Source organism: Peromyscus leucopus, chromosome 3, assembly GCF_004664715.2.
Source record: "Peromyscus leucopus breed LL Stock chromosome 3, UCI_PerLeu_2.1, whole genome shotgun sequence".
In the NCBI taxonomy this organism is placed as follows: Eukaryota; Metazoa; Chordata; class Mammalia; order Rodentia; family Cricetidae; genus Peromyscus; species Peromyscus leucopus.
The window spans coordinates 56508470-56569417 of NC_051065.1; the positions used below are offsets into that span (position 1 = coordinate 56508470).

Genomic DNA, 60948 nt, shown 5'->3' on the forward strand with positions numbered 1-60948 from the left:
TATAGGAGTTCATTTATATAGGTCTGGTATTATCATTCAACGTGGATGTGGGGCTGCTTTTTCTCCTTTTGGACCCCCATCTCAACATTGTGCTTCAATTGGGACAAGTTTGAACAGCTCGATTTGGTCATGAGTCCACAACATACCTCGTGACGACCGCATCACTCCTCTGACGTGCACTAGTACACATTGTGTATGTCATCTAGGTTATTCTTGGTGGATCTATCCATCTCACGCTACCTGATCAGAGGCTCAAAGATCGGTGTGGTCAGCAGGACTATGTGTATGACGCGCCGGGCTGATTGCAAGTGAGCACCTGTGCAGACTGTCGTCGGCTTATCCACACTATGTCACTCTCTCTTAGCTATACTGTGATAAGATAATGTGCCTGTGTGGTGCACAGCCTCCTAGTATAGAGAGTGCCTGTGTGGTACTAGCTCTTGAGTGATATGCCCTGAATAAGTGTCTCTTGCATTAGACAGTACTGTGCTGGGCTGTAGTTTTAGTACAGCCATGAGAGGCGCGTAGGGTGCAGTGGACAGCCACTTGTGGCTGGCTCCTGAAAGACTGGATGCCGGACAGCTCTAAGGATGGGGCCCTAAGGACTAGCACAGGCTCCCACACAGGCTTGTGGACAGTCCGATGAGGGCGCCTGTGGACTAGCTCACACTTTCTAATATAGCTCATTGTTCTGGGCTCTGTCTCGCGTGCCTCCAGCCACACCTAGCTCTCAAACAGGTGCTCTCGCACCATTAACACTCAACAACTGCTTCCACTATTGGCACAGCTCTACCCTCTCTCTTCTCTGCACGTCATCCCTTCTCTTTCCCACCCACCTAGAGTTTTCTCCTAAACTGGCACTCTCGGCTTCCTTGCCCATGGATCCTACTTGGTGACCGATTACTTCAGTAACTGACTTAATTAATTTTGTGTCCTACTCTCTAGGCATCTTAACGCAGCTGTTGTGCTTCTACACTTTCTCCTCTGTGCGGACGTGTCACAACTGTCGAGGTGTGCACTACATATCTGAATCCACAGCCGCTCTCGAAAGTGTCAAATCCTCTATTCACCCATTGTCAATTGTAGCGAATCGAGCCTTTATTCTCCCACTAGACGCTCGGTTTTTAGAGATCATAGCTTCGAGGTACCACCATGGTTTTCTCAGTTGCCAGACACTCCTCTCATGCAGGTGCCATAAAAGACAGACAAGCTGTCTGCTCTTATCCGGTCAGGAGAAATCCCCTCACGGCTTCAGCTGAAAGGCGACAGCAAATGCCTGACACGACCTGGAGGACCAGGACCCAGAGGCTGGACAACCCAGAGACCTAGGATGGGCCAAACATGACTGGCAAAAAAAGAAAGAAGAAAGAAAGAAAGGGAAGGAGGGAGAGAGGAAGGAAGAAAAAAAGAAAAAAGTCAATGAAATGATTCCTAGTGATATCCTGCTAGCCTCATACATTGGTGCCCAGGCAGTCATCAAAGAGGCTTCATCGAGCAAGTAATGAGACAGATGCAGAGACCCACAGTTAAACATCAGGCAGAGCTTGGGGAACCCTGAGGAAGAGAGGGAGGAAGGATTTTTAGGAGCAGGAAGGTCAAGGACACCACCAGAACATGGCCCACAGAATCAAGTAAGCAGGGCTCATAGGGGCTCACAGAGACTGAAGTGACAATCATAGAGCCTGTATGGGTTCGACCTAGTTCTCTGCATAAATGGTGTGGTTGTGGAGCTCAGTGTTCTCATGGGACTCCTTACAGTGGAAGTGGAGCTGTCTCTGACTCTTGTGCCTGTATTTGGACCCTTTTCCATCTGTGGGGTTGCCTTGACCAGCCTTGATATGACGGTGTGTGTCTAGTCTTATGGTATGTGTCTAGTCTTATTGTAACTTGTTATGCCATGTTTGGTTGATATCCCTGGGTGGCCTGCTCCTTTCTGAAGGGAATTTGAGAAGTGGATCTTAGGGAGAGAAGAAATGGGAGGGAGGAACTTGAGGAGAGGAAGGAGGGTAAACTGTGGTCAGTATGTAATGTATGAGAGAAGAAAAAAATAAATTAACTAAAAAATATTAACACAGAGAGAGAAGAGAGATGATGTGATGATGATGATGATGATGACATGCTGATGGCAAGAGGTCATTTTTGGCTACATAGAGAGTTCAAGTCCAGCCTGGGCTACATAAGGTCTGGGAGCTTCAACAACAAAAATGAGTGGGGCTGGACATGGTAGCTCAGGCCTTAATCCCAGCACTTGAGAGGCAGAGACAGGAGGATCTCTGTGAGCTCCAGGCTAGCCTGGTCTGCAGAGTGAGTTCCAGGACAGTCAGGACTAAATCGAGAGACCCTGTCTCAAAAACAAAACAAAACAAACAAACAAACCCACGATAACAACAAATGAGTGCATTCATGGTTCTGGAGACCGAAGTTCAAAGTTGGGGGAAGGGCTGTGAAGATTCTTTCTTGGGACGCCATGTCTCCTTCCTAGCAGAGACAGCTACCAACCCTAAGCATTCCTTGGTGTGATGGCTATTCTTGGTTGTCAACCTGACTATATTTGGAATCAACTAAAACCTGAGCAGCTGGGCACCCTGTGAGTCTTCCCCCACCCTTTTCCTTGACTAGATCATTGGAGGTGGGAAAACCCACCTTAAATCCGGGCCACACCTTCAGACGGCAGCCCACATGAAAGAACTTGGAAAACGGAAGCTTCTGCTTTTTGCTTGTTTGCTCTCACTCTTGCTGGGAAGGTCGTCTATCCTGTTGCTAAGGCATTCCTTCAACGGTATGAGAACCTATTTCTTCAGCAAATCAAGGCAGGCTGAAGACCAGGGGCTTTCTAGGAATCCTTGAGTACTCCAGCACCAGATTGGGAGAGCCGAGACATCCAGTCCTGTGATCTGAACTATTACTGGATTCTTGGCGTCCCCTTTGGGAGACAGCCGTTGTTAGACTGGAACAAACCCCCTTTGTGTATGTGGGGGTTTGAATGAGAACGACTCCATAGGTTTATACATGTGAAGAGTTGGTCCCTACATGGTGAACTGTTCGGGGAACGATTAGGAGGTGTGGCCTTGTTGGAAAAGGTGAACCACTGGGGGTGGGACTTGAGGTTTCAAAGCCCCGTACCATTCCCAGTCTTTAACTCGGCCTCATGCTTGTGGCTCAGATGTAAGCTCTCAGCCACTGTCCAGAGTCATGCCTGCCTGCCTGCTGCCATGCTCCTTACCATGATCCGTGATGGTTATAAACTCGCCCTCTGGAGCTGTAGGCAAGCCCCCAATTAAACGCTCCCTTTTATACGTTGCCTTGGTCACGGTGTCTCTTCACATACTCACAGCAATAACACAGTAACGTGTGTGTGTGTGTGTGTGTGTGTGTGCGTGTGTACGTATACATATACATATATATTCATTCTATCCATTCTATTCCTTTAGAGAACCCTAACACTTGGCTTATAGGATACATGGTTTCACTTCCACCTTCACCTGACCATTTCCTTTTTATCTCTGTGTCTTCACATGACATTCACTTTTCCTTCCTTCCTTCCTTTCTTCCCTCCTCCCTCCCTCCCTTCCTTCCTTCCTTCCTTCCTTCCTTCCTTCCTTCCTTCCTTCCTTCTTTTCTTCTCATTCTTGGAGATGGAATCCAGGGTCACACACATGTCAAGTTACATTCTACCACTAAGCTACACCCCAGGCAGCTCCCGCTTTTCTTCTTTCTTATAAACATGTTGTTCATACAAGAATAACTATTATCTGGTCCTAAACCGCTTTGTTTGCTCAGCCCCTCCAGATACTCCTTCACTGACGATGGGGTTACACCCTGATAAATCCATCATAAGAGAAATTTTTCAAGTGGAAAGTGTGTTTATTACCCCCCAAAAACAATCACACACCTTAGCTTTGAAAGCTGGCACACTTGACAGTTTTCCTTCTTGGAATCATGACTGACTACTGTCTGTCCCTGTGTCTCCCGAGAGAGTGTTGATCTGGGAGATGAAAATGCAAGATTCACAGTGCAGTTCACACCGAATGTGTGGGCCTTTCTCCCATCATAACACTGGACTATCATAACCTAGGGACTCTATGTATTTCCTTTTTAAGACTTTTATTTACTTTTATGTGTATTGGTGTTTTTCCTACATGTATATCTGTGTGAAGGTGCCAGATCTCCTGGAAGTGATGTTACGGACAGTTGTGACCTGCCACATGGATACCAGGAATTGAACCCAGGTCCTCTGGAAGAGCAGCCAGTGCTCTTAACCATTGAGCTATCTCTCCAGCCTGACTGTACATATTTCAAGATAAGTTTGTGTTCTGAGGTACTGGCAGTTTAAGACACGGATATGTATCTTTCTGGTTATGCAATTCAATCACTTGAGTAGGTTTAAACTATTTCTTCTCTAAGACACGTATGATGGAAAGTGTTTTCTTCCTGAAGTGTGTATTAAAGGATTCCATGGGTATCCACTGTGTTATGGTTTGGCTCAAAAATGTCCCCCATAGGCTCGTGTTTTGAATGGTTGGTGCCTAAACTGTAGAGCTGTTGGGAAGGCTGTGGAGCCTTTAAGATGTAGGCCCTAGCTGGTCACTAGAGACAAACCTTTAAATGTGATAACTGAGTCATACATAGCTGTGGTACTACCGTCTGGTTTTGGTGTTCCACCACGGAAGGCATCTCCACCACGGAAGGCATCTCCACCACAGGTCCCTGTTGTCATGCAATCTCTATCACAAAGAACTGAAGCCCTCTGAAGCTGTGAGCTCAAACAAGTTCCTTCCGTATGTGTTGATTGCTTACCTCGTTGCTTTGACAAAAAGATCCCACAAAAGCAACTCAGGGTTAGAGGGGTTTGTTTAGACTGACAGTTCTAGGGCATCGTCCATCACGGTGGGGAAGCTATGGACACAGGAACTTGGGGTGGCTGGTGACACTGTATCCACAGCCAGGAAGCAGAGGGAGGTGAACACCAGTGCTCAGCTAGCATAACTCTTTCCTTTTTGTGCAACTTAGGACCCTAGGGCATGGAATGGTGCCGTCTACGTTCATGGTAGACCTCCCCACTGGAGCGTAATCAAGACAGTCCCTCACAAGCATCACTGAAGTGTAAACAAGATAATCCCTCACAGGCAGGCCCAGAGCCTTGTCTCCAAGGTGATTCCAGATCCTGACACATTGACAGACCGTGTTAACCGTCACCCTTCCTAAGCTGTTTTGGTTCAGTAGTTTGGTCACAAAGATGTAAAAGTGACCAACATATAAGGCTTAGTCTGTTACACAACAAACATTTTAAAAAGTAGCTGCTGTCATTACCAACTGTATAACGGGCTATCTGTTGGGGGTTCTTCCAGACAGGGGCCCTAGCTCTGTGATACACATAGGGCCCTGGAGGTCATCTCCAGCATCAACAACAATAAAACTAAAAATAAAATTAAGAAAAGAGTTGGGCAGTTATTCTATTTTCTTTGATAAGCTGGAACTTTTGTTGGTTTTGTTTTTATTGTGGTGGTGGTTTGGGGACAAGGTTTCTCTGTGGAGCCCTGGTTGTCCTGGAACTCGCTCTGTAGACCAGGCTGGCCTTGAACTCACAGAGATCCACCTGCTCCTGCCTCCTGAGTGCTGAGAATAAATGTGTGTACCACCACCACCTAGCTAGATAAGCTGGAATTTTGTTGTTTGTTGTTCTTCTCATTTTGTTTTGTGGCGCTGGAGAAGAACTCCAGAGTCTCCCACATGCCAATCATGGGTCCCATCACCGAGCATACCTTTAGCCCCTCACAATTCTAATTTATTCCCCTGCTTGAAAAGTTTTAAAAAGTTATACTTCATTTATCCCCCACCTGTGAGTGTGTGTGTGTGTGTGTGTGTGTGTGTGTGTGTGTGTGTGTGCATTGTACTGGCGTGCATCTCTCCTTCCACCATGTGGGTCCTGGGGATTGAATTCAGGCTATCAGGTTTGATGACTGGCACCTTTACCCATTGAGAAATATCACCAGCCCTTGAGTAAGTTTTTGTATGAGTTCTGGACTCCTAAAAAGTTCCACCATTTATTTATTAAGTTAAAAAAAAATGCCTCCAGGGGCCAGGCATAGTGACTAATGCCTTTAATTGCAGTACTCAGGAGGCAGAGGCAGGCAGATCTCTGAGTTTGAGGCCAGCCTGGTCTACAGAGCAAGTTCCAAGACAGCCAGGACTACACAGAGAAACTTTTGTCTCAACCAAAAAAGACCAACCCCTCCCACAAAATTTACATGGATTGGGTCAGAGAATGGTGGGAAGATATCCTCTCATTGGCCATCCCTTTTTGGACCCCTAAAATGCCCCCCAAAGTACTGTCTCCAAATATATTCTAACTATTTTTTAAAAGTTTCTCTTTCTAAATTCTACAAAGGCAGAGAACATTAGTAATTAATGCTTATCCTAAGTGATCCATCAGTCTTCGGGACAATTTATAAGACGATATAATTTTTATGTGCAGCATGTTCATTTTATGGCCTTCTGTGTAATCAGTATGAGCTCTACATTTCTGTGCATTTTTAAAAAGCATCAGACACACATTTATTACTTTAAGTGGCGATAAAGGTTTATAGTCCTTGGCTCCTGTGCCATCCCCAGTCATGCCCGGGCATCTCGTGCCAAGTTCTTCCTGCAGAAGGCAACCTCAATGGCAGTGTTATTTTTATGGAGAAGACATGAGCTGCTTCACAATGGTTCAGTTTCCAGGGACACCAAGTAGAGAAGAACAATGCATTCTCCTTTAAAACTTAGGGCTGCGATGGAGCCTTTTTTTTTTTAAGACAGGGTTTCATTGTGCAACTGGCTGGCTATGCAGACCAGGCTGGCCTTGAACTCTCAGAGATCCACCTGCTTGTCTCCCAAGTGCTAGAATAAAAAGTATGTACTTATCTCAATAAATAAATAAATAAATAATAAAATAAGATGGGGTTAGAGTTGTTCAAGAGCCTCCCCAAACATGTTGAGGTCCTGCTGTTCCCTTCTGTCGCTTTCTGAGATGGAAAGTAAGTCTCTCCTGCTGCAGACATCGTGCACTTTGGACACCAGACCCAGGGCATCGGAGCTGGACCTGACCCAAAAGCCTCCTCTTTGAGGACTAGCTTTCGTGGTTCCAGAAGCCGCCATGTACATTTCTTAAAAAGGGAAGCAAATGATAGTTGTACCCAGCTCTGGTGCCTGTGAACCACGACAATGAGCAGCATAGCACAATAACCTACAGGTGTAGTAGTGGCACACATACCTTGGCAGAAACCAACAGCTCTCTTCTTGGATTTAAGACCCTCTCAATGAGAGGAAAATCATGCCAGGTTTTGAAAACATAGCCGACTCCCCAGACTTAGTGACGTCATGGATCTTGGAGGAGAGGCGACAGCAGCTGCCTTACCAAACCGGCATCATCCTAGCTACATCCTCAATATTTATTCTTGTACCCATGGGTAAGTGTAGTCCTTGCCTCTCGTCAAAGAAATGTCTCTTTGATTCAGAGTCCAACAGAGAAAACCACCACTGATCAAAATGGAGCCCAGGTGCAACATAATAAAGCTACAGGCCAACTCCTGCCTCCAAGGCTCAGGGGTCATTTTGGAAAAGGGGTCAGACAGATTGTAAGAGCTAGGGGGAAAGGAATTTTGCTGTGAGATGGTGTCTCCCAGTAATGTCAGAGAAATGATATCCATGAGGTCTCACCAACAGGGCTACCTAAAATGCTCATACGGCCTCAACTGTAGACAAATAACTACAGACAGCTAGAGAATGCTAAGAGCAGGGGAGATGGTCTTCCCCAGGGAAGAGCACACCAACTGATTATCCAGTAAAATAAATAAATAAATAAATAAATAAATAAATAAATGGTCAGCTCTGAAAACATATACAGACTTAGCAGGTTGTATTTTTTTATATTTAGGAAAACATACACAGAGAGAGAAAGGGAGGAAGAGAGGGAGGAAAGGAGGGAGGGAGGAAGAGACAGAGACAGAGAGAGACAGAGAGCAACAATTAAAGAAAAAAAGACCGTGAATTTGAAAGAGAACAAAGAAGGTAGATGGGGGGTGGTTTCAGAGAGGAAAAGGAAGGGAGAAATGATGTAGTTTTGTTATCATCTCAGTTATAATTAACTGAAAAGTTAAATGGAAGCTGAAGAGACAGTTCAGTGGTTAAGTGCATGTACTGCTCTTATAGAAGATGCAATTTCAACTCAAGCATCCACATTGGGTGGCTCATAACCTCCTACGATTCTAGCTCCAAGGGAATCCATACCTCTGGCCTCCATGGGTGCCTTACTCAAATGCACACACCCTTATAGAGACATACATGCATTAAATCTTTAAAAAAAATAAAGGAGGGCATCTATTATTAAAAACAAAACAAATTCACACCATCACACTCTGCCCCTTTGATCCCTTGCCCATCCTCTGATCAGGCCCTTGCTGCAGCGTCTGCATATACACAAAAATAATAAAAGTACATAAATGTATTCAAACAACCAAACAAAAGACATTATAATCAATAGGTCCAATGTGATGGTACACACCAGTACTCTCAGCACTTGGAAAGGAGAAGCAGGAGATCAGGAGTTCAAGGCCTTCCTTGGATACATAATGAGTTCAAGACAAACCTGGGCTACGCTGCATGAGATTCTTCTACCTAGAAACCCATGTTCCCCTCCACCACCACCACCTCCCCGAAACCGGAGAGGAAAACACTGAGGAGTTACAGGAGGGAAGTGAAGCTGCTGAGCTCGTCATGTCAAACTTCAGACTCTGGGTCTGCGCATGTGCAGGCACCGTGCAGAAGGAGGGGGTCTTAGAGGCCTCCTTCTTGGGCACAAATCGGTAGGCTGAAGCTGTATATTTGGCTGTGGCATAGACAGAGCAGTCTCAAAGACTCCTTTGGTTAGATGAAGGGTGACTTTTTGTTTGTTTGTTTGTTTGGGGTTTTCTTTGTTTTGTTTTTTTGTTTTTGTTTTTGTTTTTGTTTTGAGACAGGGTTTCTCTGTGTAGCTCTGGCTGTCCTTGAACTTTTGCTGTGGACCAGGCTGGCCTCCAATTCAGAGATCCACCTGCTTCTGCCTCCTGAGTGCTGGGATTAAAGGCGTGCATCACCACTGCCCGGCCAAGGGTGACATCTTAACTCACGTTCCAGGTTTTCTTCTGAGCAGTCTAAACTCTTTTGACAGAGGCTAGTTGAGTCAGAGGGACTCAGAGGCTTCTGAAGAGGTAAAGGGGTTGTAAAATGCACCTGTCCGACATGCCCTGGGCCTTGCTGGACACTGCAGCTGTGTCCAAGACATGAGAAAAGGGTTCATCATAAACAGCTTATAGGAGGAGACTATGAATTCTTCCCCAAGCTGGGCCTGGAGGTACAAACATGTCGTCCAAGCTACTTGGGGGGCTGAGTCAGGAGGATCACAAGTTAAGGCCTGACTGAGCTACAGAGTGAATTTGATGCCAGTCTGGGTACCTTAAAGAGACTCTACCTCAAAGGGCTGTAGATATAGTCAGTATATATATGGTTTTTATATGTATGTGTGTGTGTATATTTATATATATAAATACAATATAGTCAGTATATATACTTAATATATATGTATATATATATATATACACACACACATATACATGTATATATAAATACAAAGGTCTGGAGATATTGCCAGTATATAGTTTGTGTGTGTGTGTGTGTGTATAGTCATATATATACATTTTATATACACACACACACACACACACACACACACACACACACACACAAAGGACTGGAGATAAAGTCAGTGGTAGAGTGATTGCCTATCCTGTGTGAGACCCTGGCTTCAATCCCCAGTGTCATAATTAAATAAATAAAACCCTCTCTTAATGGTTAGAGGGTTAAGAAGAGGACAGAACTCAGGACCTCAGAACTCGAGGCAAGGGCCGTGCCACCAATCACATCGCCCGGCTTGAGCCAGCATTGATTGACCCTAGGACGTCAGAGGGTAGGACCACCCCTAACGTTGAAGCCGTTCCCCTAGTCAGTGTTAGGAAGCCGCTAGTGTGGGCCATGAGAGACTAGGATAAGATGTAAGTATTTATGTGGACATTTGTGATCACTACACAGGAAACTGTATTCTTCAAGCTTCTTTATGAACTTTGCTTCAGAGTTTAGACCTGTGTCTGAACAGTAGTTAGGGCAGATACTTCCTGTTTCACAGATAAGGGGTTAACACTCAGGGGTCAGCTTCCTGATATCATGAGCAATTGAACAGCAGGGCAAAGATGAGAAACTACAGCAGTGGTTCTCAACCCTCCAAATGCTGTGACCCCTTAATACAGTTCCTCACATTCTGGTGACCCCCAACCAGAAAACTGCTTTCATTGCTACTTCGCAACTGTAATTTTGCTACTGTTACAAATTGTAATGTAAATATTTTTGGAGACAGAGGTTTGCCCAAACAGGTCGTGACCCACAGGTTGAGAACCACTGAACTAGATTTTTTTTTTTTTTTAACTCTTTAAATTACCTGTGGAAAGTTGTTCATTTTCCTAGCTGCTGTTAACTGAGCACCTCCCAAGGCTAGGCAACATGTAGGTCTTAACCCAGGGGCATGGCTGTGGCCTCATAGAACTTGGGGTACATCGGGAAGAACAGCACTGAACAGAGAAAGACTAAAAATGCATATACAGACTATAATGTGTGTGGTGGGGGACACGACCAGGGGGAGACCCCTTAAACTCTGGCACTCCAGGCTGTGTTTTTATTTTAGTGTATTCATTTATTATTCAGTGGTAGGACTTGAACCCAGGGCCTCACAAGTGCTAGGCAAGAGCACCATGGAATGTCAGCTCTGGCCCAGATTTGTGCTTTCATTCAAAAGCCTGAATGTCGGGATTCTTTCCAACTCAAAAATTCTGGAATTTCCTACTTTGCCTCTGCAAAAAGCCTCTCTCTCTGTGTGTGTGTGTGTGTGTGTGTGTGTGTTGGAGAGACAGAGAAGGACATTTCCTTGTCCTCTTTGGCTGCGACTTGACTCCCCTAGCCACAGCTCAGACTCTTCCTGCTCAAAGGCAGCTACTGCAGCCAGTTGTGTGCCTGACTATGCAAATGTTATCAAAATGTCCGGGCGACATGGGGAAGAACAATGCCCCAGAGGTTAGTGAAGTCATGGGAACCTCCAGTGCTCAGTCCAGCCGCGACCACTGCTGTCCATTTGTCTGTCTGGCCAGTGTGTTAACCTCCGTGGTCTGCAGTCCCATCCCCAGGGCTGCTCCAGCTGTCCCCATCCTTACCTCCATAGCCAGGGACAAGGACACCTGAGCTAGCGACCTGAAATGAAATGTGTAGCTCAAGACACATGTCACACTGGAGCTACAAAACCCTGGATGCTGCCTGTCAACTTATCAGGAAGAGGGGAAGGAAAAAACCCTTAACAAATCCCAACCGAGTGGGACAGTTTTGAAACCATATGGCTGCTGTGGTCATTCTGATATCTGCAGGTAGAGGAAGATGTAAACGATGGCATGATTCATTAATCTTTTGTTACATCTATTTTTTGATTGATTGATTGATTGATTGATTGAGGGCATGCACTCTACCGTACACGTGTGGAAGAGTACAACTTGTGGGCGTCAATTCACTCCCGCCGTGAGGGTCCCAGGGATTGAACTCAGGCCATCAGTCTTGGCAGCAAGTGCCTTTACCCACTTAGCCATCTCAGCGGCCTGGGATCCTGGGATGCGATGCTAAGCTTGTGCATGTGTTTGGCTTAACCACAGCTAGCATGGTCTCCCTCATGCATATTATAGAGTGAAGATGGTTCCGTAATTGAAAACCCCATGCGCTTTTTATTCAAGTCGAGTGGGTTTGGGGATCCAGGGCAGTGTGGCCGTGACAGTGGGCAATGCAGCTGTGTGGGTGAAACAGTTGTTTCCTTGAACGGAGAACAGCACTTGCGGTCGGCTTCGTCTGCCCATACAGTTTGGATTACCCCTAAGGGCAGATATTTCAACTTTTAACTGTGTTTATGAGACTCGGCAGGCAAAATTATAGCACAATAAATATCATTTTGTAGTTACACGCCATGACCTCACTCTCTGAAGAGCGAGTGGTTTAGGAAGGGAGCTGGCAGGGTTAAATTAACCCCGACTCTACTTCTTAACAGCTGCGCGACTTTAGGCAAGCTATTTAATTCCCCCAAGAGCCTCAAAATCCTTCCCAGAACTCGGGATTAATAACAGCACCTGCTTCACAGATTGGTCCTGAGGATTCAGTGTGGCCGCTCGGGTTTTAATCCGGCTCAGCACTGGCCGTACAGTGAGGACAGACACACTCCGGCTGTTAGGGTTTGAAGATGAAGTATCTCACAGGACACGTGGTTGAACGCCTGGTCCCCGGCTGCCGGGGCAATCTGGAGAAGTAAAGGCAGCTTCAGGAAGATGCCTAGCTAGAGGCATTAGGACATGGGAGGCAAGTCTTCGAGGATTCTACCTGGTCACTATTTCCTGGCTCTACTTAGTGTTTCCTGTCTACCAGGAGATACGAACACACTCACACGGCCGTGGTGTCTGCCCCAGATCCCCGAACCTGTGAGCCAAAGCAAATCTTTGCTCCTGTAGGCTGTTTCTATGGGTACTTGGTCATAGCTGTTCCTCACGTTGTTCTTATCATCGACTGTCAAGTGCTATCATTTGTGGGACCCTCTAAGTTTCACATGCTGGGGACAGCAGTATCAAGAGGTGGAATCTTTGGGAGGTGATGAGTTCATGAGGACTCGATCATCATGAATGGATTCATAGGTAAATGGGTTTTACCATAAAAAGCAAACTCTCCTTGACTTGCTAGGTCCTCACCATGTGATACCTTTAACCCCTTATGATACAGTGAAAGGTCTTTGCCAGTTGCCAAGAGGAAGCCGGCACCCTGTTCTTGAACTTCCTTAGCCTTCAGAGCTGGAAGCTAAAGAAACCCGTCTTCTTTAATGTGCCCAGGCTCGGGAATTCCATTACAGATTGGACTAAGACATACTTATTCAGCTCCTGGGTGCTTACAGGGCACCAGATACTGTGCTAACTACACATACAGTGGACGAACGAGTAAATAGAGGGAGGGTCCTGCTCTTACAGAGAGAACGGAGGTCTGTCACCAAAACCATTCATTCAGACAGTGAATTAGGCAAGAAATGCCTAGAGGAGAAAATGGTTAATTCTACTCTGAGGGGCCGAGGCCAGATCAGACCATGATGACTGAGCCTCTAAACGCACAAATGGGTGGAAAGCAAGTTAGCACTGGGAACAGGAAGCATCTTCCGCAAAGAACTGCCAGTGCCAGCGTGTGTGGGATCCAGTTTAGAAGACCTTCTCTCGAACTGTGGGAGGAGGAGGGAAAGTTAGTTAGGGACCAGAACTTAGCAGGCCTTGAGAGTCAACCTAGGGAATTTCGGTGACAAAGAGCAGAGGTTTGGAGCAGGTGGGGACATGACCACTATTAATTCTGAGGCCCAACACTCTGGTGTCAGGTAGAGGGGAAGCAGAGAGAGTGAGGGGACAAAAGTCAGGCTCTGTTAAAGGTAGGAAAGGGAGCCAGACACAACAGCTCTGTCCTCACGGAGCCCAGAGCTCACTGGAGAAACAAGACACGTGTGTCAACATCCAAGACGGAGATCACAGAACAAAGCCACGGCTACCTTCAGGTGCGTGCCAGGGAAATGAGTTTTCACTTCCTCAGCTGGAATGGGACAGTGGTAATACATTTACCCTTCTGGTTTGTAAGGATGGAATCACGCTAGGACAAGGATGTGTTGGAAACCGTTCGCAGACTACAATCCAAGCTTCGTTCAGTACTTACTGCCCACACGCAGGCTCAGCCCCGGTTGGACTCCAGGCTGGAGGAAGTAACTGCGTGCCGGTTTTGTTTCACGAGGACTGAGAAGGCTAGTACCCAGTTAAGTGAGCCTGGAAAGCAGGCTGGGGCACACCAGGAAAGCGGAGCCAAAGCTGGCATTGGGTCTCTTTGTTCCACTCCCCTACTCCTGTCCCGTGCATACCTCTTTTGTTCCTGCTAAGGGACCTGAGACTTTCCAAATTGTGAGACGCAGGTGTAGGAATGAGAACAAGGTGGACAAGGGGGTTGGAGCACCCTGTTAGAACCATAGCTGGAGGGATAGACTGCTTCTGGAACCTTCTTTATTTGCAAGCTACTTGAGTGAGGATGGATGTTGCCTTAGCTCTCTGGGCCTCAACTTTCTTCTGTGGGTGAAGACGTCAAGTCCAGAGACCCCTAACATCTGCCTTGCTGTAGGTTTTGTCTGAATGTAAGGTGTGTGGGAATTCTGGAACACTGCACTCACAGCTCTGTTTCATCTGAGAAGAGGGTAGGTATAAGCAGACTTTGCAATCTGTAATTCCGGCTTGAGATGGGCATCACCTCTGCAGAAAAAGTCTCTCACCTGGTCACTCTGGGACAAAGCACGTTAGGGTCTTATGACCCTAGGCTCGGGCTTGCAAGAGAACATGAATAATTCAGGAACAAAGTGGGAATTAAGGCAGCAATTTCGTGGATGCAAAAATATCACTGTTCATGAAACAAGCACCAGCTAGGCACTACATACACCCTCCAGCTCCCATGGGGGTTCTGTGGGCTGAGGTTTACTTTACAGAGAAGAGACTGTGGGTTATAGAGGTTAAGGATAAGACCAGGATATGTGGCCACCGAAGCAGAGAAGGGTTAAATTCCGGGCTGACTTACTCCAAGATCACTGCCCACCTGCCACGACAGACAGACTAACAGTGTCTCAAACCAAAACTTTTTCCCCCAAAGTTCTCTCTCTCTCACCCCCTTTCTGTGTGTGTGTGTGTGTGTGTGTGTGTGTGTAAGCACTAGCACATACATATCATAGTGTGTACATGGAGTTAAAGGACAACCTTGGGTGTCAAACCTCACTCTCCACCTTGAGACAGGGTTTTTCTGTTGTTCACTGTTGAATACTCAGGCTCTGCTCAATCCATGAATTTCGGGGGCTTCTCATCTTGATCTAGAAGCACTGGGATTACAGATTCATGCTACCACACCCACCTTTACACCGATTCGGGGATTTGAACTCAGGTCCTTTCCCACTGAGCCATCTCTCCAGCCCTCAACTCCAAACTTAGAGCAATGAATAGCTTACGATGAATCTCACTGTCCATGCTTCTAACTTCTCCCTCACTGGAAGTTTCTCTCTCTCTCTTTAAAAAAAAAAAAAAAAAAAAAAAAAAAAAAAAAAAAAACATTTTTAAAGGTTTATTTATATTTAATGTGCACTGGAGTTTTGCCTGTATATATTCTGTGTGAGGGTGCCAGATCCCCTGGAACTGGAGTTACAGACAGTTGTGAGATGCCATGTGGGTGCTGGGAATTGAACCTGGGTCCTCTGGAAGAGCAGCCAGCGCTCTTAACCACTGAGCCATCTCTCCAGCCCTGGTTTCTCTCTTCTTAAGGTAAAGCCACGCCCACAAGCATTCCCTTGGCACCACATTCTGCTCCCCATCCCTTTCTTTCACATCTACATGGTTCTTGGTTCTTGTCCTCCATTCGGCCCTTCCCTGCAAATTCATTCTACGTAAGGAAATCAGTCACACTGGCTCTTCCATGGCCAGATCATGTCAGTGAGTCTTAGCGCTTACAGCAGGTGACTCGGATGATCGCCTCCTTCTCCCTCTTTCGGCGGAGTCACTCACACGTGCATATTATCCACACACCCCGCCCCCCTGCCCCCCCCCTCCACAGCCCAGCAGTGAAAGAGGCTCTTTTACAGGCTCTGCCTCAGCCTCTCCCTATCTCTGCTGAAGACCATTCCTTGAACATCCCATCAATCCTTCAGCCCCTCCATGGCTCTCTTACGGCCGCTCCTGACCCTCACCTCTGGTCTGAGCTCCAGTGTCCCAGACAGGACCTCCAGACAGGACTCTGAGTGGTCAGGGATCTTTAGCATCAGCACATTTTGAAACTGGACTTCCCCTCCCTCAAATCTGTTTTTTTTTTTTTTTTTTTCCTTTCTTCCTTATCTCCTCCATCTTAGGAATGCTACCACTCTCCCCTCCCCCAACCTTTGCACTCAGATAATCCACCTAGTAACCAGTGGCTATCTAGAGCCCAGTCACAACACTCCACACACCCAGGTCTTACACCACGTCCACATCCTTATGGACCCGAATACCTCCTGAAGACGACTCCTTCGCTTCATTCCTGTCTCCAGTGTATGAATTCATGGCCTTCCTGGACCACTGCCCTGGCTTCACCTTGTGCTCTGGTCTCCTCCGAGGTCACATCTGCCCGTTCATTCTAAGTGCACTGAGGCTAGAGTGGCTGTTTTTACACAGAAAGTTGGGCACTGTCTTAAAGAGGTTGGCTGTAGTGGCCTCTTCCAACCCTCTACAAACGGCTCCTTGCTTAGGAAGAAAACAATCCCTGCAGACCTCAGCCCCCAGCCTCACCTTGACCTCTCTCTCCCCTCTGCCTCCTGACATGCCTCTTTCCCCTCTGGCCCCGAAGTCCTGCACCTGGAGCCCCACAGCCCTCCCTGTGGAGCCGCCGTCCTAACCTCCCCGAGCTGCCCACCATGTGTGTGTCACAGACCTTACCACCTGCTCACCATGTTTGTGTACAGGTATTACTTCTGCCACCCACACTGGCATTCTCCGCACAGTGCAGAATGTCTGGCGCATGGCCCGTTCCAGTCGATGCGGCTGGATAATAACACACAGGGCAGGACTTTGGAGTGAGGCGCTTCATTCAAGCCCCAGTGGACATTCATAGAATTACACAACTTGGCAGTCAAAAAGAAAGTGCAGCTTTTCTGATAAAATCCAATAGAAGTCGTCTGTTTATCTCTGTGCATTTTCTTTTGGTGAGGCACAACCTTCCAGGTCCTGGATTTCAAGATAGATGGAACACTGCTCTGGCCCAGGTTAGAAAGCCCATTGTAAGAACATCCCTGATCCCTTCTGCAGGTGCAGTGGCCTTGAGGTGGTGAGTGCGTTAGATCTTTATAGGGGGTGTAATGGGACAGGGCCTGTTCTAAATCTCAAAAGTTGTGAATAAGGATCAGTGTGTTTCAGGATGAGGATCAAGAGGATGTACCAGGTCTGCACTTAGGGATGTGGTCAGCCGAGTTGTCAAATTGCACCTGCCAGGGACTGCCAGGCACAACAAGAACACAAATTTAAGCCTCGTGCCACAGGTTCCTGTGTTATGGTTCCAAGCCGGCATGGGCATGCATGTCTGCATCTGCAGATTTGCATCTGTGTCTATATAGAACATCTGTGCTGCTGCTGTGCTGTTCTGGCTGCTCCGAGGAAGTGAAAAGTAAACTCTGAAGACCCTATGTTAACAGGTTTAAAGTCTGTCAATGGATGGCTGGAGTGTAGCTCAGTGGGAGGCTGCTTGCTTAGCATGCACAGGTTTGGTCCCCAACACACACGCCGCACACACACACACACACACACACACACACACACACACACAGAGCTAGAGACAGAGACAGACACACACACACACACACACACAGAGAGAGAGAGAGAGAGAGAGAGAGAGAGAGAGAGAGAGAGAGAGAACATGTGGATAGTAGTAGCCAAAGTGCACTGAATTCCAGAAGTATGGAGAGCTAGCACCTATAAAGGGCATTGCATTTCAGTTATAAACTTATGCTCCAGTCCAGCAAGCTAACTGTGCAGAATGGGCCAGGGCTTCAGTCCAGCTGAGAGCCGCTCTGCTCACCCTGTAGTCTCCCCATTGTGTTGGCCTCATTCTGGAAGTTCCATGGTACATATATCAGGGGTCCTGTCAGATTAACCACAGATCTGACTTAGCAGTTTCCAGATACAAAGAGTGCCCCGCTTCCCAAGCCCAGATACCTGCTGTCGTTTTAACTATGTTTGATCTGATAGTGGGGCCAATCTGAAATCATGTTTACTGAAAATGTCCCAAACTCTATCCACAAAGTTAATGTGATTGTTTTCCAGTTGGTATAGAAGTTGATTCACTGAACGCAAGGGCATGGGTTAGCCGGGTCACATACAAAATGAAGATTTCAACCCCAGGTTTGAGAAAGTATTGCGTGGTTTGAGAACAAGCCTTTTGTTGGCACTGATGCCGGGAGAAAGCGCTAAAAAAAAACATCAAAGATACACACACACATCCCAGCGTATTTCAGGGAACACCCTCTGTCTTTCCCAAACGCGGCATGGAAAACCGCGCCAAAAAAACGCTCATGCAGAAACTTCCTCCTGAAAACAGCAGGCCAGCTCTTCCCAAGCTTAAGGCAGGCAGCAGGGACACCCCAGCCCGGCTCCCGTGCTTCCTAAGCTGAGCCTGTGCGCAGCCCACTTGAGAGGTTCACCGAGTCCACCTCCCTTGGGATTCGGGAACAATCCCTCCACTTGGGCCCATCTGGCAGAAAAGCTCCGGATTAGAAACCCAGGAGTCATGTGTGACAAATTTTCGCCATCTCCCTTCAGTGTTAGCTGCCCCGCCCCCTCCAGCTCTGTATCCGGGAGCGGTTGAAGTGCCTCCTTAGGAGAGGAGGACTCCAGGGTCTGCAACCCGCGAAGGCCCCCAAGGTAGGGTGAACAGGCTGCGAGCTTCTTTGTCCTTTCACCGGGTGAATTCGGATTTATGAGATTCTCCAACTCCAATCCCCACCCCCAAGTCTACGCCTTTCTCACCCGCGCAGGCTGCTTCCTTCATTGAGACTGTCCAAGGTTCCGGCCCTAGGCTACGTGCTTCTCCCACGTTAGCAAGTACATCAGCAGCTGTTAGAGGTGTTATTAGCCTTGTTTTGCGGATGAGAAGAACCGAGGCACACAGTAATTTAGCACAACTGAGGTTCTGAGCCCAAGTTGGATTTGACGCCGAGGCCCTTAAATCTCCATTGCTGCTTTTTATTCAGCAAGATTAATTCTTATGGAACAATTATGGTATTACAGGCAGTGTGTAAAGTATTTTTCCAGACTAGTCTCATAGGCAAGTCTGCCATTTACCACCTAAGGGATCTTAAACAACTTTCTTAACATTTTTTTTTTTAACTTCCATTTTCCTGTCTGCAAAACAAGGCTTAAAAAATGTGGCTGTTGTGAAGAGCAAGCGAATTAATACGTGCAAAGCTCTTAGAACACAGACCCTTACGAATTAATCGTCGAAAATTTTGCCGTGAAAGAGTCACACCTATTTAGAGAAACGTAGGTGGGAGAGGTTAAGGAAAAAAAAAACATCGGTCCAGATGGCACGTTACTCATCCCGCAGCACAGACTTGCTCGGGGATTTTCACGAAATCCAGGCACCTGCTAGGTAGGGGGCCTGCTCCCCAGGCTCAGCCGCAGAAGGCGCAGAGGTCCGGGGGCAAGGCAGGGTCGATTTTATCGGAACTCCCAGGCTGGGGATCTGTGCCTGCGTGCAAGAGCCGCAGCATTATGGAGGATCCCGGCTGGTCCCCTGCAAAAGCTGTGCGTAGGACATCGGCGGCGGGGTCCCTGGCGCGCGCACAGGCACGCAGCCACAGCACGAGCACAGATCTACAGGACACCCAATGGGCGCGCGCATATTCACACACTCACGCTCACACTCACTCACACACGCGCTGGCCGGGACCGCCAGCCGGTGCTCCCCCGCCCGCCGCGCTCCAGGGCGGAGTTTCCTCCTCTGCTTATTGTTCGCGGCCCAGCGCCCGCCCAGCCGCCGCCCCGCCCGACCCCGCCGCCGCTGTGGGCGAGCTCCTGGGGGAGGGGGCGGAGGCCAGCGCGGACGGGACGGGGCGGGAGTCGTCGCAGCAGCGCGCGCTGGGCCGCAGCCGCTCAGACACCGCCCGGGCCGCAACCACCTTCGCTCCTCGCTGTTGGCTCCGCGCCCCAGCCCAGTTCTGCGGCAGGCAGGAGGGGCCGCCGGAGCGCGACTCCGGAGTTCGCGGCTGTCGCCAGGCCTCCCCCGAGCGGCGCCGACGCTCCGGCCGCCCAGACAAGCGACCCTGCGCCAGAGCCGCAGCCACCTGCTCCGAGTCCCCGGGCGAGGATAACCATGGGCCCCGCTCTGGCGCTCTCCCCGCTGCTGCTGCTGTTGCTGCTGCCGCCGCCGTCGCTCTCCAACAAAAGTGAGTGGACAGCCCCGGGGCTCCGCCGGACCCTTGGTCTTTCCCCTCCACCCCAAGTCAGGCAGGGCTGCTGGGAAGCCGGCTGCACCGCGTGGTCCGCCCGCTTGCAGCCTCTCCCGCGTGGCCGCACTCCGAGTCCTGACCTTGGTACCATCCACGCCCCCTCAAATTGGAGAACGTCGCAGGTGCGGGGCCAGATCGTGGATGTGCCTCTGGTCTCCACTCGTGTAGAGTGAGCAGGAGTGCGTGAGGCTGTAAAGGGGCACTTGGTGGGTTTGCGGGAGAGACGGGGGAAACTGGGTGTTGGGAGGTTCCAGATTCCTTCGGGACCACCAGAGTGCGGTTACTCTTATTTGTGTTGGGGGCGACCGGGGACCTTATTGCGAGGTCGTTGAAACCAAGTCAAGCGACAGACGGGAGGGGGAATACGTGAAGGAGTCCCTGAAGCAGACCACAAGCAAACCTCTTAAGTGTCCATGCGTGCAGCGTGCTCCTGGTTCCAAGCGCTTTTTAAGTCTGTGTTGGGGCAGGTGTATTAAACGCACCTTCCACGGTCCCAGAGTGTGGCTCAGCGGGGACCCTCCTTCATGTTGCCAAAGGACCGGATCCTTTCTCAGAGCACGGCCGGGATGGTGGGCCCCTCCCACCCCTTTGTGCAAACAGAAACTTCTTTCACGTCAGAGGTTTGAGCTGCTTCTTAGTATTACCTTAGGCACCCGTCTCCCATCAGATGCACCTTGGGGACAGTCCCACTGCGCCCTTTCTGAACGTGGATTGTTACTTTCTGTTTGAGAGGTCAGGCAGTGTCTGCAAACGTAACTACAGCAGGTGTCCCAAAGTCCCTGCCAACAGCTGAGCTACTCACCCCAGGAGAGAGGCACGTTTCTTGAACTGTGTAGCCTACCCTTCCAGAGTAGGCAGCTCCCGGGAGAAAGTGGGGAGGGGAGGCTTCCCGGGGCCTGAAGTACTGTGGCCACAGCCCGGACAAGGAAGGGACTCTGCTGCTCTAAGTGTTAGTGTTGGGGACAATGAGATGGCAGTGCCGTCCTCGTCATGGTGGAGAGGGCTAGTGCTCAGGGAATGAAGGTTAAGCCTCCTGTGGGTGGCCTAGGACTCCGCCAGCCTGGCCTGAAAGGGAAGGGCACTCCCCCTGGGGGAAGGGTCTGTCATGTGAGGAAGATAGGAATAGCTTTGAGGGCCACAGTCTGCAGTTTAAAGAGTCCTAGGAAATGACAAGTTTGTGGAGTGCCACCGCTCCTGAGGCAGCCAGACTTCATGGCGGGTCTTCAAATGCTCCCTCTTTTGGAAGGAGAATGCCTCAGCACCCTTCCAAAGCCAGATGGGCTAGTTTGTCTCGTGATTGGGATCTTAGGAAAGCCAAGGCAGTCTTTCTTGGAGAAGATACTGGCTGTGGGAGAGACCTGCCTGTCCTGTCCTAAGCGGAGATGCCCTGGAGCCATCCGTGGCCTGCTCCCAGCCTAGTCCCCGGACATCAAGACTGGGGTTCTTGTCTGGCACCTGAGAACTACCTAGAAACCATGTCTGCTGTGAAGCCCTCTCTGGACCCTACACAGGGATGGTTCATTCTCAGAGATGGATATGTGCAAACAAAGGTGTCCAGAAACCTGCCCTTGTTCCAAGCAGCAATCTCAGCATCACTGGGCCACGGGTACCCAGACCCCCAAATGTCATTTTTACAGTATGTGGTAATACAGGGAAGTTTTTTTGACAGTGTATGGTAACCAGGAGGGATTACAGTGATGATGAGGACCACAGACTGATTATGATGACTGGTGGTGAATTACCTCCAGGGCGGAAAAGGCTTGGGGGAAGCCTGGTACTGGGTAGTGCTGCTTTTACACCTTCCCGCTGTTACCAGCAATACCCCAGGCCCCCTTGAGTTGGGGGAACTCTCTGAAGATGCAAACACTGAAGGTTTGTAGTGCAAGTCTCTGTAACAAAGGAATTATCCTGACAGTTCTCAAACTGACCTCCTAAGCTGGTGCTTTGCGCACATCCCAGAGGTAAACAACCTTTACCCTGGGAGCCTTTCTGTGCTTTTCCTTTGCCACGGGGCAAAGAGTCAGACCTTTAAACTCCTATCTGTAAAGTAGGATGGAAGAGCAGAAGGGAGGGACATCATTTCCACTGTTGTGAGATTTCTGGGCTTGCATTATCCTTGGAGGATGAAGAGTGACCGATTGAGTGCTGTCCATCTGAGAGATATTTGATGGATAAATCCGGGGCAGGAGAAAAGCAGGGTGGCATGGGGGAAACCCTCAGACTGGGCCCCACACTTGTGTGCCTGTGGACAAGGTAGTGTACTTCCCAGGCCCCGGCTTCCTACTTAAAGTGATCACAGACCTGCATTGTGGGTGGTTCTCATCTGAGGAGCGATTAGGGCAACAGGTCTGGCGTTGTACCTAACTTACCAACATCAGCAGCATCTTGGTATGGCTGTGAATGGAATGTGTATATTGCTCGTGTGCTTAAGGCACCCTGAGCATCCTGAGTCTGCTGATGTTGGTGAGTGGCATCCAATGCCTAGCTGCTTCCTAGAGGCCGGGGGAGGCTGGTTTAAAGAGCCCAGCGTGGTCCAGGGAGAGCTTCCTGGAGTGTTTTCATATGGAGATTTCTTAAAATAAAAAGGATCTGCATGGGGTGGGAGCTCTCTTCCTAGGGTGACTAAGCTGGGATGAATTGTGGGGTGTAGGGGGAATGCAGGTTGGGGGATGGGAGCCACTGTAGGGAGTTTGAGGTAGGGTCTGTGAGCCACCCGAATGCTATGGGGAGGGAACCAGCAGCTGGCCGAAGGAAAGGGAATGGATCCGAGGTGGGGTGGGGGCAGGGTTTTTCTAGCGGGCACTTAACCGACAGGATTCACTGAGGTAGGCATCTGCAGAGTTAGCCGGACACAAGGAGCAGCTTATCTGAGGCAGGGCTGAGAGCATCCGTCACTGAAGGCTTCAGGTGGGGCGTGGCCACCCAGGGAGGGACAGACCAGCAGCTTAGAGTCCTCAGAAGGTCACTCTAGGTGTATAGAGTGTAGGCGGAGAGAGCCTGTGAGCCTGTGTCTCTTCCTGGGGCTCCTCCATTTCGTGGAGGTGACTGACGACCTTTGGAAGCCGAGGGGGAGGGGCGAGGGGTTAGAATCCCCTGGGGGAGGAGGCTGCTGAATGGGTTATCTCCTGAGCTGGGAGCTTCTGGAGTCCTGCCGTGCTCTGTGCCTCCCCACACGTAGAGCCCTTGGAGAACAGGAACCTTGTAATCGTCTCCACCCCTGGGCCCGCCTGGAGTTTTGTGCTGTGCAGGTAGCTGTTGACCTGAAGGGGGGACTCCTTTTCCAGGTGTGCTGGGAACCAGTTCCTCCAGCCAGGCCGGAAGCTGCTCCGCACAGCGGGAGACAGCGGGAGCTGGCCTGGAGACCCAGCATACCCAGGGCTAAGTAAGGGCACTTGCAGCTCTGGGATCTGTTCTGATTTGTGCCCGTAGTGTCTGAGGCAGGGCAAGGAGCGCAGCTGGTAAGATTTCCTGTCACAGCCCGTTCCCAGGAACACTATGGGTGGGACAAGTCTTTGTGTCGTGTGTCCGATCCACTTGGGAGGCTGTGGAAGATCCAAGGAAGAGTCAGATCTAGGATCATGAAGACTCCCAGGGCCACCAGGAGCCTAAGGAGGTCTTAAGCTGGGTGTGGTGGTGGTGCATGCCTTTAGTCCCAGCACTCAGAAGTAAGGGGCTCTCTGAGTTCCAGGCCAGCTAGGGCGACTTAGTGTAGTGGGACCATGTCTCAAACAAACAAATAAAAACATAAACAAAGCCTTTAACGAAAATGCCCAAAAGATACATTATGGGATGGTGGCGTAGCTCGGCTGGTAGACTGTTTGCCTAGCATACAGGAAACTCAGCTCCATTTCTAGCACCGAATAAACCCAGCATGGTGGCAAAAGTCTGTGCCCGTGGGAGACTGACACGGGAGACAGATCAGAAGTTGAAAGTCACTGGCTTCGAAGGGAACTGCAGGTCAGCCTGAGAGAGAGACCCCATCTGAAAACACTGTAAGGGGCTTCTTATTTGCAGTAATGCTTGAGGTAAGATCTCTAAGTAGCAGCCCACTGGCTGTTCAAACTGAGGATGTAGCTCAAGTGGTAGAGCGCTTGCCTAGAGTAAGCAAAGCCCCCAGTTCGATCCCCGGTACCACAGAAAGTGACGGTAGTTGCACACACCTGTAAGCCCAGTACTTGGGAGGTGGAGGGAGAATAGTAAGTCCTAGGTCAGCCTGGGCTACCGGAGACCTTGTCTCAAAGTCAAAAATGAAAATAATCCAGTTGCCCAAGGCTAATTTCTAAACCGTGTCTATGTGACCATTCTAAGATAGAATCCAAGAGCTGAGAGCCACCTAGAACTCACCCACTTGTTTTCCAGATGAGAGGTACAGACCAAGGAGGTGAGATACTTGCCCAAGTTTCTGGGTGCTTCTAGGGGCTTGGCTAGCGGCAAGTGTGTGCTGGTGTGTGTGTGTGGCTGTAGATAACCAGGAACTGAACTCTCCTCTGGTCCCACTTCTCCTCTGGGGACTGGAGGAATGCAGTGAACGTTGACTAATGTAGCCTTTAACCAAATCTTTCCCTTCCTGGTTGCCATTAAGGTAAACTGAAGCTGGACAATCAAGGCCAGACAGACTCCAAGAACTCTTCAAGTACAGTCACAATGCTGGCCACTCAGGTTGTGACTGAGTATGTCAGTGTCTCTGACGGGCCTGAGGGCTCCTGAGGCAGCCACAGCGTCCAGTCAGCGTCCAGCCAGCACCTGCGGTAACCGGGTGGTCAGAGAAATGCTCGTGGAAGAGTGGCCTCACCCCCAACTTTCTGTTTCGTTGTTGCTGTTTTTGTTTTTCTTTGGTTTTTGAGCCAGGGTTTCACTGTGTAGCCCTGGCTGTCCTGGGACTCTCTCTGTAGACCAGGCTGGCTTTGAACTCACAGAGATTCACCCACCTCTGCCTCCCAAGTGCTGAGATTAAAGCTGTGCGTCACCACCGCCCGGCTCATCTCTAACTTTCTAACCCTCATCTCCCCGAATTCCAAGCTGCTATATTATTGTCTCTGAGATGCTGGGCCACCTATACAGCGACTGTGCCAGTCTCTGGGCCACCCGTCCTTCCTTTCCTTCTTCAGTCCCTACCCTCTCAGCACACACCACTGCCACCCTCTCTTCCTTTGTACCCTTATCCCCCTCAGGTCAGCCACCTCGCACTTCCCTAGGGCCAGGGTGCAGGGTGGCACCCCGTCCGCCAATTGTCACGGCCGGAAAGCTGCGTGCCTCAACCCAAAGGAAGAGAATTCTGAGGAGTGGCTGAGCGAGGCTTGCATTCAGCCCCAGGTTGGGGTGCAGGAGAACCAGGCCTCCCAGGATTAGGGCCAACCAGGGGCCTGTGGCCATCTGAATTTTGAGCCTTGCAACACTCTGGCCCTGATCAGGGTGGACAGGGCAGTGTTGTGACACGACCCAGGCATTCCGTGATTCTTAAGTACACAGGCCATGGCTGAGGCCTCCGCCATGGAGCTCAAGCCCACAGAGCTCAGCTTGAGCTGCAAGCCTCGGCAGACTCTGTCTAACTGGATTCCCATGCCACCCTTTGAGAGAGACCCACTAGTGACACAGAGCGCTAAAGCTGGGCTGCCACTGGGTAGCCTCTAATTCTGTCCCTTCCAGAGAAGGGACACCCAGGCACCGGCACAAGGATTTCCAGTCAAATCACCTGACCAAGTCTTTCCTCAAACATCCCTAGGCTCCTCACTTCCCGCTCAAAACTTCTGCTTGAATGTTTTTATTTTTAAGATGGTTTCACAGACCTCTGGCTGCCCTGGAACTTTCCATGTAGCTGAGGGTGGCTTGACTGTCTTACTCTCCTGCCTCCACCTCTGGGCGTCTATCACTGCGACCACCAGTTTTACACAGTGGTAGGAATTGAACGCAAGGCTTTATGCATGCTAGACATGCATTTTCCCAGCTGACCACACCCCAGCCTGAGTGTCACCTTCCCGAGGGAGAACTTTCCAGGATATATACCCCCCACCCCGTTTCCTTACTCTACACTACTTTCTCCTGTTGCATTCACCACACAACGATGCACTACTCTGTGTCTCTGTGCCTCTCTCTCCTGCTAGACTGTATTTCACGAGGGCAGAGACTTCTGTTAGTGCTGTAGACACTAGAAAAGTCCCTGGCCCACAGTAGATGTTCAATAAACACTTGCTCAGTGGGCGAGGGGCAGAGGTGGTTTGGAGCCTAAAGTCTTATGTGCCAGCTCTGTACTCTCCACGCCTGACCCGAGTCCAGAAGGGTGGAGGTGGCAGGTAGGAGCTGGCCGTGGATCTTGGAGAAATGGTCAAGTGAGCGTGAGCAGGAACAGGGAGACCCCACAGGAGATGCAGCAGCCTCAGGTTTCCCATGTGGTCCTCACCCTGAGAATTCTTCAGTAGAGCATTAGGGCTTCGGTTAGAATTTAAAACAACAAAAAGATGAAACCAGACAAGTTACGTCGCACACGTTGGCAGTCCAGAGGACTGTGATGGCGGATCTGCTCTCAGCACGTAGTCTCAGGGTCTGTGTTGGCTGCAGGGATCCCACCCTGCAGGAAAAAAGGGAGGAGTAAGAAAGCATCTCTCCAGAACTGCACATGACTCTTCCAAGTACATTTTGCTGAACTGAACTTAATCACATGCTGATATCTAGCGGCAAGGGAAGCGGGAAAGAGTACTTTCCTTTGGAAAGAGTAGTAACTTTCATTTGACCAAAAATAAGTAGTGACATTGATGGACACCAGGGTAGGTGCGTGGCAGGTCCACTGCAGTGGCTGTTTGTGGATGCCTCAGGCTTCTGTTGGCCTTTGTCAGCCTTCCTTTCCCAGCTGACCTAGCTCCAACTGTGCAGAAGGGAGAGAGAATTAGTTCCTCCATGGCCCCTGACCTAACCCTCTCAGCGAAGTCTGAGGTTTGAAGACTAGGTATTGGGTATTGAGGGAGAAGTTCCTTTTACGGCAGAGAACCCAGCTTCCCCCACCTAGTCTCCTCTCCCCTCAGATGGGACACAGCCAGTTGCCCTGAAACTTCCCATGAGCTGCATTTCAGCCAGGGCAGGCACACGGAGGACCTGGGTTCCCACACTGGCCTTGGGATAGGTTAGAAATCTCTGCATGTATGTGCAGGAGTGTACGAGCACACACACACACACACACACACACACACACACACACACACACACAAACAAAAACAACAAAACACGCCACTCCACCCCACCCCACCCCAGCCCTCAAGGGTGCTCTCCTCACCCTTTTATTTTTTTGTCAGGTTTTCCTGAAGCCACAGGTTTGCTGACCCTGGGAGCCCCCAAAGTTGTGCCTGTCACATTATTCAATGTGGCCTGGGCTCTCATGGCTCCTCTTCTACCAGGGTAAATGTTGATATGATTGGCTGGTAGTTTGTCAGGCCAGCCCGGCTGCACACCTGCCAGCTCCCGGCTCACTTCTGCTAAGCACTTCCTTCCTGGTATCATCCCATGCTACCCAGACTCCAGCTCCCTTTCCCAGTGATGCTGGCTGCCATCCAAGCATGGTGTGGTGTCCGTCTTTCCAGCCTCAGTTCCACATTTTCCTCCTGGGGGTGAGATGGGGTGAACAGAGGACAGAGGATGGAAAGGTTCATCCAGCCTTCCTCCTGGGAACCAGGGGAAGGAAGGGAGGAAGACAGTCTGGAGTACTCACAGATCTGTGCCCCCTACCCTTGCCGGAGTGGCATTATTGCATGCCTCAGTTTACCCAAATGGGAAGCCAGGGCTAGTACCATATGGGACTGTGTTTGTACTTTGACACTGCGTAAAGCAAGCTGCATACCAACCAAACTGTTTGTAAAGGACACTAGTGGCCCCTCAAGATTTTAGTTCAATACCTGTTCTACAAATACAAGGGAGACAGTGAGGCAAAGGTTGGGGAATCGCCACCTACTGTTTCCCTTCATTGGGGTGCAGTGCCAATACAATCTCTCTCTCCTTTTGGGGGGCGGGGAGTGGGTGAGGAATTCCAGACAGGGTTTCTCTTTGTAGCCCTGGCTGTCCTAGAACTTGCTCTGTAGTCCAGGCTGGCCTTGAACACAGAGATCCACCTGCCTCTGCCTCTGAGTGCCAGGACTAAAGGTGTGCACCACCATGGTTGGCTCTAGTCTTATGTTTCCATTCCTACTGACCTAACTGTAGCCCAGTGCCCCTCTTATTGTAGCACTGAACAGAAAACTTCTGTTTCTCCTCTTTAAGAGAACATGTATTGCTGGACATTGTGGCGCACGCCCTTAATCCCAACATTTGGGAGGCGGTGGCAGGCGGATCTTTATGAATTTGAGACCAGCTTGGTCTACATAGCAAGTTGCAGGCTAGCCAAAGATATAGTGAGACCCTTTCTCAAAACACACACACACACACACACACACACACAGGGGTGGGGTGGGGATAAGAACCTGTATTAACATTTCTCGAAGCACTCAGGCCCCCTGAGGACATTGGAGGATAGGCAGTATCCCGCTTGCCCAGACTCACAGGCTGTCTTGGGATGTGGGATATTCAGTATAAGTTCCAGACGATCTGTAAAGGCCTGGACCACACTGCAAAGTCGTCAGTGAAAACACTGAGTACTGAGCAAGACTTGAGAGAGATGAAAATGGAACTCCAGAGAGCTTCTCTTCTCTTTCTCGGGAGTCATATGGGAGGTTGTGGCTTCTGAAGGGGCTTGAACCAGGTACCTGGGAACAAGCTAAGGAGACTTGGAGCATTCTGGGGTGTCAGCCGGGTTTGCTCCTTAGACAGGTGGGAAGTGCTATGAAAAGAGTAGGGGTTGAGAATCGGGTGTGCAGTTCCATTAGAAGAGTGCTCCTCGTTGGCGCGAAGGCCTAGGTGTGTCTTCACTGCATAAGCCCAGCAGCACATCCCCCTGGGTGTGAGGGGCATGTCCCTGTAACCCCAGCACTGGGGAAGTTCAAAGTCAGGGCCTGGAGAGATGGCTCAGTGGTTAGGGGCACTGACTGCTCTTCCAGAGGTCCCAAGTTCAATCCCCAACATCCACATGGCAGCTCACACCTGTCTGTAACTCCAAGACCTGACATCCTCACACAGACAGACATGCAGGCAAAGCATCGATGCACATAAAATAAAAATAATTTAAAAAAGAAGTTCAAAGCCATCCCGGACCTCAGTGTTTGAGGGTAGCCTAATCTGCTCGAGACCCTGTCATGCAAACCAAGCCGCCCTTCCGCTGTTTCATCTTTCCAGTTCACGGCTGGCAAACAGTTTTCCGGTGGCTCCTGGCTCCAGTGTCTCCCCCTTGCCTCCCACCCCAATTCCCGCAGCACCTCCTCCTGTCCCGGGGTCAGGCAGGGGAGGAGACATTCTGGAGGACATGCCGAGGGCTTCCCAGCCCACAGTCACTCTAGCCCGCTGGGTAAGCACAGCTCTGGCTAAGCCAGCCAGTGGCCACAGGGGGCGCCCACTGGCCAGCATTAGCTTTCCTAGAAGCAGCTGTCCCTTAAGCCCCTCTCTCAAGTGAGATAATGGGGGGGGGCTCTTGCTCCAGAGGTTGAGCCCCCACTCCAGCCGGAGTGCAGACGAAGTGCAGTGGCTCCCTGGCCTGCACTGTGGGCTCCCAGTCCAGCTGGGAGCACCCCACCTGGCTCTGGCCTTAGAATGCTTTTGTGTGGCTTCAGACGGCTAAGGCCCTGGAGAGCCTGTGCTGTGGCTCATTGCCGGTTTTCCTTCCCCTGGGATTCCTGGGGTGGCGGTACACACTTACACGGAATGTTTTCTGACTTTACCTTAAGGCCCTGGGAGAACCGGGAGTTCAGTCCTGTACACTCACAGAACATTCCCAATGATGGATTCCAGGACGCCTTAGGACAGTCACAAATGCATGCCAGCCACAGCTCTCCCTGGGCCCTCTGTAACTCTTCATGTGTGCTGTGTGGGTGTATGTAGCGGAGGGGCATGGTAGGCAGATCATCTGAGCTCAGGAGTGACAGGGAGCAGGGAGGAGGAGGAGACGGCTTGTGGAAGAGGCCATGCCAACCAGACCTGCAGCCTAGAGGCTTCTGCTGGTCTCGGTTTTCTCATCTGCATATAAGGAATCGACTGAGCAGCTCTTAGGAGGCTTTTCAATTCACTTTGACTCATCTGATGATCTGGATTTATTTTTGGATACACACCAAGAGTATCCACCCTGGGTTGATGCTCTGAGGTCCTGTGGATGTCTGCAGGGGAAGTGTCTTCAGGACAGTGGCCTGCTCAGGACAGTCTGGGATGCTGTCAACTTCTGGATCACAGTGGAGGACATGAGAGCTTTCCCATAGTGATATGGAAGCCTCCCTCCTCCTCACTGTGGGTCAGATGGATCCCTTCCCCTATCTTGTCCAGTAGCTAGAAGAGGCAGGCTCTGGGGCTGGTGGCCCAGGGCTACTCATGTTCTGAAGACAAGGACAAATAGCTGCATTGGACCTTAGGGTTTCTAGATGCTAAGGACAAGTGACTCTGACCATCTCTTGCCTATCTCTCACTTGTTGGGGTGGGAACAAGTGGCACCCAGGGTCCCCTAGCACTGATGTGATTGAGATGCAGAGGAAACATAATGCTGGGGATAAGACCCAGGGGTTTGCATTCCTGATACAATGGAGCTGTGTTTAGAGCTCCATTCTCTGGATTTTCTTGAGAAGACTACTACCATAGTGACTGACTATGGAGCACTGTGGACTTGGCCGCAGCCTGCTCAGTCGCTGACCGCCTGTCCTGAAGGATGGGTACCAGTTCCTCTGCCTGGGTTACTTTGAGTATGCCATCCTAACCTATCAGGGACAGGGCTCGAAGGCACGCCGACCAGCTGTGGACCTGCTTGTGCTGTGGGTCACTCTGGAATGAAGGAATCTTGCCGTGGAACTCGCTCCACTTTCCAAGTGGGACCCCAAGATGGGAGGATGGCAAGGACTTACCCAGTCGTAGCCCTTGATTTTGGGTTGGCCTTAGTGTCCTCACACGACAGAGCGGTGGACTAGGCTTGGCCTCCATGTCTAGGCTCTGCAGCTACTTGCAGGGAAGCAAAACTAGAAATTCCAAGAGAGCAGAGACTGAGGGAGTGGGTGCCTGGGATTCTGGAAAGGGATGGAATGTTCCCACAGCACCCCTGTTGAACCCCAAGGCAAACTTCAAAAGCAAGCTCGTGTGATCTAAGCCAGCCTGGCCTTTTCCATGACTTGGAAACGTCAGAAGGAACATTGAACATAGTTCCCAGTTCTTGGGAAAGGTAGAGCTGTGAAATAGTCCCTATGTAGTGTGTGTGTGTGTGTGTGTGTGTGTGTGTGTGTGTGTGTGTGTGTGTGTACATGTATTTACTGTGGGTATGTCCTCATTAAACCCCGATACTCTTAGGGGAATGAGCATGCACTGTTCGGAAACCTGGTTTCCAGGGGCTGCCTGGATTCTTGGCTCACATCCTAGGCTGAACCTGTAGAAAGTGAGCTTCTAATTAGACTAGCTCTAATGTTCCAGTAACACTGGCTTTGAAAGGAGCCAGCCCTAAGTGGCTTAGTTGGCGCTACTGACTTGGTTTGCTGACTCCCCATCCAAAGAAGTCCAGACCTGGTGCCCTCTGGAGGGTGGTCACACTTTCTCCTCCTAGGTCCAGCCGGGGAGTTAGGCTGTGCGATGTTGGCTTTCTTACTTCTTGTTTAGGAGCCAACAGTTGAGATGCTGAAGAAGCGAAGTCTTAGCAAGTGGTCCCCCCTCCTCACCCTGCTCCCTGCACAGGGGTGGGAAAGGTGTAACAGGGAGGACTAATTTGCAGCAAGAAGCTCATGGATGTCTTTCCTGGAAGAGGGATTTCTGCAGCACAGAACACACAAAGCTGGGAAATCGGAAAGCTACACTTGTGGTCACTTGTGGTCACGACCTCTGGCTTCCACCTGGTGAAAGGCAGTCATTCCCTGGGAAACTCACAGGCTCCATTTCACAGACAGAACACTCAGCCTGGTTCCCAGAGGTGACTGTCCCCACAGCTGAGGATGCAGGACTTCCCCCTGGCTTCATGCCTTTGTTTGTGTCGGGCCAAGAGTGGAGGCTGGTCCCTGGCAGAGGCTTCCAGGATCCACTGCAAAACTGTACACATCTGGCTATGTTCACGGGGCAGGGAGGTGGTGTGGGAATGATGATAACGCGCCCCCTCAGAAAAATATTTTCCGAGGTTGTTTTTGAACTTAACCGTGAAGGGAAGCATGAGGGGTCAAATGCACATGTGCTTTGACTCTGGAAGTGTGAGTGTGCCCAAGGTCAAGCACTAGGCTCTGCCGGCAGGAGGGGATATGCCGATACCACAGCGCCCCACACATCAGGCTGCCATGGAGTGTGCCTGAAGGAGAGTGTAGCCATTCGGGTTCCCCTAGAGATCCAGTCCAGTTTCCTCACCTAGCCATCCACGTCTGTAGTTGGCATCTCCTTGTAAACGAGGGAAACAAAATAATAAAGTAAGGGTCTGACTGGCATAGGAAGGCTCTGTGTCTGGCCAATATGAGAACAGGACAGGGTTTCTCTGTGTAGTCCTGGCTGTCCTAGAACTCGCTCTGTGGCCTAGGCTGGCCTTGAACTCAAAGAGATCCACCTGCCTCTGCCTCCCGAGTGCTGGGATTAGATTGCATCAGCACCACCTGGCAAGAGGTAGGCTTTATAATAAGTGGATGCGTAGAAAATTCCACTCGTGTGTGTGTGTGTGTGTGTGTGTGTGTGTGTGTGTGTGTGTGTGTGTGTGAGAGAGAGAGAGAGAGAGAGAGAGAGAGAGAGAGAGAGAGAGAGAGAGAGCGCATTCACACCTCTGTCTTTGTGTCTCAGTGGTTACAGGTATGTCAATACATTATCATTGCCCAGCCAGGACTCTGAACTGGTACCCCAGTCCACAGTAGGGTCTTGGAGCCTGGGTTCCTGCTTGGCTCCACCTGCCTCCAGTCTCTGAGGATTTGAGTCTTTTAATGTTTTCCTCAAGGTGTATACTTTTTCCTTTTTAATGTTCATTAAAACATTAAAAAGGTGGATAGATATTTCTTGTCAGACAGGAAATCCAGGCTCCAAGGGGCCCTTGCCCACATAGATCGCAGGCCTCCCTTGCTTTCTCTGAGGTGGCCATCAAAACTGGGCGCATGACAAGGTGAAGGGCTCCTTTAGGGACTGCTTTTCCAGGTGCTGTCTTCTGTTGTGACTTTGTCCAGCAGCCTGTGTTGGCAGTGAGGGTGGGGGGGCAAGGCAGCTGGGCCTCACCTCTGCTCCTGCCCACCACTGGCAGCAGGCAGGCTGCTCCTGGGCAACCTGCCCGGACCAACTGACCAAGATTCACATGGCCAGCAGCAGGCCAGGAGATTAGGAGGCCCCGGGAGGGTTCTGTTGGAGGAGGCTAATGGCGCATTCTCCCTCAGGAAGAGCCTCGCCCCTCCTGGGTGGCCGGGCAGGCTGGCATCCTTAGATGAAGCTTCCAGTAGAGGCGAAAGCAGCTGGACACCCTCTTGTGAGGGGCAGCTTGAGTTCTGACTGGAAGGCAGCAGAGACAGAGAAAGCAGCTGTGCCAGCCTCGCAGGTAGCTGCCGGGCAGAGCTGGGCACAGGATGGCATTCCAGGCTCTCCTCTTACCGTCCTCTCTGAGTCACAGAATGCTTCTAAAGATTCTTGCTGAGGCCTCATGGGTGGAGCTGGCGTGAGGTCTGGACAGCCCAGTAGGAGGAGAAGGGTCCCATGCACAGTGGGCCCCAGCCCCTGCCATTCGCACCCAGTCCGGTTTCTTTCTCTCTGTGGCCACTCCACTCAGCTCTGCCTCACACCTTCTGGCTGTCACTCCGTAGTGGGGACAGGGGAAGAGTTCTCTGGAGCCAGCAGCCTGCTGTAAGGCGGACTCTGAGGCTGAGCGACCCTCAGTTTCCACATAAGGCACTGAGGGGTAAAGGAACCCAGCTAGCCAGGCTCAACAGCTCAGTGACCTCTCCCATCCCTTCTGATAAAACTCAGAGGCCCAACAAGGGAGATATCCCATCCCACCTGGTGCTTCTCAGCCCCCCTCCATGGGAATGGGAGCCCCTCTTCCTGCGCTCTACAGGGTCTCAGCAATGGACCCAGCCAGCCCTGTCACCAGGCAGCCTGAAGTGAACACAGATGTTCGCGGGGCACAGCCTGCGGTGTGCATGGCACTGCTCTTCATAATGGCCTGAGGTAAACTGGAAACTATGGAACCATGAATCAGCAGTAGGATTATTATCAAATGGTGTGTGTGTGTGTGTGTGTGTGTGTGTGTGTGTGTGTGCATGTCACAACCTGTGCCCCAAGTCAGGTCCAGTCACCTATCCTTAACAAGCCAGTTAAAAGTGGAAGGCAAAAAGAGGATTTATTCAATGTGGCCACATTGGGAAGAGGGACAGAGATAGGGCTCCCCACTTGTCTGTCTTTGGGGTTCTGAAGTGAAGGACCAGAGATGTGCACATCCAGTCGGTATTGGCCAAGGTGTGGCCCCACCCACCATTGACTTATCCCTGGGCTCCAGGCCCATCCTGCAAAGTGGTCTGATAAGTTGTTGAACTAAGAGAAATCTCTCTTAAGGAGACAAGCTCCCTCTCTGCCTGGTGCCCTTTCCTTCTCCCAGCCTGAGCTTCCTGGGGAAATGCCCGTTTCTTTGGGGTCCATTGTTTGAGCAGTCTGATGGATTAAGAGACAAGTCTCTCTTTAGACTATCTTGATTTCTGTCAGGCCCTTTACAGGATACATACATACATACATACATACATACATACGGTGGGGGGGGCACATACTCGCACAGTAGAACACTGTAATAATGAGAATCAAAGTTGTTGATTGACAGCCACAAACCACGAGAGGGCCGACTGGTGAGGGGGTGTGATGGTGGTGGTGGTGGGAAATTCAAAAAGGCAGAATGGGGCTGGAGATGTAGTTTGGTCATAAAGTGCTTCCCTAGCGTGTGAAGTCCTGGGTCCAATCATCAGCACCTCCAGCTTTGGGGAACGGGGAGGGAGTACAAGACAGGCTTGTTAGATAAGACGTTGTCCTGTTTCACAGTCCGCTTTGTGATGTGCTGAGTCCTTTTAATTCCGTGTGTGTGTGTGTGTGTGTGTGTGTGTGTGTGTGTGTGTGTGCGCATTCATGTGTGTGAGGATGGACATGCCAAGATAGGAACCCTGCCATCTATCCCAGGTCTCTGATGTTATCACGAGGCTGTGGAACACACTGTATTGCATGTTGAGCTGCACACCTTTCTGTGCTGGGAGCAAGGCACCTAGAGGCCAGACGTCTCTCAGAGGCAGCTCCTCCAGCCATCGGGAGAGGAAGTGTTGTCCCGGGTCCATTTTTAGACAGCCAGGCCAAGAGGATCACTTCCTGGTCAAGCCTCTCATCCCCAAATTGCCCACAGGAGTCAAATCCCCAACTTGGTCACCCAAGTGTCTTGGTTGGCGTTCTCATGAACATGAGAGAAATAGGAATCTGGCTTGGGCAGAACTTCAGCTAAGTAGGCAGCCTCTGCTTGTGGTGGAATATTAGTGTGCTGGAGAGAGCCTGCTGCCGATGGCGGGGTCAGGAACACGGGGGGAGGGGGGGGTGCTGGGGAAGCTGCTGCAGATGTGAGGACAACACTCTTCCTACCCCATCCAGATCTGGATGACTGAAGTTCAGTTGACATTGCCTAGGAGAGGTCTTGCCTGCCAGTTAATATGACACAGAAAACCGGGCAGCCAGGGACCTCAGTGAGACAGATGGTATGTGTGTACACGTGTGTTTTAAATTCTTCTCTCATACAGTATGTCCTGAGTACTGCCTCCCTTCTCTCCATTTCCCTTCAGAAAAGAGCAGGCCTCTGTAGCTGGAGAGTTTCTCTCCAGCTCCTGCCAAGCCCCGACAGTCCCGCAGCTCACTTATAAAATAAACACACAGACGCTTATATTATTTAAACTGTTTGGCCTAATGGCTCAGGCTTCTAGCTCTCTACTTCTTACATCTTAAATTAACCCATTTCTGTAAATCTATACCTTGCCACATGGCTCGTGGCTTACCAGTACATGTTGGTACTCCTGGCAGTGGCTGGCAGCGTCTCCTGACTCAGCCTTGGTGTTCCCAGAATTCTCTTCTCTGCTTGTCTCGTCTATACTTCTTGCCTGGCTACTGGCCAATCAGCATTTTATTTATACAGAGCGATATCCACAGCAGGCCTCCCAAATATTAGGCAGAGCTTGGGGAACCCCTCGGATTGTAGGAGCCAGAGGGGTCGAGGACACCACAAGAAAACGGCCCACAGAATCAGCTACGCAGGGCTGGTAGGGGCTCACAGAGACTGAAGTGAATCACGGGTCTGTGCTGGGTCCTGTGTTGCAGTTGTTTGGCTCGGGGGTTTTTATGGGACTCCTAACAGTGGGAGTGGGGGTGTCTCTGACTCTTTTGCCTGTCCGTGGGACCCTTCCTTCTTCTCCTACTGGGCTGCCTCGCTCAGCCTTGATATGAGCGGGACAGTTTTTAAAATAAGGAGGAAGAGGCTCTGGTGAGGCTGCCCTGGGACCCACGCAGCCAGGTTCCAGTCACCTACTCTGGAAGGAAGGGAGGGGAAGTGCAAGGTGAGTTAGGTGCAGTGACCTGGCGGGTGCTGGCTGACTTCCTGTCCCTGGTGCCAGCTGGCACTGAGGTCCCCTGGAGAGCCAGGGTGCACGGCCCCTGCTGGCACCTTCCCGGGAATACGCCGGGTGTCTACAGGGACAGAGTGCAGGTGGCAGGGTTGGCGAGGATGGCCATAGTCCCTCCCACCTAAGCAGTGGGGAATGGTGGTGTTGGTAACAGCCGCACAGAGGGGAAGGATCCTGTGAGGGCGCAGCGTCACCGCATCAGTCACCCCTCTGAGGTCTGTTGCTGGGCTGTAGAACTTCAGGTTTGTAAATTAATTTTGACTTTTTCCTTTCTGTTGAGTAGGTGACAGGTTGGTTGTTTTCTCAGGAGTTGCGTGTGTGTGTGTGTGTGTGTGTGTGTGTGTGTGTGTGTGTGTGTTTCTGTTTGTATTGTGAGGCGTTGGCTTTGTTTCAGATAGCAGGCATTGGAGTGGCAGCATGGGGCTCTGGGGAAATCACAGAGCTGGATGAAAGCGCAAGCCTCAGTCCCCAGACCCAGGAGAGATCCCGCGTCAAAGGCCTGCTTTGCCGTCTGGAGTTGTAAATAAAGTTTTATTGTGATACAGTCGTGCTGGAATTAATTGACAGTATCGGCCTGATTGCCTTTGGGCTTATCCCGACAGAATGTCTGCAACAAGGACCTTGGGACTTAGAGAAACATGCTGTCCTCTTCTGCTCATGGGATGTGTCACTTGAGTCTGGGGGCAGGCCGCCCCTGAAGCCTTACCTAAATGTCCGGTGAGGCCCAGGGTGGTGGCTCGGAAATCCACGTAAAAGCTGACTTAACCTGTGTATCACACAGCATGACACAGCACAATGCCAGGAAGCTGCATTCGCATGCTAAGGGACCTTAGAAACCATCTGCCCACTTCACAGACAGACGTGCCTGGGGCTCAGGGTCAGAAGGTGCTAGGACCCTTCCCCTCCCCCTACTCTATGGAGTTACCATAGCATTTGCACACAGCCTGCATAGATCCTTCCATACGCTACAAGTCACCCAGACCCAGGGCTGTGTGTGTGTGTTTGCGTGTGTGTGTGTGTGTGTGTGTGTGTGTGTGTGTCCCCGTCCATCTGTGTGTGTCCTTTGATCCCGCCAACCCAAGGAGGACTGCAGCAGATCCAGCTTGGTCTCTGTCCCTTGGCCTTTCATTTCTCCTATAGAGGTGATGGCTTGGAGCGGTGAGTTGGAATTGAGAAGGAAGGAGAGGCCAAGCAAGTGTCCGGGTGGAGTCCAGTCCCGCTGCCTTCCTGCCTGCCTTCCACACGCCCTCTTCCTGGGGCATTCTTTCCAGTTTCCTTTTCTGCTATTAATAGTGGAGGTGGAGTCAGTCCCAGGTCTGGGAGCAGCCGGGAACAGGAGGAAGCAGGCCCTCATGGAAGGTCTTAGGCAGCACCCACCTCTCCCTGGGGAGGAGGCCGAAAGGGCCTTCTGCTGCATCCTTCACCCTGCTGGAGCAGCTACCCCAGGCTGATGGAGCCTTTCTCCCAGCTGGTAGCCATCAACCTCTGCCTTGTTCTCCATCCCCACCCCTCTCTCTCAGTTCTGGGACAAGCAGAGAAACAGAGTGGCCTGTCTGTACTTCATTCAGCCATTTCCTTGACACACCTTGATTCTCCCCACCAGCACTGGGTAGAATGCTGATGTTCTAGCTACAGATCGCCGTCCCTCTGTCCCAACTCATTTGCAGAGTCATCTTTTGGTACCTGCAGGAGGTTGGCGCTAGGGCCCTCCCCCTCCCCCCACTCTATGGAGTCAGTTATTACACGGCATAGCACTTCCCTGCATAGATCCTTCCATACGCTTCAAGTCACCTAGACACAGGGCTCCACACATTGCATCATCACTAGGGTTGGAAGGCTGTCTTTTTTTCTTTAGATTTATTTTATATGCCTGCATGTATGTGTACCATGTGCATGTCTGGTGCCCCTGGAGGTTAGAACTGGAGCTATAGATGGTTGTGAGCCACCTTGTGGGTGCTGGGAACTGAACCCAAGTCTGTTGCAAGGGCAACAAGTATTCTTAACCACTGAGCCGTCTCCAGCCCCCCATGGCTCTAGAGGGCTAACCATGCACCCGCGTTACTTACATAGACTGAACCATCCTGGGTTCCACTAGTCCACCATCATAGCGCCCACCTGATGCATCTTCTCCCTTCTCCCCTTTGCAGGCGATCCTACCCTTCCACTTTCCCATCCAACTTCTAAGCAGCTGACCCCTCTGGAGCGGAGGCACACAGTTGGGCTGATTGGGTTCATCTTAGACTGATGCGATGTGCTTCGGCACCAAATGCTACCCAACAATCATGTGTTCCTTGTCTAGTATAATGTTTCTGAGAGTGTGGTCCTCTGACCAGCAGCATCGGTCAGTGGGGACCCGAGAAGCAGGCAGACGGTCACACTCGAGTCCCTTTCTTCCATGGCCGCTGTTCCCACTGGTATTTTGCAAACCCTCCTGGAGTTTTGATGCTGGCTCAGGCTTGAGAACCACCCTTGTAGTAGACTCTTTTGGTTTTTTGTTTTGTTTTGGGTAATGATTACTCAAAATTCAGCAGCTAAGCAATGTTTTCTGCTTCTATCCCTAAGGATACATTTTGGCAATTTTTGAATTTTATAACCAAGTAAGTGTTCCTTTTGCTTGCTTTCGGGACATGGTCTTTCTATGTAGCCTAAGTGGACCTTAACCTGAGTCCTGCTGTTGCAGCCTGCTGATGCTGGTCGGGACGTTTGGTGCTCACTGTTCTGCTCATCTTTCAAATAAGGAGTCTTCTTGGCTTTTTTTTTTTTTTTTAAATGAATTAATGCTTGTAAATGTAAACATAGTCCCCTCATATTCCTGCCCTATCGCATTCAGGTTTGTGAATACAGTCACAACTTATTTATCACAAACTCTGTTGATAAACATTTATTTTTTGTTTATTGTCTATGTAGGTGGAGTCAATATAAAAACCAACCTTAGGCAGGGCGGTGGTGGTGCACGCCTTTAATCCCAGCACTCGGAAGGCAGAGGCAGGTGGATCTCTGTGAGTTCAAGGCCAGTCTGGTCTAGAGAGAGAGCTCCAGGATAATCAGGCCTACACAGAGAAACCCTGTCTCGGAAACAAAACAAACAAACAAAAACCAACCTGAGGTGTTTGTGAAACTCCCTAGGGTAAGCATCGAATGATGAGATCAAAAGTTGAAGGTTGAGAGATCTGTGCATGCCTACCCTTACTTCATAGCACTGTACTATTTTGCACAGTGTTTGTGCCAATTTTCACTAGTCCATATGCTTTTGTAAAAAAGACCAGCTCTTTAGCCTTAGAACTAACGTCATCAGTAATGCCATCATCACTCTGAGTGGTCTTTGCATCACATTCCTTTGTACCTGGGTCAGAACTTGTCGTGGACAGTGTTTGTGTCTGTCTTCTGTACTTTGCTCCATATTCTTGCTACCAGCTGTCTGGCTTTGTAAGTTTTAATGATTTGGAAGGTATGAAATGACAAATCCTCCTTTTTATTTCACATTTCCTTAGCTACTGATATTTCCTGATGTTCGTGGGTTATATGTGCCTCCCTCCCCGCTCCCGTGAAATATCTTGTGTTAGTGGTTTTCTATTGTAACAAAATGCTCAAGAAAAACAACTTAAAGGAAGCAATGTTTACTTGGGCTCACTGTTTCAGAGGGGTCTGTGGTCACTTGGCTCCGTGAGTCTGAGCTGGTGGTGAGGCAGAGCTTGAGGGAGGGGAGGGAAGGGGAGAGAGGAGACTAGATAGGGCACAACTCTGGTGACCTACTTCATCTGGGGATCAAGTATCCAACACAAGACTTTGGGGGAGATTGTCAAAGCATAGCATCCGCCCACGATGTCTCTTTTCTATTGGGTTTCCTTTGAGAGACTTTCTGGAAGAGAGTGACTGGACTCTGGAATCCTGTGAGGGTTTGTTCTGTGTCTACTTAGTGCTCCCCTCCATCAGACCTCACTCATGGGTACTCATTCTGATGTGCGGATTGCTGTTTCAAATGGCCCACGTCTGGCTGTCAGGGGACTTTCAGGTGGACCCCTCGTTTGGCTGGTTTCTGTCTTTTGGACTTGCTCTTTTTTTCTTTTTCTTTTCTTTTACACTTCCTCCTGACATTCTAAGATGTTCCAAGCTCAGCTCGAATCCTCCTCTATCAGCCGTAGAAGCACAGACCATTCCCCGAGGGGCCCTGGAGATGTTCCTGGAGGATGACATTAGGCACAGTCTGGACCTGGGCTGTGCTGTGTGCTGCTGCTTTGCCACCGCCTCTAGGTGCTGCCAGGGGACAGAGAAATCTGTCTAGCTGTACATATATTAAAACTTGAGCTCGTGAGCTGGCGAGATGGTTCAGAGGGTAGAGGCGCTTGCTGCCAAGACTGACAAGTTGAGTTTGACTCCTGAACCCACAGGTGGAAGGAGAGAAGTGACCCTTGCGAGTTGTCTTCTGACCTCCAAACTCACGCCCTGGCACTCCTTGTCACACAGCAAACAAACAAACAAACAAACAAACAAGCTGTGAAAGCATCAGTTCCTGCTGACATCTCCGCACTCAAGGGTTTGTTCGGCCTCCTCATCCCAACGCTCTCTTGCTTGCATCCCTTTTGAACAGCAGCAGCTTTGACCAAACTCTATAGCGAACTGAGGATTTTGCTTTTCTAAGTGGTCAAAGTGTGTTTCACACAAGGGCATGGGTTATGAATGTCAAACCAATTTTACCTGTAAAGTAACTGAACAGAACACAGAAAACAGGAGCCGGGCTCTCCTTACTGCAGGGGAAGCTGTTCCCTCCGCCGTTCAGTGAGGCTGTGTGACGTGTTTGGAACTCAGCTGACTCTGTTTCCGTAGACTACATTAGCATCCCTCTTGGTTCGCTTTTCACTGTTTGCGTCAAGGAAAGCCGCTTCTTTGAGGTGCCTGGTTGTGCTTTACCTCAGTGCGTGGATGCTCCCCCTTCTTAGTGTCTGTATCCACCCATCCGTTTTCCAGCCCTCCAGCTTAGCCTTCCCGTGATATCATATAGGTGAACTCAAACACTGTTTAGCCTTCTGGCTTCTTTCATTTAAAAAAATACGTAAATTATTTATATAAATGTACATTTATGTATATACATTTATATACTTATGTATACATAAGTAGAAACATATTTTTAATATATATTATTTATATATATTATATAATATATAAAATATATATATATATATATATATATATTTATTTATTTTAAAAGCTGGTGTGTTGATACAGCCCTCAATCCCAGCACTCTGAATGTGAAGAAAGGAGGATCATAAGGTTAAGAACAGCCTGGACTATGTAGTGAGACACTGTTTTAAAAAAAAAAAAAATGGAGGCTTGGTCCATGGAGGTGGCTTAGTTAGCGGGTAAAGGTGCTTGCTGCCAAGCTTGACAAACTGAGTTCAATCCCTGGAACCAGCATGGAGAAGGAGAGGTCAGATTCTGAGAAGTGTCCTCTGACCCCCACACACATATGCGATGTGGTGTATAGTGTGCCTGCACACTCATGCACACAAATAAATGTAAGTAGTAAGTGTAATAATAATAATAATAATAATAATAATAATAATAATAATAATAAAAGGTCTGTGGATATAGCTCAGTGGTGGAGGGAGCCCTTGCCTAGCATGTCCAGGTCCCTGGGTTCAGCTGTCAGCACTGCAACAGAATTAAGATGAATGACTAAGCTGTTTTCCAAAGTGCTGATACAACTTGCATTTCTACCGTGTATGGAGTTCGCTTTAACCTTTGCGTTCAGCAGTTCTAGTAGACAGGCAATGGTGCCTTGTAAATTTAATTGGGATTTGCCTCATGACTAATGTTGAGCATCATATGTGTTTATTTCCTACTGATCTATCTTTGGCAATTTTTTTCTTTTTCTTTACTTTCTTAAATTTTATTTTATTTTTCTTTTGGAGGAACAGGGTCTCACCCTGTGGCCCACACTGACCTCAAAGTCTCAGCAGTCTCCTGCCTCAGCCTACTGAGTGTTGGGATCATAGGCAAGTGCATGCCGCCATGCTCTTATTGTTGTTTTAGATGACCCCCCCCCCCCCCCCCCCCCCGTGGGCTTGGCTAGGTCTCTCACTCAGGAAGCATGGTAAGAAGGGACAGCTTTGTTTTTCCCAAAGCACCCAGCCGGTCTCTCCCAGTTTCTGCATGCCAGAGCTTATTTGGAGACATCATTTGTTAGGTAAGGGAAGTTCCCTTCCATCCCTAGGTCACTTACAGAGGGTTTTCTCTCCCTACCTCCTCCCCCCCACCCCACCCCTTCTCTTTTAGTTCCAATAAGAGGGGGCTGGAGAGATGACAGGGGTTAGCACTTGCTACAGAGGACCTGTCTGCACTTCCCAACCCAGGCAGGCAGCTCACAAATCCGCCTCCAGGGTTCCCATGTCCGCTTCCGGATGCCAGGCACCTTCACATACGTGTGCGTGTGCGTGTGCGTGTGCGTGTGCGTGTGTGTGTGTGTGTGTACTTACACATGGGTACACACAATTAAAAATAAAATGAATTGTAAAAAGTAAATTGGGAATAAGATGATCATAGGTCTTTATTTTGTCAATACGGTGAATTATGTTTTGTTTTGTTTTTAATGCTGAGCTATCCATGACAAATCCCACTTGCTCAAGGAGTGCTGTCATTTTTAGGTATCGTGGGTTTGGTTAATCGTTAGGTAAAGCCGCTCCATGACTGTGGAAGTGGCTATCATGACGAGGACAGATGGGCTTGGGGAGGATATAGAAGAACTCCTGCTCAATGTAAAATTGGGCAGCCACTTTGAAAAAATAGTTTGGCAGTTTATCAAGACGCTAAATGTAGCGTTTCCATACAGTTTGGCATTTCCACTCTTAGAGGAATGGAAACCCACGTCCACATAGACACTTAGACACAAATGTTCCTGGAAGCATTGTTCACAGGAGGCCGATGGCGGACACGGTGCAGACTGACTGGGGAAAACACAGTCAAGCCACGTGGTGAGACTCTAGTCAGCAGTGCTGTGGGATAAAGAACAGGCAGGGCCTGTAGCAGGGATGGAGTGTGGGGGAGACAGTACCGAGACTAGCTTGACAATAAGGAAGGTCAAACGAGACACACCACAGAAAATGTCCCGAAGAGGCAGATCCATGACAGTAGATGAGTGGTTGCCATAGGCAACATCGGAGCTTTTTTCCTGCTATGTCTTTAGTGTGAAAGTTGTGTTGGTCCAGCAGGGTTGGGCTTAAAAATCTGTTGTTGCTATGGATACCTTTAGTTCACTAGAGGCTGGGGAGTACTCCAGAAATGCCTGCTTGTCTCCCTGCACAGCTGTAGGTCTTTCAAAACAACAACATTATTTTAGATGTATATATATATATGAGTGCTTGCCCGCAAACATGCATGTGTATCACGTGCATGCCTGGTACTCACAGAGGCCAGAGCAGATCATCCAGTCCTCCAAAACTGCAGTTACAGATGGATGTGAGCCACCATGTAGTCCTGGGAGTTGAACCCAGGTCCCCGGCAAGAGCAGCAAGTGCTCTAATCTGCTGAGCCGTCTCTAGTGCCTGTAGTTTTTTGCTTTTTGTTGTTTGCCTGCTCCTAGGAGCCTGCCTTTTTTCAGCTTCCCCAGCTCGGTGTATTGTTAAAGCCCTCGCCGGCATTGTGAGGCAGGGGAGGGGACCTTCTCTGATGTTCTGATTAAGTCCCACTCAGGAAACGGTGGCTTGGGGGTGTGACTTTGCCCAGTGTGCTTTATTCTTTTTTGGTTTTTCGAGACAGGGTTTCGCCATGTAGTTTTGGTGCCTCTCCTGGATCTCGCTCTGTAGACCAGGCTGGCCTTGAACTCATAGAGATCCGCCTGGCTCTGCCTCCCGAGTTCTGGGATTAAAGGCGTGCGCCACCACTGCCTGGCTTGTACTTTATTCTTCTCAGATGTTGGACTATAGGCCCTGGAGCATCCTGTGATGTCGTCATTATTTTTAGTTATCTTTTTCTCGTTGGGCATGGTGTTGTTTGAGGCTAGCCTGGGCTGCACAGTGAGACCCAGTCAAACAAAACTCTTGTGTGTTTGGCGTTGCTGTTGTATTTCAGTTTCGGGTTTCCTTGATTTTTGTTTTTATTGGCATTAGTTCATTCTATTTTGTTTATTGTTTGTTTGTTTTCGTGATCAAATCACAGGTCTTGGTTCCGTTCCCAGCACCACAAAGTTTAAACGAAAATTTACTCAGTCCTAAAGAAAGATCAGGGTAAGCGTGAATCCATCCTCAGCATGCTTCACCCCATCTATCACATGATGGTTTTCCTTGAGCCCAAGCCTAATGGTCCCAGGGAGCCTTGTTTCCCATGTTCAGCTGGTTGGTGCTCACATCTAGCCTGCTTCTAGATCATGTCATGCTGACATCACCCAGGGGTAGTCTGCTACGGGATCATAGCTTATTAGGGGAGAGCAGGTCCGGTGGACAAGGCTTTGCCTAGTGCATTTCATGTTCTTACCCTCCAAACCCTGTTTATTTGAGGCTTATCCTGAGGTAAACACGAGAACAGCTCCACAGGCAGTATCTGAAGGGTTATAGCCTGTAGTTTGGAAGGAGCAGGGAAGGAGAAAGAAGGCAGCTTGCATGGACCCTGAGGGATGAGGCCGTGACTGCACTAGTGGGATGTGGCTACCGTGGGGCTGCCTGCCTGACTCCACTGGTCCCCAGGGCTCACGTGTGGTCCATTCTTTCTCCATCACCCCGTGGCTCATGACTAAGTGGCTACAGTGCAGGCAGGTGGCTAACACACACACGTTCCAGATGTGTGTGCTCCCTGCAAGCCATGCTTCCAGGAGCAGCAGCCTGTGGGGGCCCGGGGGCCTTCCTCAGAGCCATGCCAGACGGAGAGCATGCTAGCTGTAAGCCAAGTGTGGAACACAGGGCTCCTAAGATGTGCTTGTTTCCATTAACTCTACATGCTACTAAATAATAAAGCAGGAGGAATGTGGGTGGGACCCAAGGGGGTTCCCTGTCATGCTCAGTCCTAAAAGGAAGTGTAGCCACTTACCAACAGTGTCCCCAGAGACCACAACTCTCAGGAATGAATGTGGTCTCTATTATTCACAGAATCAGTGGTGTAAAATGGCCCTGAGCGGTGGACCAATGGCCTTCCCAGGTTACCTCAGAGGAGGATTCGACGCTGTTTCTGACCTGCCTAAAGCATGCAGTATTGACACCTGTGCTTAAACGGAGTTGATTGTGAGGGTTTGCAACTGAGTCTCCTGCTTTTCACTATCCTGCTTTCATCCTTGATGCTGTGATAAAGCGCCCTGACCAAAACAAAACAAAACAAATCAAACAAACAAACTTGGGAGAAGACAGAGTTTATTTAGCTTACATACAATTCTAAATTCATACTTTGGAGGGAAGTCACAAGGCCAGGAGCCTGAGACAGCTTGTCACCACATACGCAGTCAAGAGCAGAGAGGGATGAATGTACCCTTGCTTCCTGTTTCACTGTTGCTAGCTAGATGAAAGCTAGCTTTCTCCTGTCTTATATAGTTTGGGGCCCCGTCTAGGGAATGGCGCTGCCCACAGTGGGCTGTGTCTTCCTGCATCACTGAACAGTCAAGACAGCATTGCAGACAACCTAGCCCAGGCAGTCCCTCAGTTGAGGCTTTCTTAAAGTGTTCAAGGTTGTGGCAAACTGACATTTTAAGCAAGCTGTCACAGGCTTGGTGGGATGTGGGGGCATAGGTTGGGAGGCAGAACAGCAAGTTCCCAGAGCGACACATTCACGTCCTTACCGTGAACACTGGGAATGTGACCTGAGGGTGCGCAGTCTCCGCGGTGTAGTCAGGTTATGACGGAGTCACGCGAGTGGGGTGGACTCCACTGGTGGACCAGGGGGTCGGCTGTTTGCTTTGGGCTGGGACTCCAGGTTCCCCTCCCCTGAAAACCAGAGGCACACGGGGAACAAAAGCCCCGCGTTGATGGAGTCACAGAGCTTCCGTGACACAGCTGCCAGCCACGGAGTGCCACGAACCGCGAGGAAGAAGAAGCGATTTTACTCCAGACCTTCATAGGGAATATGTTGGCTTCAGACCTCTGGAGGTTGCGGGGGTGGGGTGGGGGTGGGGGGTCAGTACATTCATGTTCCTATGAAGCCACCTTTCAGAGAAGAAATTGTGTTCTACTGGAGTAGCCTGTGCTCCCCTGGAGGTAACCTGTGCTCCCCTGGAAGTACTTGTCCGTGTGAGCTCTGACTCTTGGCAACTAGATAAGTGGTGGTATTCTCCAAAACCAGTCAACATAGCTCTCACAGTGTTTATTTTTTTTTAAAACGTGTGTGTGTGTGTGTGTGTGTGTGTGTGTGTGTGTGTGTGTGTGTGTACACGTACTATTACAGGACAACTTGCAGAAATTAGTTCTTCTTCCACCGCGTGACTCTCCGGAATTAAGCTTGGGTCATCGGGCTTGGCTGCCGGTGTCTCTACCCACTGAGCCATTTTGCTGGGCCTGCCCACTCATTGATAAGAATACACGATGCTTCGCTACGGTTCTGAAACCCTTTGGCAGATTGTGCAGACTGCTGCCACTCTGGTCTTCCCGCCTGGAATGCCGAATCACATACATCTTCCCCCGACACTCTACCCTGTCTCTGCGCTCAGGGAGTTTTTCCCCCACCCTAGCTGGACTCAGTGGAGCACAGGTGACTCCAGGAGAGCGCAGGTTCTCCTCTGAAAGGTGGCTTCCTAGGAACATGAACAGAACTAAGAGGCACCCGAACACACCAGCATGCATGTATACACATACATGCCCACTACCCCTGCCTGCCCCCCAAATCCCCAAGATGGCGGGAGAGTTGAAGCGAGGACTCAAGTAGCCCAGACTCTCCCTGAACCCTTACGTAGTCAAAGATGGCCCCGAACCCCTGATCTTCCTGCCTTCTCTTGCCTGCTAGGGTTACAGGCATGCTCCTCTCCACACGTCTTGTTTTTGTCCTTAGTTTAGCTAGTTTTATTTTGAGAACCAGGGTCTCACTGTGTAGCCCAGGTAGGATCTGAGTTCACCATCCTCCTGCCCCAGCCTCCCCCCAGTGCTGGGACTGGAGATGGGCGCCACCACACCTGGGTCAGATGGATCTGCTGTCTGTGCCCTCAGCCAGCCCCACCAATGCCAGTTCATCTAGAATCCCATCCCTTAGTAGATTTTTGACCGCCTTTGGCTCCCATAAGGCCTGATGGCGCCACACTTGACACTGCCTTCTGCTTCTCAAGAGGAAGGTAAGTGTGGGAGACTGCGATCTTGGCTTTTAATGGAGAAACACACCCCCTCCTCAGGCCGGCCCAGCCACAGGTAGCACCGCCTCGGGGCACTTGAGCACAAGCTGCCGAGTCGTCCCTCCCCAGCGAGGTTCAGTTCTTCCCTCCCCGGCGAGGTTCAGTTCTTCCCTCCCCGGCGAGGTTCAGTTCTTCCCTCCCCGGCGAGGTTCAGTTCTTCCCTCCCCAGCGAGGTTCGTGCCTCAGGTTTTGCGACTGACACCTGCCTGTGCATCCAGAGAATACCGGGCGGGCTACAGCCTGGCCTTTTCAGTCCGTAATAGGAAACACATTCTGGTTCTGGCCAGTCTTGTGGGGTGGGGTCTCGTGGAGACGGAAGTGTAGGCTGGCCGTGGTACCCCTTCTGATCACAGCCTCGCTCACCAACGCCCCTCTCACTGCACCCCTGCTTTTCTGCCTTGCCCTCGTGGCCACGCTGGCTTGATGAAAACCCGGTCTGAATCCCACCTCCGCTTGTCTCTCACGTCTATAACCCCCCTCTGGTCAGTCACCAGTCATTCCTCTGAATGGTTGATGGACGCCCCCTTGTCACCTTCAGATCACAAAGGCTTTTGAAAACACGGCTTCCTCACCTGGGGCCATGGCTTCTTTTTATGTGTAAACAAGACTCAAGGCCTTAGTTTGGCCTTTGAACCCAGGTCCCCTTTGACCTAGGATATATATTATTTTTTTTCCTTTTTGAGATGGGGTCTCACGCAGGTAGCTCTGGCTGCCATGGAACTGTAGACCAGGCTGGCCTGGAACTCGCAGAGATTCTCCTGCCTCTGCTGGTATTCTCCTCCCAAATGCTGGTATTAAAGGCGCGCATCACCACACCAGGACTAGGATATACTTTTGAAAAGACCCTTGTTCTCTTCTCAAACTGCTGTGGGCAGCTCACTCCCTATAAGGCCCCTCCCCATTCTCTAAGCTCCGGGTGCACATCCGTGTCTTCCTGTAGTCCCTTCCCCTGACTTGAGACCTGCACATTTTGTTGTTTTTTCCTTTGAAGAGAACTCATTACCACAGCATTCTTTTTCGCTTAAAGGTCGGTGGAGGGATGCTGTTATGGCTTAGCGATGCATTTGAGTGTCAAGTTGGCAAGGGCTGGGCTATGTTGGTTAGTTTTAACCAGCAGTTTGACACAACCTAGACTCATCTGTGAAAGAAAGAATTAATGAGGTAATTCATTATCTCAATCAAGTTGGCCTGGTGGGCGCGTCCGAGGGAGATTGTCTTGATTGTTAACTGCTGTAGAAGACCCAGCCGCTTGTGGAACCCACCATTCTCCAGGCAGGGGCCCTAAATAGTTTAAGAGACTAGCTGGGCAAGCGAGCGAGCGAGCGAGCGAGCAAGGACCCACGCTTTATCCTCCTTGCTTTTGACTGTGGACAGGATGCCTTAAGTTCCTACTTTAACTCCCCTGATGTAATGAACCAGGGCCCTTTTATATCCATAACCAGCCCCCCTTTATTCCCCAGAGTTGCTTTTGGTCAAGGTCAAAGCCGGAAACAAGAAACCAGGACCCACGGCCTCTCCTGTCCATCATCATCCCGTGCCCCATCCCAGCCCTCTCCGTTTCCTGTCCTTATTCATTCTTCCTGCACTTACCAAGTCTGTCTTTCAGTTCTCCTGTCTCCATGTCATCTCCCTGGGGCTGTAGCTTCCGGGTCTTGTTCAGCACAGGTCACCACAAGCCCTGTCTGTAACAGTGCCCTCAATACGCCTTCTTTTAATCCACTAAAGGCCTTTCTCCCTGACCCTTTCCCCACCTAGGCTCCGCTGCCGAGGTAATGGCGGCGGGGCACACTGCTCCCCCTCAGCACAGCCCACAGCGGGACCTTGTGAGCGTTGGTGTAACTGCAGCCTGTCATCCGTTCCCCCCCCCCCCAAAGGCCACATGGCTCTTGCCAGTACTTGATGCGGAGTCAGCAGCCCAGAAAGCATCGCTCTGTGTGGTCTTTTGGAGACCAGGGCTTCTGGGTGCTAAGGGGGCAGCAGAGCCACGTGATGGACTTGAGGGGCTATGCGGATGGAGAGACTCGTGAAGGATGCAGGCTTTAGCAGGGCAAATGCCAGAGCTGGGGGGGGGGATCGATGGACCTGGGGATGAGCTGGAGACGTTCACAGACTCGTGAAGGATGCAGGCTTCAGCAGGGCAAATGCCAGAGCTGGGGGTGGGAGGGGATCGATGGACCTGGGGATGAGCTGGAGACGTTCACAGACACTCCGGCTAACACCTGGCTTGCTTCTGTGTTGTCTTTAGCCACACCAGTGCCGACTACAACTCCTACAACCAAATCTACAGCTGCTACTGCAAGTCAGAGCAAGCAAGACTCTTCGACAGCACCGGCTAGCACAGCGTCGGCAAAACCTGTAACTGGTGGCCCAGGGACAACCACACTTTCTTCAACCCAGACAACCACTTCTCCATCACCCGAAGCACCGGTCCCAGGCTCATCTCCAACTACTACTACAATGCAAAATACTACTACAGGCCAGCGTGGTGGCAGCGGAACTACTGAGGCAGCCTCCAGTGGCCCCCAGCAGAACAAGACGGACACAGTCACGCCTCCCGGCAGCAGTGCCCGCCCTGGGAGCAGTGCCCCCCTTGGTAGCACTGGACCGCCGGGCTCCGCTGGAGGCAGGAGCGGCGGCAATGCCACCACGGTCCCTCCGGAGAGTGACCAGCTGACCACGGCAGCCTCCTCCCCGACTCCCGTCCCCTTAACTACCTCAGAGCTTCCTCCTGCCTCCACAACAGCCAGCACAGCCAGCCCTGGCCAGCCTGTGGCTACTCCTGCACAAATCACAGACAGCCATTCTACCAGGTTTCCTAGCAGTCCCAGCCCTGTGGCCAGCTCTGACTTCCCCGTGACCCCAGGGAGACCTACCACACACGGTAAGTCATTTTTGGGCATCTTTCCCCCCCCTTTCTCTTTTTCTCCTCTTTTATTCCCCTGCCCCTCTTTCCCTTTGTGTTTTCTGAGACAGGGTTTCTCTGGATAGCCCTGGCTATTCTGGAACTCACTCTGTAGACCGCCTGCCCCTGCCCCCTAAGTGCTGGGATTAAAGGTGTGTGCCACCATGCCAGGCTGCTTTTGTTTTTCTTAAGAAGTGAGAAGGGCTGGAGAGATGGCTCCGTGGGTAAGAGCACAGGCTCCTCATACAGAAGACCCAGGTTCAAGTCTCGGTGCCCAGGGGCAATTGACAACCATCTGTAGTCATCTGGCACCCTCTGCTGGTCGCCATGGGTACTGCATACATGCGGTCCATGGACAAAAATGCCGGTGGAGCACTCACACACAGAAAAGAAATCTTAGAAAGACAGAGAATCACGGCAGCGCATTTTCCCATACTGTAGCTCAGTTGGAGTTCTGAGGTGTGTGTTGAGCTTTAAACATTCTGTGTGTCTCCTGCCTTCATCAGACCTAGCCGTGGGCTCCCTTTGTAGCAGCAACAGGGCTAACAACGCCTAGATCCAACCAAGCCAGAACCTATGTGGTTGTGGTTGGCAGGGCCTTAGGATGCTCTGGCAGCCCACAGTCAGAAGCACATCCGCCTGACAACCCGAGTTGGATCTCAGGGACCCGTGTGGTGGGAAAGGAGGGCCGACTCCCGCAAGCTCGCTGGCTTGCTTTCAGAACTTGTGGCATGTTACTTACCGCTGTTTTCTACCTTCCTCTCCCCCATCCCTCCCACCCTCCCTTTTCTGAGACTGGCTGGCCTGGAAGGAACTTGCTGTGTTCCTTGAGGCCTGGCCTCAAACTCACAGAGATCTACCTGCCTCAGCCTCCCAAATGCTGGGATTACAGGCCTGCGCCGTCCATCACACCCCTTCTTATTTCTATTTCCCTCTATTTATTTGTCAAGTGCCAGTCTTACCTGGGTACGTTAGCGTCAGAATCTATGGCCAGATCAGGAGCCTTAAAGTTCTGACTCCGTTTCTGTGCCCGAGCGCGTGCACTGGGGGACAGTGGCCACAAACACCCTGTGACAGGGCGGGATGTCTGTCCAGATCCCCCACACTTCCAGCTCTGCCACATGACCTCGGGTGAGTCACCCAGCCTCAGCGACCTTGTTGATGAATCTGGCTGTGAAGTACCCTCCTAAAGGAGCCAGCACCTTTGAAATAGCACAGCCCCCAACACACACACAAACACACACACACACACACACACACACACACACACACACACAAGTGCCCTGTGTATGTTAGCTGAGCCTCCACCCGTGGTTCAGATAGGTTAACTGTGTCATCCTTTCTGTGACTTCTACTCAGTTCTTACCTCATCCAAGTCTGACTCATTCGGTACCATGGCCCAGGCCCCAGGTCTTCATGCCTGCCTCTTATTCCCCCATAGCCGCTGGCTTCAGCTGGCCTCCTCAGCCTTTGCTTTGTCTGTTGCAGCACCGCTGGACTCCTCCAAAGAGACCCCTCCCCCCATCACCAGCCAGAGGCCAGGCACCTCTACATTGCCTTTATCCACACCGCGGCAGCCTACAGGGTCTCCGGGGGGAACTGCGATCGTGCCTGCCACCGAGGAATTCACACGTTCCAGCTCTAATCTGACTCCAACAGCCCCTCAAGGCCCCAGCACACCCTCTCCTACCTGGACTTTCAGGGATTACAAGGTAATTCTAGCAGCAGGTGGGATGAGAAAGCCCAGACTCAAGGGGAGTCTTTTCCGGGCAGCCAGGTACATTCCTGGCTCTGAAACTGGCCGGCCATGCCCGCACCTCGCCCTGGGCACTCCTGTGCCGCTGGCCCTCATGGAGGGGAGACTCAAAGATGAGCTGACTTTGTGCCTTAACCCTTCATCTCCTGACCTCTTCCAGCTGAAGTGTGACTCTCCTGTAAGCCCAGACGAAGGACTGCTGGTTCTGAATGTCACAGGAGCCAGCCTTTGTGTGAGTACACACGCCCGAGCCCCAGCCCACCCCTACAGCCCACCCCAGGCCACCAACTCCCCAAAGGGAGCAGACTTCTGAGTCAGGCCATGCACACAGGACTGCTGCAGGCCGGGGCAGATGCAGGCCCTCCCCTCAGCTTTCCATGCTCCAAGCGGTCTGAGAGTTGAGAGACCCTGGTCACAGTTCCTGCGTGTGCGTGTGCGTGTGCGTGCGCGTGCGCGTGCGCATGCGTGTGTGTGTGTGTGTGTGTGTGTGTGTGTGTGTGTGTGTGTGTGTGGTATTGGTAGGTTAGCTGGGCCATGTGGCTCAGGCCTCTTAATTCCAGCTACTTAAGGAGTTGAGGCACCATGGCTGAAGTCTAAGTCAGACTTGGCTCCAGAGTATATTTGAGGCCATCCCTGGCAATTCAATGAGACCTTTCTCCTTAAAAAGTAACAAGAGTGCTCGAGATAAAGCCTTTGACTAGCATGCGCCAGGTCCTGGGTTTACTCTCCAGTACCTCAGAAAAGAGTTAAGTTCTGACTGATGACCCTCTGTCCTGATAGTGGATTCTGATTCCCCGGTCCTCTGCATAGCTGTAGAAGAGGGTATAGCAATGCGTACAGCTCCCTTCACACTGCCATCCGCTGGGGCCAAGGGGTTCCTTGGGCCGCACAGCACACAGCCTTTGATAACCTCGGGATGGGTGGTGGCTGGCTTGTTGCTGCCCTCTACTGGCCAGTGCCAATTTTTGCAGCCACTTCTGGGAGCAAGAACTGAAGAGTTTGGTCTCTAGGATGGAGACCTTGGGCTCTGCGTTGTTTTCTTCCAAGGACTCTGTTTTGCCGATGCTTACGTAATGAGCTATAGAAGCATGCATTTGACCATCAGAGGTTTAGAGGAAGTGGTGTTGTCCTGGGGTGAGCTTTGGAGAGAAGGCAGGAAGAACATCGAAACCCCCCACCCCCCAGATGATGTTTTAGGCTGTGTAGCCAGTGGGAAGCATTCCTTCCCTTTTCTAGAAAAGGAAGATGGAAAGCGCTGGATTCACTCCTGGTGATGGAGTAAAATACTACTAAAAGAAACCACACGTGGAAAGTGTAGAGGGTGACCTGTGGAGACCTACAGAATGCTGGGGTCAAGAGTTCATGTATTCATCTCGGCCCCTCATCCAGAGTCAGGAAGGGAAACGTCAGCGCTTGAGCCTGAACTGGCAGTATTGAGTAAAAGCCCACACCTTGCAGCTCACAGTCAGCCCCTAACGCCATGTTTCCGTGTTCTTTCGGCTTAGGTCTGTGTAAGCAACCCAGTGACCCACCCCAGAGCTCCATACTGCCCACTCAGCGTGTCTTGCTTTCCCTGTCAGCCTGTTTCGGGCCACAGCCTTAGCCTATAGATGGGAGCAGGGGTATTATTTGGGGGTATTTACTATCTCGGGGAGCTGTGTGGCCTTCCAATGAGTAAATGGCCCCAAGAGGCTAGAGAACAGGGTTTGACTCCCGGATTGTGGTTCTGCCCTGGTGCTGTGCCTCTGTGGTGGGGTGCTGAGGCCTGACCATGCAGCCGCTGACTGCAGAGCCTCAGGGAACTTGCAGGGAGGAAAGGGAAGCTGGGAAGGTGGTATGACTCAGAGACGAGATGCAGACTGAGGGAGCGGGAAAACCTGGGACAAGGCAGGAGAGGATAAGGAGGCGAAGACAAAACTTGATCTCTGGCAACCCAGGAACAGCATCCGTGAAATGTGGAGGAAGGGGTTCTTGCAAATGACAGGAGAAGGGGGCGAGCCCAAGCCGTTGTCGCGACCTCGGAATCACCTGCGCTCTCTGTTCAACAGGAAGGGAGCCCCCCGGATGAAAAACTCGTGGAACTGCTGTGCCGTTCGGTCAAAGCCTCCTTCAAGCCAGCTCAAGACCAGTGCACTCTACAGGTGGCACCCATTATAAACAACCAGGGCGTGGCAGTGAAAAAACGTCATCATTGAGAGTGAGTTGAGGGTGAGGGGATCCCAGCCTGTGTGGGCGGGAGTGCCACAGAGAGGTGGTTTGGGGGTGATGCCGCCTAAGAATTTTCAAGCCAGGAAGCATCCCAGGAGACCCGAGGGACTGAGATACAGGACCTCCTCCTCTCGGGTGCCCCCCCCCACCCCTTCCATAGCACTCCGGGCTGGACCCTGGAGGCAGCAGACTCTCCCTCTCTCCCACAGCTAAACTCTCTCCCAAAGACGTGTTTGAGCTGCTGAAGGACAAGTGGGATGACCTGAGAGAGGTAAGCAGCTCTGTCCTGTCCTGTCCTACATCCTCTGTCCTCTGGTGTGGAAGGCCCTTTGATCACGTAAGCATCTGGAAGAAAGGCACACCTCAGTGGACAGAGTGGGTAGTGGGGTGGGGGAAACCCCCACACAAGGGCCCACAAATGGATAGGATGGAGACGAGAGGCCAGGACTCTGTTCTCTGCCACTCAAGTTCTCTTTCTTGGCTAGGCGGGAGTCAGTCACATGATGCTGGGGAAGGAAGGACCACCGGAAGCCAATGAGGACCGCTTCAGCCTGCCACTCATTATCACCATCGTCTGCATGGCATCCTTCCTGCTCCTCGTCGCTGCTCTCTACGGCTGCTGTCACCAGCGCATTTCCCAGAGGAAGGACCAGGTAGGCATTTTCCTTCTCAAGCCAGGGAGCAACCAGCCAGGGAACTCTCACTCAATCCCTCCACACTGAGTGGGCCTGGCCTCTTCTGACAGACGCACTGTGGCGGCTAGAGCAGAAACACTGGGTTCAGGTCCTAGTTCGGCCCCTCGTCCTATGTGTCACTTTTTAAGTCGGTCCTAAGTCTGCAGCCTTGACATGGGCACAGAGGGGATGGTACCTTGCGGAGCTGCTCCGGAGATTTAGGGATATAAATGGCCTTAGGCAAGTGCCCCTCTAACCAAAACTTCTTTCGCCTGACCTACTAGAACCACCATCTTCTCTGGTGTGGTGGCGTACATCTGTAATCGCAGCACTTGGGAAGCTGAGGCAGGAGGATCACAAGATTGAGGTCAGCCTGGGCTATATATAGTGTGAGCCTGTCTCATAAACAAAACTGCCGCCATCTTTACGGTGCCGTTCTGCTGTGGGTCTCAACCCTGGCTGCAGACTCCTGGGAGCATTAAGAAAGTTCCTCTACCCGGTGACCTCATACACTGAATGGAGCATGAGTGATGGCGATGTGTATCCACGGCCTCAGAGCGCAAATCTCAGCAGGCTGCTGCCACCTGCAGCATGGGGGGCCGTAAGGACCACCATCTCCATCTTGCTCATTTGAGAAGCCCTGTCGGCTGGAACTCTTTTTTTTTTTTTTTTTTTTTTTTTGTCTTGTTTTATTTATTAGGGAATGAGGTAGGAATTTTGAGAATTTTATGAGGGAGGGATGAAGGAGAGAAAAAAGAACTTAAGGACAAAACGTTCAAAAATCTATCTCTACTGATATCACAGATTGCCACTGGAATGAAGATAAGACACCAGTTGATAATTTTAGGATATAGGGAAGTGCTCACGAGATGGTCAGGGTGACCCCCTGAAGCATCTGCTCCCACAAATGAGCCTCGGGAATTTACTGTAGCCAACTTGGGGTCCCTGGGTAGAATGGGGGAAATAGGTTTCATGTTAAAGCTCACAGCTCTTTAAATTGCCTTCTTCCTGGGGTCTGTATCTCTACTCTAGCAACGACTCACAGAGGAGCTGCAGACAGTAGAGAATGGTTACCATGACAACCCAACCTTGGAAGTGATGGAGACGCCTTCAGAGATGCAGGAGAAGAAGGTGGTCAACCTTAATGGGGAACTGGGGGACAGCTGGATCGTCCCTCTGGACAACCTGACCAAGGATGACCTAGATGAGGAGGAAGACACACACCTCTGAGTCTGCCGGCTCCCCAACAGCACTGCCGAGCTCCGAACCACCCGAAGTGCCATTGGGACGGGGGAAGCTTCCCACGGGAAGAGGGAAAGCCTGGGGAGGGAGCATGGACTCTGAGGGCTGCCTCCTCCCCATCCCCACAGGGCCTTAATTTTCCCTTTCAAAAGTCACATTCTGTCCAGTTTCCTCGTGTAAAATAACCCACTCGTGCCTGAGCCCAGAGCCGCTGGAGGACGAGAGGAAGCTGGAAAAAGCCGCGTTAGGGGCTGTGGAGCGCCTGCCTCTAGCTGTGGCAACCTCTCATCTCACCAGTGAGATGACAGAGACCTGAAGAGGTCAGGCGACTTGCACAGGGTCACACAGCCATTTGGTGTCCAAAATGGTTTCTCTCAGTCTGGTGCTTAACTGCACCATGCCACACCACTGTTCCTTTGTGCCCCTCCCCAAGGCTGTTCTGGGCAGCAGGGATACTCGCAGGTGGGCGGCTGGAAAGAAAAACAGGCCCCTGTGGTCTCAAGGACAGGTCCCACGTTTCCATCTCCTCTGACATGGCCTCTGCTAGCTTGTATCCCACCTCTCATGATTTAGTCTTTCTTTGGTCCCACTCTTGCCCAGAGCACGACTTTGAACGTCCTGTTCTAGATTCTGGTTTCCTTGCCTTTGCATGGCGGGGTTGGGACTTAACCCACACAGGCCTCACTATTCAATGGGGGTCTGCCTAAGGCGTGGGTGGGCAGGCAGAGAGAAAGGGAGCTCAAGCCCAATGGCATCCTCATGGCAGCTGATTCTGTAACTGACACTGGCCCATCACCCAAAGGCATTCCTAGAAGACACTCCCCGAAATGTCCTCCGGCCTTCTGCGCCCACTAGGAACAAAGCTACAGTAGCTGCTGACAGCGAGATGTTCGCCTTCTGTTGTTCCCTGCTCCACTGAGGGCGTGACTTCTCGAAACCCAGTGTCTTAGAGCAGTTGTCTAGGGACAGACATGTCCTGGGACCCTGAGTGGTCCCTGATTGGCAAATGTGTCTCAGCAGACAATCGAAAGCTACCAGGCGTTAATGTTCCACAGGAAGCTCGGGGACTTTTCAAGTTACTGAGAAGTGTGTTGTGTGTGTTCCTTTAGTCCAGCTCCCCACTACCAAAGGCCAAAGCTCAGACACTGGAGACGCTATTAGCTTATTTCACTAGTTCTTACCTGCCTTTGCCATGGAGAAAGTCAGGCCCAGAATATGCAGAACATGTAGAAGGTGCCTCTGCCCACCGGCCCAGCACGGAGCCAGGCTTTTGTTTCCCGTGTTCTTGGCATCTCAGGGAAACACAAAGCTAGCTATGCCTAGTACCTACCACAGGATTTTTAGACTCAGCAGCCAAGTGGCCGGGGTAGAAGACTGCTGAGGGCCGGGAACAGTGAGGTTTTATCTGGTTTTCTGAGAAGGGGGAGCCTATGGAGAGCTTTGAACTTGGACTGTTTTGTTCTTGGGCATACATTCTCGTGACCTACTCTGCTCTGAAGTAGCTTGTTTTTTAAAGGGAGCTGGGGAGGACAGGTGTCCTCTGCCTAATTCCATCCTCACAGCCATCCCCCTGTGATGATATTCCTTAGGGAGAAGAGGCTGCCAGAAATCAAGGCAGGTGCTCTGAGTTCCACAGGAGCTGGAAAGATGCTAAAGAGGAGCAGCGGCCCCTTGGCCTCCTCCTCTCAGATTGCAAGGCGGGTAGAGGGCAGTGTCAGGGAAATTAGGTCTGTCTGCTTCCTGCATTAGATTCTGTCACCAGTGGGTCATCCTGTCATGGCCTGTGTGTGAGAGGCTATTCAGTGTCACAAGCCACTGGGGCAAGGCCACCCGACAGATAGCAAATTCTATTTCTGCAGAATGGTCACAGATTGCAACCCCACACCTCTCAGAGATGACTACAAGATTAGACAAAGGGATTCTGGGCGGAGGAATCACCATGGCTCTGTCCAGGGTAGCCTGTGGAAGTTTGGCCAGGCTGGTCCACAGCGCCGCCTTGTGCACCCACACTGTGTTGCCTTTTTATACAGCTGGAGAAGCTGGTCTCTGGCCTCGGCTAGTTCTTACTGCTGGGACATCTGTTCAACAGGCCACACTGCTAGCATCTATAAAGTCCTCTTCCTTAGTTTGCACTGGGTTTTTAGAGCTGTTAATTCAGAACCTCTGGCCAAGAAAAGGAACAGGAAGGGTTCTTTCTCAGCAAGACTTTAAAACCAGCTGTACCAAAGAGAAATGAAGTAACTCTTCACTTCAGTGCAGATGGTTTCCAGCTGCACCCGGAGGGCCTGATGATTCTGACTCAGCAACCAGGGGCTACCGTGCTGCTGCATGAGTGGGAGAGAAACCAGCGAGGCAGTCTCACCAGGGCAGGATCCAGGCTTATCTGGGGGACTCAGGCTTTCAACTTTTCTCAATAGAGAAAGCTAGCAGGCATTTTGAGCTTTATCATTTTTTGCCCCCCCTTTGGACAATATACTGTTGAAACTTTGAAGAATAAGTTGAAGTTGACAAGATATATGCATAGTTTTGACATTGTAAATACAAGGGCCACACGGTTGTTTACCCTGTACTACTTTCAGAGAGTAAATTTTGAGGAAACATTTGATAGCTAAGAGATAGCTAAGCCTTTTCTCTCAACAAGAATGTAAATATCTATTTAGTAGAAATGACTTTTAAAATGAAAAATATAACAGGCTGGTAACAAGTATTAAGTGTGTAGGTAGGGCGTTTTAAAATTTAAAATATGGCCCTTGCTCCTCCCCAGGCAAGTATTAATCCTACTGCAGTATGGGCTGGAGTTCAGAATGTGCTCAATGGGCTGATGGTCACAGGGAAAAGGTTTGGAAGACAGTTCAATTTTTCTACAGGAAAACATCCCAAGCCACAAAGGAAGTGAATGGGCCAAAACCAACCCAGGGACAGAGACAAGATTAAAACACTTGTCCCAGACTTCCCACCCTATGGTGTGTGCTTTTCAAGAACAGGGAATTAGGGACTGCAACTCATAGGTACAAAGCCAACCCAGGACACCACCAACCCTTCCCCACAATTATGCTAGCAACGTTGAGGAAGACAAAGGCACACAGCCATGCTGCAGGGCTCTGGAATCATTTGGGTCCGAGATGTAAATAATAGGGCTTTTTGGGTCTGGTTTTTCCTCCCTAACAAGAAACAATTTAGGACAAGGATCAAAGGGAATACTCTCGAGCAAGGCAGAGTGGGGGACCCTCTAGTGACACTTCCCGGTCACCTGCTGATTCCCTCAGGTCTGCTGGGAACCCAACACTGAGGAGGGATCACTGTTCCATGAGGCCTTTGTTTCTTAGTGAATGTCAACCAGCTTGCCCAGGAGACTGGGGGAGCATGTGTTTTAGTGGACAGGGGTCTGAAGTACACTGGAATTTATTGAGAAACTGGTTTGTAAAGACTATAGTTAACTATTGCATTTTCTTATAAAATATATTTTGGGAAATTGTACACTGTCAATTAAAATGCTTTTGTGTAAGCTGGTTCAGGCCCCGTGTGTTGCTCTGACTTCAGTTCTTCGCCTGTGCATGCGAGGACACCAGCTACTCCCTCTGCTCCCAGGCACACCTGCAGCATCCTCTCAGTGGAGGGGAGACCAGGGCTGGAGGGAAGGGCTGGAGGACTCCAGGGCTATCCAGCACCCGAGAGGACCTCATGTCCCCTGTGCACTAGTTTACGGACCTGTCACCCTCTAATTGCCCTCTACTTCTGCCTGGGAGGTGCCTATAAGTGACCACCACCAAAGACGCCATGCCTGTCGGGACGATGGAAAGCAGCTGTGTTCTGGCCACGGAAGGATGCTGCAGGAGGCTTGTGTCTGTCTTTCCTCCAGGTACACAGTGAAAGAGGTAGTTGATGGATGAGAAGATACTGATGTTTTTACATTATCAACAGCTGTATTTTCTCAGGGAAGGAGAAGTCCAAATTCCCAGCTTGTAGGAGGGAAGGGACTGCCTTGCAGATCTGGCCCATATTCTTAATCTGCCTTACCCTCATTTTCAGGAAACTCCATGGT

The 60948-nt window shown here is 50.6% G+C and overlaps 1 protein-coding gene across 1 annotated transcript; it reads left to right on the plus strand.

Moving 5' to 3' along the window:
- Window positions 1–18202: 18202 nt before the first annotated feature.
- On the plus strand, window positions 18203–60420 carry Podxl (podocalyxin like). Its single transcript, XM_037204299.1, is given in 11 exon segments — window positions 18203–18280; window positions 18501–18578; window positions 19306–20101; window positions 50370–51005; window positions 52515–52738; window positions 52943–53014; window positions 54831–54965; window positions 54967–54979; window positions 55200–55261; window positions 55476–55643; window positions 56697–60420. Coding segments are annotated over 11 exon segments (2460 nt in total). The 3' UTR covers window positions 56895–60420.
- The last annotated feature ends 528 nt before the right edge of the window (window positions 60421–60948 follow it).